Below are 72089 nucleotides of genomic sequence, written 5' to 3' on the forward strand. Positions count from 1 at the left end.
AGATTTTTTTTTTAATTCTGTAGGCTTCCTCTTTAGCCAATGAACACTTTCCTTTTCGGTACAAATTTTAATTTGAGTCCCACTTGTCGATTATTGGTCATTTCCTAAATGACCGGGTTCTATTCAGAAAGTTCTTCACTGAGCCAATGTCATGAACCGTGTGTCCCCTGCTCTTTCTTCTAGAAGTTTCAGAATTTCTGGTTTAACATTGAGATATTTTATTCACCTGGAATTGATTCGTGTGCAGGTCAAAAAATAGGGGTCCAGTTTCATTACTCTACACGTAGTTTTTCAGTTTGACCAGCACCATTTGTTGAAGATGCTGTCTCTTCTCTAATGTGCATTTTTGGTCTCGTTGTTAAAATCAAGTGGTTGGTTATCTGACACTGGGTTCAGATATGGGTCCTCGGTTCTAATGCATCGGTCAGTGGATCTGCTTTTTGCCAGTATCATGGTTTGTTTGAGACAGAGTTTCTCTGTAGCTTTGGAGCCTATTCTAGAACTTGCTCTGTAGACCAGGCTGGCCTCAAACTCACAGATCTGCCAGTCTCTGCTTCCCAAGTGCTGGAATTAAAGGCGTGCACCACCACCACCCAGCTTCTCGTGTTCTTTAATTATAATAGCTCTGTAGTATAACTTGAAATCAGGGATGGGGTTCTTCCCTGGGAGGATTTTTATTGTTCAGGTTTTTTTTTATTTGCTTGCTTATTTGCTTTTGGTTTTGGCTATTCAGGGATTTTTGTGCTCCCATATGAATCGTAAGGTGGTTTTTTTTTCCTATTTCTGTAATGAACTGTATTGGAATTTTTATAGAGGTTGTATTGAATCTTCAGATTTGCGTTTGGAAGGGTAGCCATTTTCATAATAATTCTACCAATCATGGGATAAAAGGCCTGGTCATTTTCAGTGCCTTCTCCATTGCTTTCTTTGGTTTTGGAATTTCATTGTATAATAGGTCTTTTGCTTCCTTGGTTAGGTTATTCCAAGAAAAATTTTAGGCTCCTGCAAATGGACTGCTTCCCTGACTTATTTTTCAATATTTGGTATATAGGAAGGCTACTGATTTTCGTACGTTAATGCTGTAACCTACAAGCTTGCTAAAAGCGTTTGTCAGCCCAGCATGCAGTCTTAACAGTAATTGAACTGATTATCTAACTACCTGTCTCTTCTCTCGATTTCTTAATAGGTTGTAGGCTTTCAGTAATGAACGAAGTGTAATTAGCTAACATCCTCCAGCTTCATTCCCTGGAAAAGTGTATCTGCCTAACAGAGGCTAGTTGGCATTGTCGTGGGAAGCTAGTGAACTTTTCAAAGCACTGCTGAGAAGGTATTTCAGGTGAAAAGCTTTTCTTTGCCCCCTCCTCTGGCCTCACATATGAGACCACCAAGGTGTTCAGGAGCAGTTAAGGCCCTGCAGCATTGCCTCTCTTGGGCCTTGGACTGTATTCCAAGGTGAGAATGACATGCTTGATCCTCTCTCTTTGCTCACACAGATTGTCAACAGAGAGCCCCAGAAACAAATGAGACTGTAACACTACCAGGCGGGAAAAAAGGTGAGTTCCTAATGCCCAGAGCTGGTTTCATATAAGCACCAAAGCTAATAATCAGGGGACAAATGGCAGTTAAGCAAACAAATGTTGCCAAACAGCTGCCTCTAGCTAAGGAAGAGGCCAGGAGAGGAGGCATACCGCCAAGCAAGCGGTTGGCAGAACCAAGGATGAGAGAAGAGAAGAGGGGTCCCCACTGCTCTCTGCACTGCAGGGCCGGAGCCCAGGCGTCAGCTCCCACGTTCAGCCACAGCCACGACACCGCCCTTTTCCCTAGGCACTCCACGAAATAACACGCTAAGAAAAATGGGAATTTCTGGTAAGAGAGAAAAAGATTAATTTACTGCTACTGAAGAGGCAAACAAACAAAAAAAAAACCGCTAGTATGCTAGTATATTACTAGGAAATAACACTCATTATCACTAGCATTCCTAATCCCTTTCTTTCATCAGAAAAGACTGTCAAGTCATGGATGCTTGGTGTTCTGTGCTTCCGTTAACACGGAGGGTCTGTTTAGATCCAGAAGTCAGGCATGGATAGACAGCACAGCTGACAACTGGCTCAGAGCAACAGACGCATGACCCACCCTCGCGGTGTTCACAGCCGTGGCAGTGAGTTCTCGGTGAAAGCCACCAGGCAACGCGGGTTCCCACCTGCTGGGGACAGGTTACTTTATCTGTGTCATGGTCCCTCGCCTGAAGGATGCAGATTGCAAAGGCACTGACCCCATTAGAGAAGAGAATGATATGAGAGGTCCCAGGAACTAACTTGCAGCTGTGCCGGAGGATAATATGTGTGCGTGATAATCATCGCGCTGCAAGCGCGAGGGTCCTCTTTGTTTGAAAGCAATAACCACGCTGAACAGCAAAGAGTACAGGCTGGACAATGACGAGAGAGTACAGCGACTCAAAACATTGCCTTCTTAAAGATGTCTGTGTCCTTGCCAGGTGGTGGCGGCGCACGCCTTTAATCCCAGCACTCAGGAGGCAGAGGCAAGCGGATCTCTGTGAGTTCGGGGCCAGCCTGGTCTATAGAGCTAGTTCCAGGATGGCTAAGGTGGTTACACAGAAAAATCCTGCCTTGAATATATATATTCAATATTATATATTATATGTTACTTATGTATATTATATATATATATTACTTATATAATATAATCTGTGAGTGTTTTATATTGGAAAAGAACACTATTGGTGAGACTAGACCATGGGGAGGTATTCTGGATTACTTGGGTGGGTCAAATACAATCATATTGGTCCTTGTAAGGGGCAAACACCGGATCACAGCCAGAGACAGAAGAATAGAATGAGAGATGGTTCTGGGATGTGAGACCAAGAACCAAGGGGTGTGAACACGTCTAGGACATGGGAGTGCGGGCTTCAGATGGATGCAGCCCTACAAACGCCTTGAGCTCAGCCACTTGCAGTTCATATGTATGACCTCCAAAACCATCAGGGTATGTTTGTGTTGTTATCGTCCATGAAGTTTGTGACCATTTATCAAAGTCACCCTTAGGAAACCATCCCAAACTTGCACAAGAACATCAACTTGATTTCTTCGTACACACGTCTGTTGAAAGGCAGCCTGACGGAGCAGAAAGAGCCCTGGCCCTGCCATGGGAAATGTCAGTTTATATTGCTCTCTTTGCATAAGTGGCCAAACTTTTCACGATCTGATTGTTCCATCTCTAGAAGAGAACAAAACATAATCATTTCAGGGACCTACTACAAAAGCACACAGAAGGTACTCAAGAGCCATAGCTTGCTTTCCATGAGAGATGCGCAGTATCCATAGAGCAAGTAATTACAGACCCAAACTAATTTCAGATTTGGTTAATGTTAGGCACAGATCAAAGCCCACTCTCCATGTCTAAGGTCTGTCGTCCAGCTGTGTTTTCACAGTTCCCTCTAAAAGGCGAGACACCCTGTGGCCGCCAACGGATAATGCTCTAATTTCCATTGCCATGTCCTGAGGTTGCAGCTCACCTCATCACCCTCTGCCTGTCCTCCTCGTTCATGAGTCAGAGATCTGCACCTGGCAATCTGGTATTAGTTAAAACCACCTCATCAGCAGCATGCCAGGTCACTACTCCCTCCCTCTACCCATGGTGCTAGAGGTGCTCAGAATCTACCCCAGCTCATTGATAATACCACTCTCAGCATAATCACAACCAACAGCAATGATGGTGGATGAGCGCTGCGTACCAAGCACTGTACTGGGGACTGTAAGGGGGGGGCCTGGGTCTTTTTCATCCCTCTTGTTCTTCCACTGGGAAGATGCTTCCAATGTTGACATACTGTGATTATGCCCTAAGAGACGGTTAACATTAGAAAATACATTTATTTGTTACCAGACCACACAAGGGCAGCAATAAAGACCACACAAGGGCCGGTCAATATTTCATTGTGGAAGGTGGAAGGGCTCAAGAGGCCCCACTCCTTACTGAGGCACGATTGGCAGTTAATAATTTCTCGGAGTATGGTCAGTGTGGTCACTTTCTTCAATGGTGGAACCACTTGCCTCAGTAAATGACCCCTCCCCCATGCTCATGCAGACAACCCTAATTAAACTCAGTGGGTGATACCCACAAGAAAACAGACATAAACATAGGAGAGGACCTGTTGGGAAGAAGCATTTCACTGGACAGGGAAGGAGGTTAAGACGGATAAGGAGGCGGGGGAATCACTAACTGCATTATACACAGGTATGAAATTGTGCGAATACGTGTGGAACTTCCAAAGAGCAATGAGCAATTCTTAAAATTTGTTCTGTAGCTGCTTCGCTCATCAACAACAGCAAATCTCCTCGCTGCTCTACCTAGGCCTCTGCTCCAGCTACAAAGGGGACCATCATGAGACTTGTTCAAACCTAAGCATCAAGGGAAGACAAGATAAAGTAGTGGGACCCAAAAATGGGCTTTTGATGTGCATAGCAAAGCAATGGTGGGGAGGTAGTGCCTGGGAGACTGTCAAAGAAAAGTCAAGGAGGGACTGCTAGCGGACATCCATACCAGAATCCGAAGGAAATATTCCTCTTGCCTGTCTTCTGGACTCTATCTCCATGCATGGCCACTGTCTCCATAAACCCCGTCTCCATGAGCATAGAGGGTTTTTTTGGCCCAGTAATGAACTTCACTTGTTCGCCTTTCCCAAGGTTACAAAGAGCTGAGACCCTGGATGCACCCGCATCGTTCCATTCAGCCCCCGTCAAGAACCTGCTGAGGTGCATACGTCAGTCCTACAAATGCAGATGGAGAGAGATGCTGGGGGATCCGTGTGCCCAAGGCAAACCACTAGTCAGGTCCTGGATCCCGGCAGCGTTGGCCTGACTCCAAAGCTTGTGCTCTTCCCAGGCATTGCCACTGGAACGGCTGCTGCTGCTGGCTTCCCCTCCCCACCAAGGGACAGCCAGAGCCAAGAACATTTTCAGGGCCTCTTCCAGCACAGCTTGAGCGTTGGGTGGTCCAGAAATACTTAGTTTTATCCTGGAACGAATGAAGAACTGGAAGTGAAAGGTCTCTTTGCAAGCTGGAAACAGCTTGTCCCAGCTGAGGAGCAGAAAGCAAGGGGGAAAATCACCTCTTAATGGAGAAGCACTGGCTTTGACGGGAGGCCCCGCTATCGCAGATTCTTTCTTGAAAGGAGGTCAAAGGGGTGTGCTGAAAGTAGGCATGGGTGTGAGGAAGGAGGGTCTAAGGATGCTGGGCAGCTGCTGGAGAGGCTACCTGGGACAGGAGGACTATTGGTTGTGGGTGGAGCCCTGAGAGGGTAATGAGGCTAAGATGAGGCGCACACAGTCCTCGCTGCACACAGAGGGAATGGCAGGAGTGCGGGGAGAAACAGATGTTCCCAGAGCACCTACTGTGTATAAATTGCAAGCACCAGGCTGTGAGCTTGCAGCAGTGCACCCGAGAGCACCTGAGGCTCTTCACTCGCAGCCACCGGGACACCTGTAACATTGCTCAGCACAGCCCGGGATGTGTCAAAGTCCTGTCTTGTGCTGTGCCTCCTGCTTTGAACTGATCTGCACCACCCTCTCCAAGGAGTCCTAGCTTGTCCTGCTCCTTCAGATTGTAATCCGTTAGTGAGCATGGTAAACCCTGCTCCCTTAGGTTAGATCCCTTGGGCTGTATACCTGAAAAGCATTAAAGCCATGTTTTGTGTGTGTGTGTGTGTGTGTGTGTGTGTGTGTGTGTGTGTGTGCAGGTGCACCTTTGGGTGTTTTTGAGATAGGCTTTCTCACTAGCTTGGCACTCTCCAAGTAGGTTAGGTTAACTGTCCAGCAAACTTCAGAAATCCACCTGTCTCCACCTCCCCAGTGCTGACACTACAAGCGTGTGCCACCATGGCCAGGTGTTTCTACATGAGTTCCCGAGTTCTGGACTCAGGTCCTCGAGCTTGCAAGGCAAGCACTTTACCAACTGAGCCATCATTCCAACCCTCTTCTGCATTACCAACAATAGAATATCATTCTAGTGGCCTGGCAGCCAGGACAATTAGCTTCCACCAGGCATCCAGGCCAGCGTCTAGCATTTTCAGGTCAACAGCTCATTTGGTATCATCTCTAAGTATAATCATCCAGGTTGTGGTACCTTACAAAATACTTGAAGGTAAGGCCCGTCCTGTGTCCCCCTTGCTGAGCTGTGAGCACTGGCATGTCAGCCTGTAGGGGGAAAATGTCTTGTTGAAGGATTATTTTCGTGGCTTGGATCCTAGCATCTCTTTCATCCTTTGTCCAGCTCAACCCTTTGTTTTCCAGTCTTAATACCTTTTCCCTCTTCTACCCTGCACCATGCTGATCCACCTTGGACCTAAAGAACTTCAGTTGTTCCTTGTCTGTTGAGGCTCCACAGCCAGAGAGAGGTTCTTAAAGTGTTTGGAGATTCTCAGGAGCCAAGTATATGGCCTGGCTAGAAGGAGAAATGGGACCAAAAGGGGGCTTTTTGGAATCTGGAAAGGAAGGAGATCAAATAAATAGCCTAAATTAGACTTTCTAGAAGGATGGTGTGCATGGCTTGGAAATGTCCAACCTTAACTTAAAGGTTTACATGAATTGAAGTGAAGTATGGTAGCTTGTACCTGAATCACAGTACTAGGAAGAGGAGGCAGGAAGACTGTGTCACTTTCGAGGCCAGCACACAGTGAGATCTAAGTCAGTCTGGGCTACAGAGATCCTGTATCAGTGCACCAAAAAGTTTTCAGTTTGCAAAGTGTGCTTACAGCCTGCCTTTATTTAAGCATAGCTAAATGCTTGAAATTCACCAACTAGACGTGGAAAATAAAACCTTTCCTCTCGTGACCAAGCTGGGTCCTTGTCTCTTGTATGCCTTGACTAGAGAAGTCATACTGCAGATGTTTGGAAGACTCTGAGCCATTTCTCAGTCAAATCCAGGAGGAAGGAGACCAGGAAATTTTTTTATGGAGAGGAGAGCTACAGTGGCTTCATCATGAAAAGGCCCTGGAGTCCAGGGGCTCCATAAAAGATTCAGGACTTAGTAGAAGCTAAGGAAGCAATTCAGAGTATAGAGATGCTAAGTCCTGCTGTGGCCGTTCCTGCAGAGATAATCCACATGCTGTACAGCACCAGGGCATCACTAGGTGCTAATGGTCAGGAGGGCAAAGTGGTATGAGCGTAGGAAATTAAGGGCAAGCCCCCAAGGAGAATCTTCTTGCTCAGTCTCCTTTGGGTCACGGATCAGAAAACTGAGGTCCAACTGAGGTCCAAAGAGAAGCTAATAGTGTAGAGCCAAGATGAAAACAACTCCATCCCGTGCCCTAAGAGGGACTCTGTCTCCCGCCATGCTGCTCCCAGCAGTGCACATTCCCTTTACTGTACCTGGCTTCTCATTCATCACAAGGCTTCAAGGGCTTCTGTGATAGGCACAAAATTGCTGTGCTTCGACCTGCAATAAATCACCCATCTAATGATCTCCGAGCTCCTCGTGACCATCTGCAAGCAGTCCTGTGCTCACTCACTGGGGCAATAAAACAGCTGAGCCTGCTGCCTTCCTTGAGGGAGGGGTGGGAACCAGGAGACAGGGGAGCTGCCGAGGGGTAAGCTGGGTTTCTATTGCTGACATTCCCACTCTCTTTCTCGAAGCGCTTTCTTCTTGTCCTCTGCCCCTCCTCCTCTCCCTTCTTCCCCTTTTATGCCATATGTTGTGGCACTAGAAACAATCCCTGTGTTAAGCCCCAGTGTCATTACTACAGCCACGTGGAACACGTCCCTGAGGGTTCCTCGCGCAGGTCAAAGGTGGTGGAAGCATTTGGATGGCATCTCTGGTCATTGTCTCTGTCCAGGTAGCAGAGAACAGTATACCTGTTCCCCCATCACAGACTCTGTGGTTAGACAGCTTTTGGCTGCTTCTGGACCAAGCTTCAACCATGGAAGTTCTTTGGCAGCCTGAGCTCCCTCCTGCCTTGGTCCTACCTGGTTTTCTCCTGCTCTACTCTGCTGCCTGGATCCTCTTCATGGCTCTGGAGTCTACAGCTGTTCTCCACCAAATCCTCATCCTGGGGTCTAAGCTGAGTACTTTCAGGGCTTCTCAAAAACTATTTTTTTTAATCCTTAAAATTTTTTTCCTAAGGGTCAGACCTACACCATTGACCTCCCTCCGTCTCTATTTCCTCTTCTATAGAATGAAAGAGTTTATTCACAAGATTGTCAAAAAGATCAAATAAATTAGTGCATACATGGAATGCCATAGCAAAAACCACAGTGTAAGCAGTTAAAGACGTTAATAGCCTGCTACAGCTGCCAAAAAGAATGGTTCTTTGGGTGCATTAATTAGAATAGAATCAGAATGATAGTGGAGGGAGGGAAGGGTCCTTATGTAACCACGCTGTTCAGCCTACAGCTCAATTCAGGACTAAGAAATGCTTAGGTAAACTGAAGGACATCCAGAGGAGACAGATCTAATAACTGGTCCTTTGTCGTATGAAAGGAAACTGAAGGCAGTCAGTTAATCCTGAAACCTAGAGGAAGGATTGGAGGAGTAGAGGAGAGGGGACACCAGAACTGCCCTCAAACATACAAGAGGTGATTTCTTCATCTTTTTTGTATGCAAACCCAGGTACTGGTTGGACACTTGGCTCTTGGGTTGTACTTGGAAAATGTCAGCTAGTGCAGTTTCTGATATTAAAAACCACAGTGATATAGGATGCTAGCCAACAGTCCATACATTCGTATAGACAGACAGACATCTGATGTTAGAAACCACAGTGACATAGGATGCTAAACAACAGTCCGTACATTCATATGGACAGACAGACATCTGATGTTAGAAACCACAGTGACAGGATGGTAACCAACAGTCCATACATTCATATGGACAGACAGACATCTGATGTTAGAAACCACAGTGACAGGATGGTAACCAACAGTCCGTACGTTCATATGAACAGACAGATATCTGATATTAGAAACCACAGTGACATATGATGATAATTACCATAAAAAATTTTTAAAATAAATTTTATAAAGAGATATAATTTCCTTGCCTTTACAAGGATTAGGGATTATTTATTGAACCAATAAACGCCCCCCAGACACACGCACACACACATAAAATCAGAGAACAGAGGATTACCACCTTTTATTGCCAACAATGGGTATTAAAACAAATCTAATTATTGACTGTTGTCATAGTCACTCTCTAAGAATAAAAATCTATATCACACTTCAACAAAAGAGAAGCACAGGAAAGATAGGACCTGCCTCAGAATAAAGAAGTCCCTTCAGATTTGTGCACTGAGCTTCCCAGACCTCACTTCCTATACATCAGTGAACAGCACCATTTGCAAGCCCATATCTGGAAACATTTTAATTCAATAGCTCCAGGTCTTTTTCTTTTTAATTTAATTCATTTGAAATTAAAATGTAATTATATCATTTTCCCCCTTCCCTTTCCACCCGCCAAAGCTTTCCCTGTACTTTTCTTGCTCTCTGTCAAATGTATGGCTTCTTATTCCTTAGTTGTTCTTACATGTTTATCAATTATATCCTAACTATAAAAACATAGCTTGCTCAATCTATATAATGCCAGTTGTATGTATATGATTTCAGGTCCAACTATTTGGTATTGGACAACCAATGGGAGGCTGTTTTTCCTGCTCTCGGCATTCCTTCGTTACCTGTAATTCCTTGTCTAGACCTGAGGCCCATGATATTTCCCCTTCCGTTTTCGCACGTCTGTTAGAGTCACCCTTGTCCAGATCGTGTCAGGCAGCCATATTGATGAGATTTCATTGGTATAACTTTGCTCACATTTCTAGGAGCTGCAATCTCACTGAAAGCTCCCTGTTCCTCTGGCTCATTGAATCTTTCTTCCCTCTCTTCTGTGATGTTTCTCTGGGCTCTTCTTCTTTGCTTACAGGTCTATATATTGTTTTGATATTGCAACAGGACATTGTCATCTAAAAAGTTTGCACCCAAGAACCAGGCACAGAGGGAGGAAGAAGAGAAGGGGGAGGAGGAGGACGGCAAGAAGGAGAAGCCTCTAAAACGGTGAGCCAAGACAACTCTTCCCTTAAGCTGCGTTTCTCGTGGCCCTTGTCACAGAGCTGGAAAGCTGGCTAATACAACATCTGCAAGTAGCAGTAGAGAAAGCAGAATCTTTCTGGAGTTCCCTTTCTGGAGTCTCCTTCGGCTATGATAAATGACTGTTTTTTCCCCTGGTGCACTCACTAAATGAGGAAAGTTTTCTAACTCCACACAACTGGCCATGTCACTTACTGGCTAAGTGTCCTGGGCTAGTCACCTTTTTGGCCCTCAGTTTCTACATCCCTAAGTAGGAAAAACAGTGCCCTAATGCCTACTTCATAGCGAAGCCGATCACATGGAAAGAGAAGCACACGGATGGAGGAAGTGTTGCCCCCTCCCTCCTTGTACTCCACTTCACTCTGCTTCTTCCGTACTTCCCATCCACAGTATATTCTCGGGGCTCTGAATCCAGGATAGTCTTCACAACTTCTTCTTATCTGTAGGGCTTCCAGTCCAGTTCTCAGTAATATCACCTAATGGTTAAGAATAATGAGAGGTTTGTTTCTGTCCCACGCTTTGAAGCAATTGGTCTCATTTGGTCTGTAGAATGTTCCAGAAAGGGTGATCAATATCCCAGGACAAGTTTCTAGTCCTATGGTGTGTATCTTATTAGAAGAGTCCACAGACACTTGTCACAATCTGATGAGACCCTGATCCACAGCCCTTTTCTAAATCGAGTCTTATCCCTTCTCCCGACCATCGTCAGCTCCCAGCTCCACAAGCCTGCTTTCAAAGTTGCCCCTCAAAAATGTGTGGCTCAGGCCAGCAAGCCACTTAGGGTGAATAGGAGCTTGTTGCCAAGCCTGATGACCTTATTTTAATCCCCAGAACTCATATGGTGGAAAAACAAAATCAGTTCCTGCAAGTTACCTTAACACACACACACACACACACACACACACACACACACACACACACAGGGTAGGGGGGGGGAGAGAGAGAGAGAGATGCTGCAACCACCAAACAAATATAAAAAATAATTTGTGTAATGCTGATCTCTGTCCCATGATGGGACCCTGCCCATACTCTTCCCTCTCTCTCTCTCTCTGGAATTCATTTTCCTAACGTCTGGGAAGCCTAGATCACTCTTAAAATGGAAATCTTGCTGGCGCCTGGTCACCTAGACTACAGTGTTTTCCCAAGTTTCGATGATAGCAGAAACTACGTCTTCACTGTTCATCTCCAAACACCAGTATCTAGCATCATGCATGATGCTCAGCTGATAATTGATAAACTAAATGACTAAAGACATGAGATATACAGGAAAATAAGTAACTTTCCTCCCTTACACATGTGGTTGTTTTGTGAGTGTCTGACCAAAACAGCAGCATCTCCCATTAGGACCCAGAGCGGGTAAGAGTTATATATTTCTTTTGTCCCCAGACCACTGTGCAGTAAAGCGCAGCACTTGTACACAACACTCAGAAAATGTTTGATGAATAGTAAATCACTGAATGAATGAGCGATTGGGCATGCATCCAAAACTTACTGGACTGAATTTAGTAGCCCTGTGAGGGTAGAGGAAGTGCCACATCCTAGAGACAGCAAACATGTGTTCTGTGTTTGTCAGAACATGTTTGCTTGCTCAGTTCCCCCACACGTTTGTCACCCATCAGCCCGCTAATGGGATCATAAAGGCAGGAGAGGCAGGACTCTGGGCTTTGTCTAAGTCATCAGCTCAAAGGCCCTCTAATGGGAGTTCCTGGCATGATTGGGTGTGGAGAGAACAGAAAAGGTGATGAATGGCCCAGACACCAGGCAACTCAGATACCTGCCTTTGTTCTTCTCTTGGGAAGAGGGTAGCAGCCAGGCACACCGAGTCACGACGAACGAAGAAACTCAAGAATGTCCCTTGATAAATGTGTGCTGGGTACATGAATGAACGCCTCTGCTGCTGATTACCTTTTAAGTGAATAGGGTCAAAGGTTGGCATTAACCCGAGGCTCATGGGGTAAGATATCCTTTGTGACCTAGCAGGAATTATTACCAAGGCCAGACCAGGCCAGAAAGTTCACACGGCTAATGAAGACAGGGTCACAAGATTGAGGCCCCCCTAGAGACTAGTTATCTATGGGCCGAGAAAAATCTGCTTCACGGCCTTATTGCAATGCCCTGACGCTAGGCAACCATCTTACAAATCCATGTTTACTCAGAATAGGAAACTCCAATGTGCATGCTTTGGCTCGAATGCCTCATCCAAGCATAAACAGCTTCATTGGATGTCATAATCATTGTGAAGGAATGACAGTAGCTAGTGTTTGTCCAGGGCTTCCTCTGTGCTGAAATCTTTGCAGGGAATTTCTTGGCATAATCTCCACATGTGGGTATAACCATCTACTTTACCAATGAGAACGCTGGAGCTTCAAGTTAATAAGATGCTGTCACGCCCATTCGCCCGTCTGTGCCATGAAGGCACTGTCACTCCGTGAGGTGGAGCTGATGCCCCTTCTTTTACAGATGAGAAACCTGAGTGTGGAGACTGACTGTCCAATCCAAGCTCTCCCAGTTAGGCAGTGAGAGATCCTGACCCCAGGCCCAGCCTTTCTAAAAAACCAGTTTCGTTTTCTACCATGTGCTCGCAACTGGCATGTTCATTTTATTGGCTCTATGGATAAAGGGTGATGACTTCCAAACCACAGAAAGCATGGCATTTGAGATAGCACAACCTGACCTCCTGAGAGCTGACCTCAGATAAACCCACAGGCTTGAAGGCTTAAAGGGGAGGTGACAGGATGAAGAAGGAACAGATCTTAGGCCAAGAGGGGTATCACTACAATTCCTAGCTTCATCGTTGACTAAGTGTGGCTGGGTGGGTTCCTACATAGCCCTGGGTTTAGTGAATCAGCATTCTCAATTTTAAATGCATCTTCCAGCCTGGTCACCATAGCAACCACGTGAACTGGACCGTGGTAGTCCTATTTTATGGACACATAAACTGAAAGGCAAAGACTAAGTAAGTAGTTTAGTTTGAATCCCCAGGCCGTGGCTCCAACACAAGGTTCTGTGTCCTGAAGAAGAAGGATCACTGAGGACAAGGGTGACTGAGAAGCAGACACTCTAGCTCCATGCCAGCTACTGGATACCTGGGCAAAAGATGGCCCAAGGCAGAGCTGAAGTTGAATTCCTCCAGACCTTCTAGAGTTTCTTTTAGACTCTCCTGCACAACGGCAGGACCTGGGAGCCTGGCATGGGGAGCGAGGGGTAACATGAATGAAGCTGAGAAAATCCAGCTGGCAGTGCAGAGCTAACCAGGGTTGGAAGTCAGGCAGGGCCCTGACCTCTGCAGACTGAGGCTGACGAGCTCCTGTCAGGGACCTCACGGTGAGGATTCCTGCATCTGGCAGAGAGCTGCGCCACCTACAGAGATGACCTTTGGCGCACCTCCATCTCTGTAGTCCCATTGTATCACGCTCTCACGCTCCTCTGTGCCCTCCAGGATCATCGTGAGGCATCTATGGGCTGAGCAGTGACATCCTAGGACAGCTTATGTGATAATTCTTTAGTTCCAAGTATGGAGACAGCATGATTCTCTGGAATCTGAACCTCCCAGAGCTGTCTCTGGGCACAACTTCCCCACAGCAGCGGAGTTTATCCTGAAAGCCAGCATTTCACGGTTGCTAGTCTGTTTTCCGAGGTGGCGTGATAGGCGGCTGGAGGTGGGAACCCCAAGAGCGATGCCAAGTCTCTCGAGGAGCAGGGATGGGACAATTCCGGGCATCAATGGAGCCTTGTAGCCTCAGTGAAAAGAGGGGAACACCCTGCCTCAGGAATGCACCCTGCAGAGTGCTGAAGAGAGCCACTCTGCCATTATGAAACCCTAAACACTCGGGGTGTGGCGCGGCTTTCAAAAGAGGGCTCTGCTCCCACTGAGGAGCCTTGGAAATGTGGAGCACATACCACCCAAGGCTAGCAAAGGCTTAGACAGCTCAGACAGACACGTGAACAAGGAGCCAATGAGCTCGGGGCAGACTGTCTCAAAGAAATAAACATGTGGCAAAGGTATTTCCATAGCCTGTAAATACTGTCTTTCAGGGGGTTCCGAAGGAGACCAAACAGCCTGCCCCCACCATTCCCCGAGAAAAGACTGACACTGTACCTAAGGAGGGGGCAGCCAGGCACCAAAGCCAGATTTCCCAGCCACCCTCTAATTTATAGGCCATAAATGATGGGGCCTGTGATCTATTGCCCCCGAGTAGGAGATTTATTCCAACCAAGAGCACACACAGGGCCCACTGATCTAACGAACGGCCCTGGGTGGGGAAAGGTTCAGTTTTTGCTGAACACTGAGTAAAGATTTTTGGAACAGACGGTCATACTCAGAGGCAATTCCAAACATCACAGAAACCAGCACACGATCCACAGCCCCACCAAGAGCTCTGGGATGCTGGAACCAAGAGAGACGAGGTCTCCGAACCAAAAGAGACAACCTCCATGTCTCCGAACCAAGAGAGACAACCTCCATGTCTCCAAACTTCCCACTTTACATCTCTGTATTGACTTCTCGTTCTGCTTTTGCCTCATCCAAGCCTTCTTTCAAACGGGAGGCACATCCATTCCTTCCCAAGATGCTGCTAGACGGCAGGGGCACAAGGGACAGGGCATCGTTTGTCCTAAGACGGCTGTGCATAGAAGCTGCATAAATCTCTGTTCAGTCACTGGAAAGGAACAGTCTGTGCTCATTAATTCAACATCTACCCGTTCTAACATTGCATTTCGAAGGGAACTTGTCACAGAGAGGACATACCTTGCACCCAGGGGCTGGCAAGGAGAGAATCTAACCATGTTTTATTTCACTATCTATTTCGTTGTCACCTGTATGTGATCAACAATACTGATTTTTTTACTGTGCTCATAGACATTTTTATTTTTGTTTCAATTTCTACAAAACTAAGAAGTCAGATTGAATAAAAAAAAGTAATTAGAGTACAGGTGCTGTTGTTGTCATTACAAATACAGTCAATTGCACAAATTAATAGGCTCACTGTGCCCCTTCCATATAGACCATAGATCTTAGAAAAACGTGGCAAAAATATTTGTGTTTGGGGCTGGAGAAATGGCTCAGCAGTTAAATGTGGAGGGCCGCAACCACATTCTCTTTAAGGGACAGAGGTAGTTGACCTCTGTGACTTCAGGGTGTGGCAGTACACACCTTTAATCCCAATGCCTGGGAGGCAGAGACAGATCTCTGTGAGTTCAAGGTGATGTAGCACACGCCTTTAATCCCAGCATTGGGGAAGCAGAGACAGTGGGACTATAATGCGCATGTGCTTGGTAACTTTCCACTGCTGCTGTCCCTGCCTACTTCCGAGGCGTCATCTGGGTTGATGGGCAGCGGACCAATCCAAGAGTGACACGTCCGAAGCGAGGACTGTTTCCTATATAAGGGATGGGTTCCCCTCATTCTGGGTCTCCGCTTTGTAAGCTTATGCTCTCTCTCTCAAGACGCATTAAAGCTTTTCTGCAGAAGGATCCTAAGTGTCGTTCTTGCTGGCGAGACGGTAGCGCGGGACAGTTAAGAGCCCTTGCTGCTCCTCCATAAGACTGGGTTTGATTCCTGGCAGCTCATGAGCATCTGTCACACCAGCGGATCTAATGTACGCTTCTTGCCCCCATAGTTCCCCGGGCATGCTTGTGGTCCATAGACATTCACATAGTCAAAACACCCATACACAGAAAAATTTTCAATTTTTAATTATTTAATATTTAAGCTGGCTTGGAAATAATGAAACCTTGAAAATCATCACATTAAACAAAGACATTGATTGGCACCAATTCTAGAGTATATAGGTTCAAGGCAGAGGTTCCCATGAGGTAAATTATATTTTTCCAAAAGTCCAAAAGAATTCTTTCCTGTTCTTCTCTTCGTTTTTTATAGGTCACAGAATACAATCTAATATTCTTTTAATTTTTAATTAGACATGGTTACGGATCAAGACTGTCTATCATGCTCCTCCATGCTCCTAACTTTAAAAATTCATAACTGGAACCCTAATCCATATTACTTTAGAGCATGACTGTAGTAGAAGATAAATAAAACCTTTAAAGGGGTAAGCGAACAAAATTGAAACCAGAAGGTTAGCCTCTGATCCCACATAATTGGTACCTTCCAAAGAGGAAATCTACTGGGCATACTCCAGCATTCAGAGGCAGAGGTAAGAGAATCAAGAGTTCAAAGTCAAGATAAGCTACAAAGAAATATCCTATCTCAAAGAGAAAAGAAACTGGCAAGATGGGTCAATGAGTAAGGACACGTGCCTTCAAGCCTGACAGTGTGAGTCCTTGTAATTCATCAAAGAGAACCCAAGGACCAGCTACAAGTTTTCTGACCTCCAAATGAGCATGTGGGATGTGCACCCCATCCCAAATACATTACACATGAAATATGTATGAAAAAGAACAATGAAATTTGGATCCACAAAGACAGCAGAGACGCTCGAGCACTCACTGAGGAGAGATCACAGAGAAAACTAAGGAGAAGGTGAAATCTGTCCATGCCTTGATCTCAGACTTTGGGCTCTTGCTATGGCAGTGCTGACAGGCTGACACCATCACCACACTGGAGCACGTGCCTCTGTTTCAGGAGAGGATTGTCTAGTACTTGTACCTGGAGATAGGACATGCTGAATTTTAATTAGCTAACCTCGCCTGGGGCTCCCCGGCCTAAAAATCAGTTCCTTAGACACATTTATAGATAATGATATTTTCATACAGGATCATTTTTTGATTTTATAATCAATATAAACACCTCACTATATCTACTTCAATAAATTCTGAGACTGGAAACTTAAAACTTCTCCCTAAGGGGCTGGAGAGATGTCTCAGAGGTTAAAAGCACTGGCTGCTCGTCCAGAGGACCTGAGTTCAGTTCCCAGCAACCACATGGTGACTCACAATAATGAGATCTGGTGCCCTCTTCTGGTGTGCAGGCATACATGCAGGCAGAACATTATATACATAATAAGTAAATAAATCTTTTAAAAAATACTTCTCCCTAAAATCATGACTTAAAATTCAATCAGTTTGTAAAATTTCAATTACACATTCTGCTCATGTATTCATTTTTGGCCGTCACTTATTCTGCACCCTCTGCTTAGAAAATGAATTCATCACAGCGTTATCAAGGTCTTTACTAATTTGTATTTTAAATTATTTACTATTTAATTGTGCAGTTCTCACAAGGAATAAATGCTAGTCTCACAAAGTAGACTGAATCATAGAAATGAAATTGATTCACTTCTAGGAGGTGGTTGTTATAGAAGAGAAAATGTTTATACATACATATATATGTGTAAATATGTATGCAAGCATGTATATCTTCAAAAATGTAGCATTGCATTAACTGACAGTCTCCCAAAGTTTATATCAATTATAGTACAAAGAGGGTGAAGACATCTGGATTGTTGGACGAGGGTCCATGCTTTATTTGAACTGGTAAAATATTAGCGACAAATAGAATTGAACTATCAGGTATGTATATTCTAAAACCTGGGGGAGGACTAAAAATACCAAGTATAATATCCAATAAACCAATAAATAAATTGGTTTGTCACCTCACATGTAAAGTAATAGAATTAATTTATTTTATTAAACATAATCTGAGATTCAAGAGAAACCAAGGTCATTTGAGTTTGAAGAAAAGACTACCAGGAAGGAGAAAGCTAAAAATAGAGTATCTATTTTTAAAAGCTTTTAAAAGCTCTTCCTCAAGTACCAACTAACCAAAATTTTTCTGAAGAATCTACCCAAAGTTGGAGCAGGAATAGCTACAAAAAAAAATCTATTTATAGGAGAGGGGACTCATTCTTCTCTTAGGGTTGGATCTGAGGGCTCATTCTTCTCTTAGGGTTAGATTTTCTGGGCTGACAGCAGAGTATCCACAGGGTCTTTCTGTACCCCAGTCATGGGAACAATGAGTCCTAAACAAAACACTATTATGATTCCACCTAACAAGTATCAAAGGCAACACTCAAAGAACCTGCTTCCAAGAAACTGCACCCAGCCCAGGGCTCCAGAGGGAACTCAGATCACCAAGCATGGTGGCAAATTCCTTTACCCACTGAGTCATCTTGCTGGCCTTGAGATGCTTAAATGTGATAAGCTTTGTCAGCCCAGGTACAAAAACCTCAGTGTGCCAAGTTCAAATACTAACAGAAAACTACCAGTCAAAGATTCCAGTCAATCAGCTATAAATTTCAAAATAAAAGACTATACAAACGCGAGCTAAATAAATCCATCATAAACAGAACCACACCATAAAAAGTTTAAATTCAACCAACAAGAAAGCTTGAAATAGCATTCTATAGATTTTATATAGTTACATAAAATTATTTGGTTTTGTATAAAATAACAGTAGAAGTAAACAAAGGGGAGTAAAGGGAAATGGATGGGGTGAAAAGGAGAGGGTATGGAGCATAGGAGGTGAGACATACCTAAAGTGTATTATATACTTATATAAAAATATCTTTATGAAATTAAGTACCATGTGTAACATACACCATTTGAGAAAATCATTAATAATTTTAAACTTCGTTCCAAAAGAAGTCAAGGAAAGTGGAATAAACAACATAATATTTCAATTAAAAAACAAGCAGCAAGATGACAGACTTAAACATGTCATTCTACCACTCCCATTAAATATAAATGGTCTAAACCTCCCAATTAAAAGGCAGAGGTTTTCAGAATGTAGAAAAGAACAAGATTCAATTGTATACTGCCCATAGGAGATGCACTTTAGACACAGAGACAAATACAAAGATAAAAGTTGTGTAAAGTTATAGCATGTTAACTGTAATACTCCAATAACTGGAGTGGCTTATTAAATCCAAACAAAATACCCTTCAGAACAAAGATTATAAAGATCATTTCACTGAAATAAGATGTAACAGAATGAAACAATCCCAAATGTTTACATTCCAATAATGTATAGAGTCTGAAAATATGTGAAGCAAAAGCTAATTTACACTGGAAGAAAAATTTAAAAATCAGCAATTATAGCTTGCAATTCCAATAACCATGACTTGACAATTGATAGAACAATTTGACAGAGAATTCAGGATGGGTGTAGGAGACCTGAAGAATACTATCAACCAACCTAACCTAATCGGCAATTACAGAAAACACCACTCAAGCATCAGCATAGAATCCACTCTTTCCAAGAAGACGTGGGTGCTGCATTCTGTGCTGTAATATAAGGCAATACACTTTAAAGGATTCAAGTCAGACATTTGAATGTGATAGTAAGCGTGATGAGAGTCAGAACAGAAATTCAAGGGTACCCAATATCAAAACCCTGGCTTCCTGAATGCTGAAATCAGATCCTTCACAAGGCTATGGTGAGAACAAAGTCACCTGTAAGGAATAACCACAATTACCAACAGCCAAGACTGCAAGAAGTATTTACAATGTTCTGATACTAGAACATATCACCTGAATTTCTTTTATATTATTTTATATATATTCTTATTTAGACTATATCTTAAATGCTAACAATTTATTTCCTAACAACTTAATATACCTATCACTCCTATAAATATATCATGTACAAATATATTCATATGAATAATTATGCACACATTGTGAAAACTGATTATATACACATGTGAGCTTTCTTGCCTGTTATGCACATATTCACAAATATTATATACACATGCAAAACATCACCTTAAGCACATCAGTGTAACATCAGTTCACACCCATGCTGATTCATACCTTTCAAAGCAATTGTGTTTGTGTGTGTGTGTATATATATATGATCATATATGTGACCATATATATGATCATATATATGCTCAGTTTCCCCATCCATAGGCCAACTAGTGAACATATAGAGGGAATCATGTGTCTTTTTTTTCAAATCCTAGTCCAGTACATTGTAAAAGCTGGGCTATAGATATGAAGAACATAAAATCAAGGAAGCCCAGTAAGGACTGACATAGAGCCCCGGATCCCAGGGGATTAGGACCACACATGTACACACACATACAAAAGTAGCATTATAAGAAACCTTTTCCATTAATTTCATTGCTCCCTCTAGAATCCCAAACTTGGGTCCTCCCTTTCATCAACCTATGACCCATTTTTCTTACCCACACATTATGTTCCACTTAGTGATGTCATTCACTCCACTGTGCTTTTTTCCTTTTTTTCTTCTCTTCTTGTCTCATACATTACATCCCGATCACAGTTTCCCCTCCTTCAATACTTCCCAGTCCTTTCCCCAACCCCCCCACAACATACCACCTCCCATCTTCCCCAGATCCACTCCTTCTCCATTTGCCTTCAAAAACAAAAAGAGTAGGCTTCCCAGGAATATCAACTGAACGTGGCATAACAAGTTACAATAACACTAGGCACAAACCCTCATATCAAGGCTGGACAAAGCAATCTAGGAGGAGGGAAAGAGTCCCAAAAGCAGGCAAAAGAGTCAGAGACACCCCCACTCCCACTGTTAGGAGTCCTACAAGAACATCCAATTACACAATCGTAACAAATTATGAATCAGACCCATACAGGACCCATGACTGTCTTTTCAGTCGCTGATCCCTATGAGTCCTGCTTAGTTGATTCTGTGGGACATGTTCTTGACCCCTCTGACTCCTTCAATCCTCCCCAGTCCCCCTTCTGCAGGGTTCCCCTGGCTCTGCCTAGAGTTTGGCTGATTCCATGGTGTTTTAATTATTACTTTAGAATGGGAAAGTCTCCTGTATGTTTCAGTCTCAAATCTCCAAGCACAGGTTGGATGCCAGTGCTGGCTTTTGACAGCTCTACAGCCATGGTCCTTTTCTCCCCGCAGCCTTATTCCACATCTTTTCCTTGAGTTCCTCACTTCACATCCTCACATTCATTGTGGCCCATGATGGTAAACAGTGCTGCGCCACCCCTGATGCCTTCACCCACCACACTCTCTTGTAGTTCTGATCAAAACCATGCTAAGTTAAAGCCATTCTGCTGTTCACCTGCATTAAGTGTCCCACTGTATTAACCAGGGCACATCTCGGTGAAGAGACCAAAATTCTGATTCAAAATACCTTTAATTAAGACGATTCATTATCTGAAATAGGCTTCAGGTAAGACTGGATCCAAGGCTTCCATCATAAACGAATAATTCCTTAAACTTACGTTATTCTCAATCATAACCTCCTTAGGCAACGGCCAATGTAGTTTGGGGTTCTATCTTAGCAATTGGCAACCTCACTGTTAAGAAGGTGCCTTGTCTGTGGTTCCATGATTCCATTAAACAGTCCATGAATGATGACCACGGTTTCAGGACAACATATAACATGTTTCCCTACTGATCATATTTGGTTGATTGATTCTACCCTTGTTGGGGGGCGGGTTATACGAGCCCCCATCTAAATCACAATGGCTAAAACTGAAGGGTTTCCCTCCCAAACTGAGAGGGGCACCTGGCGAACTAAAAAGAAACAAAATACAGCGGTGTCTCTGTCCTTCATGCTTCTGCTATAGGTATTGGTTCTAATTCCGTGCGGCTGCGTATCCTGTCAGCATCTTTGGTCACTTTCATTCCCTTCTTCTAGAGCCCAGGTGACCACAGGGTTTCCTGCAACAAGACGGGGAAGGGTGCAGAAAGAGACTGAGTTTTCAGGGAATAATCAGTGTGGGTAAGGGAAGAGTTACCTTTTTGTTTTCTTTCCAGGAGTCAGTTGGACACCTTGGCCTGGCATGACGTAAGCAAATCTGTTATATAGAACCCACCCAGTATGGAGAGGTCCAATTAAGTCCAGAACAAAATGTCCTCGGACAATTCTGAGGTTCCCAGGTAGCTGTCAAGATCAGCATTCCACCTAGCAGAGTCTGTCTCCTAATTCCTCAGGACACCTACACGAATTGGTCCCCCTTCCTTTCAGTGGCTTTTCCAGGTGTTTATTCCTGGAGACCTGAAATCCATCTGTTTTATTTGTGACTGCGTTCCCAGTGCCTAGCCTGACAAGTTGTCGCTTTAGGATTGGTATTTATTGACTGTATTAATGGCGGGGCAAGAGGCAGGTGTCAAACATTTTTCATCTCCATAGGCTTTAGACCAGAGTCTGGCGAACTGCACATGCTTAATCGACTTTCATCAGATTAAATTTATGCTAAAAAAAATAATTTAAAAACAGATCTGAGTCATATTTTCTTTGGTCTGGACCCATGGGTGTTTTAAGACCACTGAACTGAGGACTGTTGGTGTCCATGTCCTAAAATGCATAGCTTCTAATCTGAGCCTGTGGAATGTTCTCAAACACTACCTTTCTGTGTTACTCTCAAGTCAACACAAGACTTGCTAAAGCAAGCACCAACGACATCTCACGTCACGGCTATCCTTTCTCGGCTGTGGAGCATGTCATTCTTTGCTCCTGTGGGGAGAGATTCTGGCTTGTGTGCACACATCCGTTCCCACAGTCTAAGCAGATTCTGTTTGTCCCGCAGCCTGCCCACCTTGGTATCCACCCTCAGCGCGGCTAGGTGGGCATCGGAGCTCAGCACCCAGCAGGTTGTCTGCTGCTTGGGAAACCCCAGGAATGTTAATGCTATTGAGCCACTCTGCTCAAACACTCCCAGTGTGCAGGGAGCACAGCTCTGGTAGCCAGGCAACCATTACAAGCACAGAAGGATCTCCAAAATAAAGCAAGACTCTGAACACTTGAGTCAAGTACAATTGCACTATTAATTTGCGACTGGTTGGATTGCAGCCTTACCTTGGTTGGATGGTCTGTTTCTTACTTGAGAAAACATCACTACCCAGGTCCCTCGATTTCTACATCGACTTCAAGTCTCAGATCCTTATTAGCAAATATTAGGTGTTTACTAAAAACTGATTGAATGAATGAATATGTGGGCACAGAGCTTTTGGGAATATATGAAAACATGGGCATAGATCTAAGTGATGATTTTGAAGTAAGTTCATAAATTCCTTGGTATGTCCATCTCTTTAAGAGATGAAGTTTTGGTGAGAGCTGGCTCCATGACCTGCTCCTAACCCATCAACACTGTGGCTGAATCATCAAAGATCAATCAATCTCCCCTGCCCTGAGAAACCATCTGCAGAACAGAATCTCTGCCTCAATGAAGTCTTCAGTTGGCTTCAGACATTAACATCCGTCTACACTTACATGGAGACCCCCCCCAAGCCAGAATGACCCAACAGGACCACTCCCAAATTCCTGACCCAGGAATTTGGGGGAGGGAAAAAAGGAAATATAAGACAAATCAAATGCTTGTGATCTTAAGTCACTGTGTTCAGGCTGCCTCATCACACAGCAATTAAGACAGTAAAAAATGTCCTTCTTTTCGGAGACAAGTTAGTTCACATGTCCCTTGAGGACAAAGGTTCTGTCTTGCTCACCTGCCCTGGTGTGTTCATCTCCAGCACCTGGAATCCTGTGTCAATCAACACTGGGAACAACTAGCTTAATGTCAGAGTTGCTAACCAGTGTGGACATCTGTACCTACTTATTTCTCACACGAAGAAAGTCCAGCTCATTAGAGAGCATAGCCATCCTGACCAGAACTATTAGACATGAGGGGATTCCTACTAAAACTCCCACAACCCTCCCTTTTCCTAGGTAACTAGGACTTAGAGTCCCTAGTAGGCAGACAGATGGGGGAGGGTAAAGAAGAAGCTGGCCACCTTTGTTACCTAGCCCTGTCCCAGCTCCCTATTGGCCCGCCCACCAGGCGATCTGCCTCAGTCCTGGTCTCTAGGAGCTACAGCTAAGGGAGCTCAAGACCTTGACCTATGCAAGGTCAGGACAGCGGACAAAGGCACAGCTAGCGCAGGCCCTGCTTCTCCAGGGACTAGGAATTACAAAGCAGCGTGGAATGCAAATCCTACTGGGGTCCCTTGGAAGTCGTCCCTGCCTCAAGATTCTCAACCCAGCTCAGTTTCACAAAGGCTGGCCCTCGGTACCTTTCTGACCTACACTTCTGGAACATAAAGGCTTCCATCGTGTCTCGAGTCTTCGCGTCCGAGAAATGAGTGCCAGGCCCAGGCTTTTCCACACTCACATTTACACAGCCTCTCTCCAGTCCTTGTCAGACCAGATTATCCGCTTCAGGACAGGCTGCATACACATCCTCGTGTAAGAGACAGAGAAGTGGGCAGCGAGCCGCTGTGACCTCCTTTCTCAGTGACTAACTCACGAGCCACATTTGCTCCGGGTGCAGCGGGGTGAGAGAGGGCTGCCTGCAGACAGCTGCGAAGCCCACACCCCTTCCGGCAGACAGTGTGCGCCTGCGGCACAGCATGCCGGGAAAGCGAGATCTAGCTGGGACTGTCAGTTACTTACCACGTCTCCCGAGAGAAGGACACTTTTTAAAAATGTGTTCGATCACCCAAGGATACCAAAAATTAACTTTAAAAAAATCTCATATCCCAGAAATCTTCTATCTTCTACCCATGTCTTCCTTTCCCTGGGTGTCCCACTCACAACAAGCCTCAAGTTCACATGCGCTTAATGAGCCTCAGCTGCGCTGGGTGCCCTGCCGGCTTCTCTCTGCTTTTGATTTGTGTCCTTTAACTTAACCCAACAGAAAGATGGGCTAGGATGTAGTTCTGTGATACAGTGTGGGGCTAGCATGTACAGACCCTGGGTTCAGAGAGCAAGGGGGTGAGGGAGACAGAGACAGAGACAGAGACAGACAGACAGACAGAGAGTACGAAACTCAGAGAATTTGACTTCAAGCCAGGCACACCTTTATTCCCAGCACTCGGGAGGCAGAGGCAGGTGAATCTCTGTGAGTTCAGGGCCAACCTGGTCTACAGAGCTAGTTTCAGGATGGAACAGAAAGCTACAGAGAAACCCTGCCTTGACAAACAAAAAACAATACAAAAAAAAAACAAAAAAAAAAAACAAAGAAAACCTGTTTCAAAACCAGCCGTCACCATCCCCAAAGCCAGGTCCTTCCAACTCCCTAATGAGAGGCAACTTTTCAATATCTAAACAGTCCTTGTGTTCCCACCAAGATCCTGAATCTTGATTTTGTTTGTTTGTTTTATTGTTTTTGTTTTTTTTTTGCTTTTTTTAAAATACTCTTGCTTTCTTGTGTATCAACACAAGTACTAAGATTTTGGATGGGTTTTATGGCTGACTGAATTCATTGACAAATATTTCCCTACTCTCTACACAGCATCTAAAACCTCTAGTTGAAGTCTTTGCTCAGCATGAGACAATCTGATTTATCACATAACCCATAAGAGCTGCAGCCTGAGCAGCTGACATCTTACCAAGTCATATTTTCTAAAATATTGAAAATAGTTCCAGGTTCCCCATAACTCAAGTTTTCCCTTCAGAGATGTTTGAGGGAGCTGTCTAACACAAGCGATGCAGTGTTTAAGAGGGAGAGCCTGCTTCAGGATGGAAAAAGAGACCAGTGTTAACCCCTCTGTCTCGTCCAGTCTCTCCCATCCCTTTCCACCTTAACCCAACAGGGAGGGCAATGAAGGGGGGGGGGGAGGATGCCAACCATCAGTTTGCTGCTGGACAATGCTGCCATCTGCTGGCAGAAACTGGAATTTCACTACACTATTAGGCTAGCCTTTCAGTTGCTCAACCACAACGATAAAATGTTAAACACCCATACGTTTTCTTTCAATTGCCTCCAACACAGTCCTAGTGTTAGCAGACTTGGGGGTTATAACCTGTGCCCCAAGTCAAGTCTGGGAACCGTCTTCAATAAGTCAATTAAAAGAGTCAAACTCGAAACAGAAATCGGAAAAAGGAGATTACTCAATATGGCTACATTAGGAAGGAGAGGAATCTAGCAGAGACCGCGAGTCTGTCCTCTGGGTCCAGAAGTGAGAGTTTATCTGGCTTACCGGTCACAGTCATCATTGGAAAAGTCCAGGCAAGAGCCTGAAGGCAAAAACTGAAGCCCACAGAGGAGCACCTGCTCACTGCCTTGTCACCCCCCCCCACTCCCTTCACCCCTCCACCCCCTCCACCCCCACCCTCCCCCACCCCCCGCTTGTTTGCTTAGTTTTCTTATACAACCCAGAACTGATGTGTGAGTCCCCTCTGTGTACTGTGAATACCATTAATGAATAAAGAAACTGCCTTGGCCTGTTGATAGGGCAGAACTTAGGTAGGAGGGGAAGATGGAACTGAATGCTGGGAGGAAGAAGGCAGAGTCGGAGAGACACTATGGGGCGGGGCCACCAGAGTCAGAATTGCTGAAATTTTCCCGGTAAACCATTACCACCTGGTGATACACAGATTAATGGAGATGAGTTAAATTAAGATGTAAGAGTTAGCAATAAGAAGTTAGAGCTAATGGGCCAAGCAGTCATTTAAATAACACAGTTTCTGGGTGGTTATTTTGGGGTTAAGTGGCTGGGAACAAACGAGCGGCCTTCCTGTTACACGGGACCACCTGCTTAGAAGTGACCCTGTCCGCAGTGAGCGAGGCCCTCATACCTCAACTAACAATCAAGAAAATACTCCACACACGTGCCTGCAGGCAAATCTGACGGAGGCAGGCCGTCAGCTGAGGCTTTTTCTTCCCGGGTGTGTCAAGTTGGCAAGCACCAAGCACGACTGACCAGCACATTGTTTGCCAAGTGCTTACTTTTTGAAATCCACTGTACAGGGCCTGAACAAGAGAGCAGCTTCAATGGCTTACTTAGTGTCTGCTCGCTTCCAGTCCATTCACAGCCGGCAGTCATCGCCAGTGGCTTCTAATGCTCCCTGGATGAAATGTGAACAGCTTTCTCTGGGCCACGAGGAAACTAAAACTGGCCACCCAATTTCCAGCAGGAACTCACGCTACAAGAGTGGGAGGTCCGAAATCCAAAATGGTCTGGCGAGCACCGCGGGGAGGGAGGGAGGGAGGGAGGGAGGGAGAGGGAGAGGGAGAGAGAGAGAGAGAGAGAGAGAGAGAGAGAGAGAGAGAGAGAGAGAGAGAGAGCGCATCTGCATCCCCAGGTTTTTCTACCTGGGCTCTAGGTGGCCACACCCTAACTAAATGTGATTGGTCGAAACTATCAGCTGATAGTTTCCCCATCAGGTCTGACTTACCCATGTACATCCAGAGCTGCTTCCTAAGTGCCTGTAGGTGAGACACTCCCTGACATATCCTGACTGCTGGGAGCCCATGTGTTTTGAATTAGGAATGCTCCCCGCCTCCATGGGTTCATATATTTGAATGCTTGGTCATTAGAGGATAGCATTACTTGAAAGGAATTAGAGGTGTGGCCTTAGAAGCAAGTGTGGGCTTGTGGGAGGAAGTGTGTCACTGGGGGTGGGCTTTAAGGTTCCAGAAGTTCAAGTCAGACCCAGTTCCTCTCTCTTCCGGCTGCCTCCAGATCTGGATGTAGAACTCTCAGCTATCATGTCTGCCTGCTTACTGCCATGCTCCCTGCCGTGGGGATAATGAACTAAGCCTCTGAAACTAGAAGCAAGCCCCAATTAAATGCCTTGCTTTATATGAGTTCCCATGGTCACGGTGTCTCTTCACAGCAATAGGACAGTGACTGAGACAGAGATGACATCCACACCAAATCCACATATGCAGCATCTTCAGAGACTAGTTTCCTCCCAAGGCTCCTAAAGTCAGTGACGCTCACTTGGTACGTAAGCCACATCACCTTGAGCCTCAGAATTTAACATTTGGAAATGCGATTTCTGTAGACATATTTCATTAGGTAGTCATCCTGGATTGGAGGGAGACCTAAATTCCAAGGACCAGTGTCCTTAGGAGACGGAGGACAGACATAGAAGTAAAGCCACTCAAGGAAGGAGGGTGTGTCAAGATAGAGGCAGAAAATAGAATGTTGTAGCCACAAGCCAAGGAATGTGAGGGACAGCCAGCAGTCACCAGAAATGAGGAAGACCCAGTGTCCGTTCTCACTGTAGCCATGAGAGGGACAGGATGATATCTTGACTTCTGATATCCAGAGTTACACAGGAATAGATTTTTTTCCCTTTTAAGTTACTTAGTTTGCAGTAATCTGGTGGAATTGCAAAGTGGTATCATCAGCCTGGAAATCAGTGTGGCGTTCCATCCAGCTACCTTCAGATTCATGAGCAAGCATCCACGGAGGAGGATGCTGAGTCCTTTGCTTGGCTGTGTTCACTGCTGTTCTACCCACAGTAAGAAATAGAAACAACCTGAATATCCTTCAATTGATGAGGAAAATTGGTGTAGGTACGCTGTGGAATGCTGTTGCGCTGTAAAGAAAAATGACCTCACGAAATTTGAAGATAAATGGCTAGAACTAGAGAAAAGCACATTGAGATGACCCAGACCCAGAAAGACACAAATGTGTTCTCTCATTTGAGCCTCCTTGCTCCAAATCTTCAGATGTTAGTACAAATCTTGGAGCAACTACAGAAACCAAGAAAGAAAAAGGAGGCCTTTGTAAGAGTAGAATAGTAGGGGGCGATAGAGAGGAACAACAGGATAGAAGGGATAGTGGAGTAGAGAAAATGGGGGGGGGAATCTAACTAGAAAGGGGATGGGAGATCAATACAGAAGGAAAAGGGAGGATAAAATGAGTAAGAATGCCTGGAAAAAGTCATATTTAATTATATGATTGACCGTCTACTTAAAAACATTCCACGAGTTTATTTCTGACACATTTCAAAGTCACTGACACCAGCACCTTTCACCAAAAACAATTCACAATGCACACAATTAATTAAAAGTAGCATTTATTTCATTTTTTTAACACAGAAAAATGTTTAAATCTTTAGGCTGCTATTTGAAGAGTTTTCACAGGTACCAGCAAACTTATTTGTGGACGTGGCAATGCTAAGGAATGGCTATCACACGCATGAACTCACAGGAGCAATGACTCCCTGCACAAGACCAAGAGAGCCCAAGGCCACCGACATTCTCCCATGGCCTAAAAGGCACTGTAGGCAATTAAAGCTGCTGGGGAAAGCAGAGTCAAGCCTCAGCAGTGTAGCCTCTGGAAGGTTACCCTTACTCGGGTTAATAATCCCACACTCAAGCAAATAACCCTAATTAAATGCATCAGAGAGTTTTTAAAAAGTTGAATGAGAAGTTACTAGAAAGGAGATGGATAAAAAAAAAAGGACGATGTGGAGAGGAGAATATGATCAAGATATATTATTTTGACAATTATGAATGACTAATGATACCAAAAGGAGAAAAACCCTTAGCATTCTTTTTCTCATCACCTAGAACATGAACAAAAATCATCACTCCCATGGATGCCGTGGTACCATATCTCAAATGCATCCAGGACTCAGCACAGACTGGGCTGGGGCCAGGCTTTGAGGGAGATTTAGGCTTCTACAAGTTGCTGCAGAAATGACAGGCTCCCATAAAGGGCAGACAGGGGCATCTTGGCTTCCAGATCCCAAGTTGACCTGGGATTATTCAGCTCCATCTCCAGACCACACTCCTTCAGCAATTCATAAGTAATGACCAAGCCTTCACCCTGGAGTGGGGCAAGAAGCTGAGGCTGGAGAGTGAAGGGGATGTTCCAGGGATACTTGAAGTTTGGCTGCAGGATGCTCTTTACCTAGAAGGAGAACTCTCAGGTTGGAAAGATCAGGCTCTGACACCAGGGTGAAAAACCTGACAGCCAAGAGCCACACAGGATAATGAACTAAGAAATAACTGAAGCCAGCCTGCATTGGTTCCTCAGCTGACAGCCAAGAGCCACACAGGATAATGAACTAAGAAATAACTGAAGCCAGCATGCATTGGTTCCTCAGCTATATCACGGTAATAATAAAACCTATGCTGCACAGGGGTGGCATTTCTCTCTCTCTCTCTCTCTGTGTGTGTGTGTGTGTGTGTGTGTGTGTGTGTGTGTGCGCGCGCGCGCGCACATGCATGTATGCACATGGCTAGCACACATTTATATTTATAGATAAACATGTGGGGAGAAAAAAGACAACTTACAAATGGCAACTGTAAATAAAGAAGGCTGTAACTGACTTTCATCCCCTGAGTTCCTACAGAGCTGCCTTCCTGGGTGGCTAATTTAGACTCAGTGGGCCTTGCTTCTGAGGCTGCCATAAAAACAGACATGTTCCTGACAGGATCAAGCCCCACCTGCCTGCTTCCCAGAGGGAGAAGGCAACTAGGAGGTTCCCGACTATTCTCCTTGTAGAAAATGCACGGCTTTCTTCTAAAATATTCTTTCCATTCCTCCTTTCCTGGCCCCTCCCTGAATGTTGACTCATGGGGGTTTCTTACCAGCTCTCGTTGATGGAGGAGGAGCCTCTTCTCCATAGACTGGGCCAGCAGCTTGAGTTGGGTATCACTCAGCACTGGGGAAAGGACACATAAAGAAACAGAGTGACAGACTCAACTTTTTCCTCTCACCATGAACGAGGACAGCCAATGAGAGAAGAACGCTAGGACAAAGCGTTATGCCCCATTGGTCTCAAAGGTCAAGCTCACTGCCCTAGAAAATTCTCCTGCCCTTGAGATGGGCAGAGAATCTGAAGTGACATCACCAGAGCCTGGAAATCTAAAGGCTGAGGAAGGAATCATCTTCCACCAAGGATGTGCCAGGAGCTTGGTGACTGCTCACTTTCTACACCTCAGTCTCCATCTGCGGTCCATGGACTGTTATCATTCTGGCCTTGTTGGCCTTAGAGAGGAGGGTGATGTGAGAATGGCTGTGATAACTCAAGAGCTTTGGGGAGGTGGCATCTGGAACAGCCCTGTAAGAACCAACATGAGGACTCTCCCACACTTCCCTCAAATCATTCTTACCCATTAGGGCTTGAAGAAGATAAAGAATGAGGTTCCTGAAGTCAATCCATGAGGGTATAGAGTCCTGTCGCAGCTGATCTAGAATCACATCACCTGGGCCATCCATATGCCCCAACTGATCCAGTTCCAGCTAGAGGAGACAGGTGTTCTGTTAATAACAGCATTCCCAGTGCTGGGGACTGGATGGCTTTATATATGCTGAATGAGTCCTCTACCGTGAAGCTACAGCCTGACTCATTTTCCCCTTCTATTTTCTCTTTTGTGTGACAGAGTCTCAGGCTGTTGTCCAAGCCATCTTTGAACTAGCCACGTAGCCCAGAAAGGTCTTGAACTAGCAAACTTCCTGCAAGTAGCTTCGATTTTTCATATCTGAATCAAACCATTGTGTAATGTACCGATGTCCAGAGGAGTTAAGCAAGGTGTGAGCTATAGGTCTACATTGCCCTAGGTGACGTGAGCAGAATTCAGAGTCAACACTCTAAGCCCTATCATTGTGCATGGAGCCAGAATTCCCTGTCTTGGACATCTTTCTCCGTCTTCTGCTATCCATCCCTCCTCTCTCCTGTATCTTAACATCCAGATCACATAACTAGATATTATCGGTTAGATCATCTCTAGGTGGCTATGGAACTCTTACCATGATCATCAGGTCATACAGAATCTGCCTCTTACTGAGCATGAGCACCAGGCTAGAGAACACATCTTCTTGAACATCCTTTGGAAGCATGGCCAGTTTCTCTGTTTTCTGGGAAACCTCATTTTGTAGGCGCTTGAAATCTGCTTAAACAGCAACACCAATCAGAAAGTGACAGCAATTATTCAATTAAAGATCCCTAGAGTGGTAAGCCCCTCCACTTCAGTACCCTTTCAGTACCCAAGCATCTCCATTGATGGCTGCTTGAGCCCCAGGAGGCAACTATCATGAAGCTAGAAAGCACTAGAAAGCCAGCAGCTTCGACACTCTGTAGGGAGGGGACACTGCACTGGGAGTGAAGGAGGAAATCCTGACAACTGCTTATCACAGTGGGAGAAAAGTGACCATGTGTGCATTTCTGGGAGATGTCAGGAAGGAAATGTACTGTACAGCCCAGAGATGGCAGTCCTCGGTGTTTTAATATCAGGTTGCAACGTGACAAATGGGGACATGGTGAGGGGTCAAGGAGTTTGTGTTCATCAGGCACCTGGCACACGGAAGCTCCACTAATTAATAAGTATCCCCACCATCTATGAAGAATTAGCCCAGCACTGCATTTCAGGATGCTCTGGTTCTCCCAAGTGTCCTCCGGGTGATCTGTGACTGAGAGGATGCTGTAGCGGAAGCTGTAAAGACACAGGCGCTTTCATCCCAGTATCTCACATTGCCATGCTGGAGGAATGCTGCTTCCTTCTAAGTCCTCGCTGTACACTAGTGCACACAGTTGTGCATGTGTGAGTCGAACTAACTACAAATGTGAAAGTAGACCTCGGTTTTCTGAATCCCAAAGAAAGTTCTCATTTGAGTTCCAAGCCTGTGTTTACCTGTCAGACACCCAGGTATCCTCTAGAAGCAGAAAAGAAAAGAAGGAGGAAGGAAGGAAGGAAGGAAGGAAGGAAGGAAGGAAGGAAGGAAGGAAGGAAAGAAGGAAAGAAGAAGGAAGGAAGAAAGGAAGAAAGGAGAGAAGGAAGGAAGAAAACCACTTACCTTGATGGTAAGGTTCTTCTATACTTCCTAGAAAGAGAAGACAAGCTATCACCTCTCTTCATCCTTACTTTGCCTTGACACACACTGTGTCTCTCTCTTGCCAGTTCTTCCTGCCCCATTCCCAGTCTATTCTTTCTCCACACCGGCCTTCCATCCCACAGGAATCGGAGCCTGGGCTAAGGTTGACCACAGGGGCATCACCCGGATCTCCACAACAACCCCACCAGACACACACTCACCAATTGGAGAGATGTAATTGATATCCCAGTCTAAAAAGAGAAAATATATTGCCCCACCCAAGAATTAGTATTTTACCTTACTCCCCCGTATCCCAAAATTTCTCTATCCTTTACTCCCATCCCTTGTGCAAAAACCAGATCTCAGGACCTCTGGCAAAGCCAATCAGGCGGGTTTCTGTTATTCAGTTGTCATAATAAGGGAGCAGATTCCACTCTCATTCCCCAAGGACCGTTCACTCACCTAGATGACTTCCAGGATATGACTCTGCAAAGAGAAAGTCAAGGGTTTACTCACCAAGACTCATTCTCTCCACCCCTCCCCCTACCTCGGATCTTCTCAAATCCTCTATCCACCCTTGCTTTTCACCTTGCAAATCTACTTTCATGAGAATTTTGTATGATAAATTCATCCCCAGGAGATCCTGTCCAAAAAAGACATACCTATCAGAGTCCTTGAAGAACAGAGTACCTCACTCTTGTCTGAGGTTTTGAAACTTCTTAGCCAGTTTGTCATTTTACCTGCTAAACCTTTCTTCTTAGGACCATCATACAAACGAATGGCTGAATGGAAAAGAGACACAATTAGGAGAGATGCCGTTACACCTGCTAGAGTAATCCCCCACACCCATTTAGGGACCCTCAGGCCAAACCCCAGGGATGCTGTCACTCTAAACACTAGCCTCTTGATCTGTGAATCAGATCCTTTGACAGTTGCCCTGAGACTTGCATTTTACTTTATTGAATTGCGTTTGTTTATTTATCTGTTTATTTAAGGGGTGCACGCATGCCACAGAGCACGTGCAGAGGTCAGAGGACAACTCTAGGAGTCAGTTGTCTCCTTCCGACACCTGGGACCTGGAGGTGGAACTCAAGACGTCAGGCCTGGCAACAAGCACCTTTGCCAGCCGATCCAGCTCACCAGCCGGAAACCTGCATTTCAAATAAGCATCGTGCCCTCTGACATTCAAGAATTATCCCTGAGGGCTGGAGAACAAGCTCAATTGTTAAGAACCCACTGCTGCTCTTGCAAAGACTTAACCACATGGCAGGGCCCTCTTCTGGCCTTGTTGGGGAATTGCATGCACATTGTAGACTTAAATGCAGGCAAAACACAAATACTCATAAAATAGAAATAAACAATTAGAACACTTCATAAGGTAAAGCAGACTGGCTTCCTCCTGCCCTGTCATGTAGGCTTCTTGTTAGCCTTCAGTTACTAGCTGGCCGGTCCTTATCCACTCTTAGTCTGGCAATCTTGCATTGTTCTGCATTATATTCATAGAGATGTTCTGAGGTCTGAAACTTGCCTAAAAACAAAGTCAAACACCTGACACATAAAATGAGCCTGGGGAAGAAAGTGCCAACATTTCACAAGTGAGCTAAAGGAAGTTAAACAAAAAGCAGACTTCGAAGAGTGACTGCTAATCAGATTCTGAGCACTAGGGGGCGAGCAGGGCATCTTATTTACACAATCAAGTAAAGCAGGGAAGGGACCAACGGGGACCATGTGCTGATTGGCTAGCGCAAATTTAGTCCTCATAACGGACCAAAAAGACTTAATAATTGACATATCACTGTCCACCAGTTTCAGAGAAAACTGTCCTCCTTGTGTGTAACTGGGAATGAGACTTTCACCTCCAAGGTGACTTGGAGACGGGGTAAGTGACCAACAATGCATCCGGTCCCATCCTGTCTTCACTCCCTCAGTTCACCAAGCTCTGTCCTGACCTGACAACATTCTCTGCACCTTCAGAAGCCCTCACCCCAGAGTCCCCTCTCATCATCCCCTCCTCTCACACATGCCCCCTTTAGCCAGCTCCCCTAAGTGCCCTCCATATAGAACATCACGTCTCTCCTTCCATACCCTCTCAACCTTTACAATTTATCTTCCAGAGAATATGCCCGGATTCAGCCTCCATAAACTTGGCTTTGGTTCTCTGGGTGAAACACCTGATCTAATCAGATCCGGTTTTTGTTTGTTTTCTGTTAATATTTTTAGTAACAGGTTCATTCTCTTTCCTTCTGTAAATGAAAGTTCTGTTCACTTAACATGATCTGTGACAGAAAGAACATCTCCCCCAGGCATTTCAAAGGCATCTCTGACCTTGTACCCACTCCCCGCCCTATAACTCAATCAAGGTTGTTAATAGAGTGTGAATAATCTTTCTTCAGAGTCATCATTCTCTAACTGTACCATACTGTACCCACTCCCCACCCTAGGAGTGGGTGTGAATGATCTTTTTCTAGAAGCCATAATCCACTAATGAAACTGTTGTGTAATTATTGTCTATTGCTGCCAATTAGAGGATTGACTTTCTCCTGACCAGAGTTTGCAAGAAGATATTTCAGGAGTGTGTGTGTGTGTGTGTGTGTGTGTGTGTGTGTGTGTGTGTGTATTGGGGAATTGTACATTTCAAGGGAAAGTCACGGGAAAACTCCTGAGCTATGCTGTCCGCGCACTCTGCCTACGCCTTCATTTGTGCTATGCTGTTATTACTTTATGGAGCATTTGTAGGGTCTAAGGATCACCTGGTGGGCCTCTGGCTCCCTGATGAGGTTCTGAGAACAGCAGAGCCTTGACTGGCTAGAGACAGACGACTAGAGGTACCTGGGATTGGACCTGGGCTTCATCAGCTAGAGACATCTCCATTTGAGCACCCCAAGTTAGATCCTTTCCCATGTGGGAGGCCAACTCTGCATTTTCAGCTAGCAGTACCTGAGCTTAGCCATACATAGAGGTGGCTAAGAAAGATGGGACATGGGTCTGGGACAGGACAGAAGAGGAAGTTCAGGTCTTTAGACATGCTACACCCACTTGACCCCCACGCCTGCTCACCACAAGTGTCATTCTCAATGATCAGTCGACTCTTCTTGTAGGCCACCACTGTACCCTTTTCGATAAGAAATGATGTCTTTATCACCTTTTCATACTCTTCCTCCATTTTAGCCTGGGAGACAAAACAATCCTAGAGATTTAAAGCACTTTTTCTCATATAAATTATGTTTACTTTTGATCAAGGCAACATATTCTTGTAATTGATAAGTCAAATAAGTCTAGAAAGCTTGTGAGAAAACACCAGCAGTCCCTCACTTCCCCTTCCTCTCGGTCCCCAGGTCCAGTTTCTGCTTCTCCCCCTGTATGACAATATTTACCTACATTGAATTTCAGGGGGTGTGCCTGGAGAGGCCTGGTGATTGAACCCAGAGCACCATGAATGCCAGGCCAGTATTTACCACTGAGCCACACAACCAGCCCTATTACAATGTCTTGATTTTTCCAAACTAGGGATATGATTTCCTGTCTCCCTCTGAGTTGAGGGTCTCATTCTCCTAATTGACCCTCAGTGCTGACTGCTCCCCTGTATTCACATCTGGGTTTCTGGGTAAGTGCGCACTCTCTGTCAGCTGCTGGGTGAGACTGCTTCTCCTCATTCCAGACCCTGTGTGATGTCTGCTGTCTTTTCTGTCCTGTTACTGATTATCTTCATGGACCTGAGAGAAACATGCCTGAAAAACTTCATACCTAAAGTCATCTTTACTTTGCATTTAGTTCACAACTAGAGGAGATAGAATTTGAAGCTGGAATGCCTTGAAATTTAAATTGTTTTCCTTTTTATGTACAATCTCCTTTTCTTAAATATGGTTCAATGTTTGAGAATTTCATATATACATACAATGTATTTTGATTGAACTCACACCTCATTAAGTCATTTCCAACTCCTCCCTTATCCTATCCCCATTACTTTCCCCTCCCAACTTCTTGTGAGTTTTTTTTGTTGTTGTTTTTCAATTTTTACTAAACCCAATGAGTTCCTCTAGTGCTGCCAGACCAGCATTGAGTGCAGGACCGTCTGCTGGAGCCAAACGGCCTCTCAGAATTGAGAGAGAACATGCAGCACTTGCCATTCTGGTTTGGGTTGTCTCATTCAGGATTGGTATTTCCAGCTACAACCATTTTCCTTAAAGTACCATAATTTCACATAAATAAATAAATAAATAAATAAATAAATAAATAAATAAATAAATTCACATGAATAAAATTTCATTATGTATAAGTGCCATATGCTTATCATCCATTCATAAATTGTTGGACATCTAAGCTGTTCCCATTTCCTGGTTATTATGAATAGACTGCAGTGAACATGGATGAACCTGTGTCTCTGTGATGTGTGATACAGAGTCTTTTGGGAATAAATGTCCAGGACTAGTATAATTGAAGCATATGGCAAATCTACTTCTACTATTTTGTGTGTCACCTACGCTTTTATTTCTATGCTTTCTTTTTTTTAATCTGGATAATCTGCCTATCGGTGAAACTGAGATACTGAAGTCACCTACCACTGGGGTTAATCTGTCGCTTTACATAGAGGAAAATTTGCTTTATGAAACTGTGTGAACCCGTGTTTTGGTGCAAATATGTTTAGATTTATAATGTCTTCTTGATAGATTGATCTCTTGATTAAAATGAGTGACATTCTTTCTTCTGACTATTTTTGAATTGAATTCTATTTCTTTGGATTTTACTTTAACTTTTTCTGTGAGTCTACTTACCCTTGCCCTGAATGTCTTTGCCCAACCTTCACCCTAAGATAGTTCCAATCTTTGGTGTTGAGGTTGTTCCTTGGAGACAGTAAAACAGATCCTGCTTCTTAATCCTGGTTGCTCCTCAATGTCTTTCATTAAGAAGTTGAAACCATTAATGTTCAAAGTTTATTGGTTCCTATCATTTTGTTTATTTTTATGGTGTTTCTCTTTAATCACTTTTATTTAATATGGTGTTCATATTTTATTTAATAACCTAACATCGCTCAGTTTTGCTGTCACTGCTTGAATATTCTTATCCCTTTCTTTAAGCAGAAATATTCTTTTTAGTTTCCTCTTCGTACTGGCCTGGTGATCATAAATTCCTTTCATGTGCTTTGTTGTGAAAAGGTTTTATCTCTCCTTTGGCTATGATTGACATTTGTGTTGGGAATAGTCATTCAGGCTGACATCTGTATTCATTTATGACTTGCAGTATATTAATTTAAATTCTCTTTGATTTTAAAGTTATCATTGTGAAATTTGCTGTTATTTTGACGAGACTGCTTTTGTATGTGATTTTTCTTTCTCTCTCTCGCTTTTCAATATCATTTCTTTGTTTGTTTAGTGTTTCAACTTTTATATGGTGTAGGGAGTTTATTTTCTGACTCAGTAGTTAGTGCCCTACCTGCCCCTTGCATCTCGATTGGCAGCTCTTTCTTATTTTTGGAACATTTCTTTCATGATTTTGTCAAAAATAGCTTCTGTGCCTTTGCCCTTGTTCTCTTCTTCTTCTTTTACACCTATGATTTATAGATTTGGTCTCTTTATATTGTCCCAGAATGGAACTATGAATGGATTTCTGCAAGAGCTATATGAACAACCTGGTAGATATATTTTTGTGGGAATAGTTATTATTAGTTTTGTTCTTCATATTATATTATATTCTTAAAGAAATGATTTGATAACAGAGTCAAGAATGACAAACTTTTAGAAATGATACAGTCTTTACAAACTGGTAATGAGAAGATAGCTTAGAGAATTCATACCATTAAAAAATTATAACTTTAATTTGATAGGAAAAATTCAATCCACGTCAATGTGTTTGAAACCTTACCAAATGGTACTGAAAGATTATGTTGAAATAGACAATCAAAATCTGTTAAAAAGTTATGATAAGCTAGAAGGTAGAATGGCCCTCCAGGAAGGCAATCTATATACCATTCAAAGAATCTCTAAGGAGGAGAAGATATCATTAATGGAAAAATTTAAAACCTTGCAATCACGTGTACAGAAAGAGAATCAGAAATAAATTGACTTAATGAACTCATTAGAAATATTCACAGGTAGGATGTGACTGCTCAGGGAGAAGACCCAAGCCAGAGACCCCTTCTGGACCAACCCAGGCCAGGGATCTTCACAAGAGCATGCCTGAGCCAGAGACCTCTACAGGACTGGGCATGGATAAGCAACTTCCCAGGGAGCCTGCCTGAGCTAGAAATCTCTACCAGAGAAGGCTTGAACCAGAGACATCTGACAGAGAGGCCCCAAGGTAGCAAACTCAGCAAGAGCAGTGCCAAGCAATCACCTCTGTGGGAGCAGACCCTAACGACCCCTGGGGATTGCAGAGTGACCCCAGTAGCACTGAGTAATCTCTAGGAGCATAGAGTGACCTCCAGAGTGACTGGAACCATGGCCCTGACTGTACCATAAGGAGCAACCATCTGAGCCTTGGATCCACTGGCATTTGGATGATTGATCACCAGAGACACAGCCCCAATAACACCAATCACAGGAAAAGATGGGTAGACAAAGGAAGAACACACTTGACACCATAAAGAGCAACATGACAGCAATAAAAACTAGTGGCCCTACAACAGCAACACGTGAACAACAAAATAGAGATCAAGCAGAAGAAAATAACCTAAAAGTAACTTTAGGAGAATGTTTGAGGTGCTTAAAGAAGAAATGAAAAATTCCCTCAAATAAATACAGGAAAAGAACAACCAAAAAAATGGAAGGAATCAACAAATGACTTAAAGAAAACCAAAAAAGTCAATCAAACAGATGAAAGAAACTATTCAAAACTTGAAAATCGAATTAGAGACATTAAAGAAAACACAAACGGTGAGAATTATAGAAATGGAAATTATGAGAAAATGATCAGGAACCACAAATGCAAGCATAAACAGCAGAATACAAGAAATGGAAGACAGAGGGGGCTGAAGAGATGGCTCAGTGGTTAAGAGCACTGCCTGCTCTTCCAAAGGTCCTGAGTTCAATTCCCAGCAACCACATGGTGGCTCACAGCCATCTGTAATGAGGTCTGGTGCCCTCTTCTGGCATGCAGGCATACACATAAACAGAATTATGTATACATAATAAATAAATATTTTTTAAAAAGAAAGAAAGAAATAGAAGACAGAATCTCAAGTGATGAAGATATAATAGAGGAAATAGACTCACCAGTCAAAGAAAACACTAAATCTAACAAAAGCTTAACACAAAATGTTCAGGAAATATGGGATACCATGAAAAGACCAAACCTAAAAATAATAGGGATAGAAGAAAGAGAAGAAGTCCATCTCAAAAGCAAAGAAAATATATTTGACAAAACCATAGAAGAAAACTTTCCCAATCTAAAGAAAGAAATACCTATGAAGATACAAAAAGCTTACAGAACACCAAACAGACTGGATCAAAAAAATACCATCGCCGCATAATAATCAAAACACTACATACAGAATAAAAGAAAGAATATTAAGAACTACAAAGGAAAAAGGGACAAGTGATATATAAAGGCAGACCTATCAAAATTACACCTGACTTCTCAGTGGAAACAATGAAAGTCAGAAGGTCCTGGTCACGCCTTATGCAGACATTAAGAGACCACAAATGACAACCCAGACTACTGTATCCAGCAAAACTTTCAATTACCATAGACAGACAAAACAAGATTGTCCATGACAGAACCGTATTTAACCAAACCACAAAGCCAGATATACACAAAGTACTAGAAGGAAAACTTCAACTGAAGGAAGTTGGCTACATCCACAAAAACATTGATAATAGATAATTTCAATGCAGCAAATCCCAAAGAAGTGAAAAACACACACAATAACCTCACCTACAGTGAAAACTAAAATAACAGGAACTAGCTATCACTGGTCATTAATATCCATTAATATAAATGGACTCAACTCACCAATAAAAAGACATAGGCCAACAGATTGGATACGAAAACAGAATCCATCCTTCTGCTGCATACAAGAAACACACCTCAACCTCAATGACAGCCATTGCCTCAGAGTAAAGAATTGAGAAAAAGTTTTCCAATCAAATGGACCTAAGAAAAAAACTGTTATAGCTATCCTAATATCTAACAAAACAGAATTCAAACTAAAATCAATCAAAAGAGACAAACATTCCATATTAGTCACAGGAAAAATCCGTTCAAGAGGAAATCTCAAAACTGAACATCTATGCCACAAATACAAGGGCACCCTCGTATGTAAAAGAAACACTTCTAAAGTTTAAATCACACATTACACCTCACACGCTAATAGTGGAAGACTTCAGCACCCCAATCTCACCACTAGATTCATCTGTCAGACAGAAAATGAACAGAGAAATAAGGGAAGTAGCAGATGCTATGAGTCAAATGAACTTAACAGACATCTATAGAACATTCCATCCAAACATAAAAGAATATACCTTCTTCTCAGCACCTCATGGAACCTTCCCAAAAATTGACCACATAGTAGGTAACAAAGCAAACCTCAAAAGATACAAAAAAACTGAAGTAACTACATGTAGCTTATTGCACCACCATGGCTTAAAACTAGAATTCAACAGGAACACTAATTTCCACAGACACATGGAAATTGATCAGTGCTCACCTGAATCATCATCAATGGGTCATGGAAGAAATAAAGGAAGAAATTGAAGACTTCCTAAAAAACAATGAAAATGACCAGACAACATACCCAAATTTATGGGACATAATGAAAGCAGTGTTAAGAGGGAAGTTCATAGCACTAAATGCCAATCTAAAGAAGCTGGAAAAAACTCACACTCTTGAGTTAAGAGAACACCTGAGAACTCTAAAACAAAAAGAAGCAACCACACCCAGGAGAGCTAGACAGCAGGGAATTATCAAATTGAGAGCAGAAATCAACAAAATAGAAACAAAGAAAGCAACACAAAGAATCAATGAGACAAAGAGTTGGTTCTCAAAAAATCAACAAAATGGACAAACATTTACCCAAAACAACCAAAAGGCAAAGAGAGATTATCCAAATTAACAAAATCAGAAATGAAAGTGGGGACAGAACAACAGACATGGAGGAAATCCAGAGAATCATTAGGCCATATTTTGAAAAGCTATACTCCATAAAATTGGAAAACCTAAAGGAAATGGACAACTTTCTGGATATATATGACTTACCAAAATTAAATCAAGACCAGAAGAGAGAATTAAATATTTAATTAAATTTAAATTAAATTAAATTAATTTTAAAAACTTAAATGGTTCCAGGGAATTATAAATTAAATAAACTAAATTAAGAAGACTTAAATAGTTCCAGGGAATTTTCAACTGAAGCTGAGAAAGAACTGATTTTGACTGAAAATAAATTGCAGAAGGCACATGTGGATCATGTGAATCCAAATCTTAACTGCATTCTGCTCGTATTACCATCCAAATATTCCCCTACAGGAATTTTATTGCAGAGGGATTATATTATCCTAGAATGGATCTTTGTACCACATAAACTGAGTAAAAAAAATAAAATCTTATGTGGAAACGATCTCTAAATTAAATACAATAGTAAAATTGAGACATCATCAATTAGCAGAAATAGACCTAGCAGAAATCATAGCACATTTTAGTAATGATGAAATTAACAAATTATGGGAAGACAGTGGATGCTGTCAAAGGACTTTTTCTAATTTTGGGGGGGGAGATTAATAACTATCCTAAAAGCAATAGAATTAGACTTACAAAGAGAGCTCATTGGATCCTTCCTCACATTGTACAGTACACACCAAAAATAGAGGCTTGTACATTCTATACTGATGCAAATAAATGAGAAAGACCAGGTTACAAATAAGAAGATTTAAGTGAAGTGGAACAAAGCACTTAAGATCCCACCAAAAAGTCTGAATTAAATGCTGTTCTCATGGTACTAAGAGATTTTAAAGAACCTCTCAACATAGTTACTGATTCACAATATACAGAAAGAGCTGTATAGTACATTGAAACCACTGAATATATACCAAATGATACAGAATCGACTTCATTATTTATTCAGGTTGTCCTTAGAGTTTTCTTCCCATCTTCCCATCCCTATCCCATACCTTAGGGATGCTCAGTTTTCCTGACTGGCCGAAATGGCTTTTGCTTTCCAGCTTAATGTCTTCAGTCACTTCATAGATATCTGTCACCACATACAACTTATTCTCTCCCATTTGGCAATTCTTCACAAATGATGGCTGCTTATCCAGAAGTTTCCTGAAGGTGTGAAATGGGAAGGAAAAGATCTCTAATTTCACAGAAACAGAGACCAAATCAGAAGAAGGAAAAAAAAAAAACAGAAAATGTGAGTTTCAGAACTAAAGAAATTGAGTCAGATCAGGCTGGGGGTGTAGCTCAGTCTATAAAGTGCTGGCCATGAATGTGTGAGAACACAAGTTCAGAGCCCAGAGGTCACCTTAAAACCCAATGTGGTTATAGTTGACTCTATGCTACATGTGCTTGAAATCTGCAAAGAGAGTAGACAGTAAATGTTCTTGTCATAACAATAACAGCTACTGAGCTGGCAGGATGGCTCAGCAGGTAGAGGTGGTTGTTGACATGAGTCTGGTTCACAGACACACAAAGAAAAGGGAGAAACTGGACTCCTGAAAGTTGTGCTCTGACGTCCACATTCAAGCCATGGCACGAGGATGCACATGTGTGCTTAAATGCACACCTGCACGCGCACACACACACAAACACACACACAGAAAGAGAGAGAGAGGAGATGGGGGGGTGAATGTACAAATAAATGTAATAAAGAAAAATTTTAAATAGTGACTTCCAGATGGAAGAATAATATGTCACTGACTTATATTAATGAGCATATATCACACCAAAATGCTGTACATGAAACATGCATTTCTACTTCTAAATTGTTCCTCAAAAGAGATGTTGTAAAAGTCAACTAGGTCCCTAAGTTCTGGGGTGTTCAAGTGATTGTTACAGTCTTCCTCACATTTTAAACCACATTCCAAACTCTTACTTCTTGGATTCTTTCCTCATACATGTCCATTCTCTGTACCTTGAACAGAAACTTCTATGTGATCAGAACCTTTGTCTGTCTTGTGTTTCTATCTCCATCACATTAATAGAACAGTAATGGGTGATTCTGTATCAGTGAGTATTATTAGGGCACTACAAGCCATTATTTCAATGACTTGTAAAAAAATAAAGCAGAATAATGTGAGGTGTCATAAAACCTGTTCGATGCCTCTTTGCCTACAATACCACATCCCAAAACATAGTTGAACCATCCGTTCACCTGTTTTGAAGACTTTCCAGTTTTGGAGTTGGAACGCTAATACAGTTAACCTTGACGTCATATTCACAGTCCTTTTTATACGTTCCTGACAAACTTCCTTCGACAATGGCATTAGCATTGACATCCGCAGTAACCTTCAGTCTGTGGAAGACAGCGTGTTCGAAGGAGAAGCGACCTGACACTTCAGACTCTGAAGAGCAAAGGGGACAGAAGTTTAGCCAAGAATTCAACTTGGAACCGCTAATCTGGAGAATGGGAAATAGGAGGCCAATTCACCTCCTCATTTAAACTTAGTTAAGGGGAAAGCTAATAATTATATATTAATAAATAAAAATAATAAATATCTGAAATATAAACTTCTACAGAGGGCAAATTCCAGAACCAATGCAAGCATAGTCTGAATCCTAAAAAAGAAAAGCATCATTTGTGTAGTGTCTAGGAATCCCCTGGGATCATCTTTCCAAGTACAGAACCCAGCCCCAGGGCAGCTGTCTGGAAAAGTAAAAAGCTGGGAACTTGAGGACATACTGACTTCAGTCTAGATCCTAATTCTACAAATGTGAACTCTGTAACTTTGAACAAGTGGTTTTAGGAACCTCAATTGCTTTTTTTGTAACATGGGTATCATATCTCCATCTAAAGAGGCTCTTGGAAGTATTATACGACCAAATGCAAGGAAGGGATCAGAAACTGAGTGGATTGCTACCAAACCTTCCTTGTCCTTTGCTTTTAAGCAGGATGGCTCCTTAGCTACCTGTCTGGGCACCTCATGGATTCTGGGAAGTTGCACCACTGAAAAAGCTGATTTGCACCCTTCTCTACCCCTTGACTGACAATACCTGGGACTGGAAAATTTGGCTCTAAAATCTGCGGTAGGGAATATCCAACTGGAATATAATCAGATTTCAAAATCCATGAGTGATCAACCTTCTGCAGTATCGCAAACTGGCGGAATTTATTTGCTTCTCCAAAATGTGTGACAGGACGCAGCTTTGTTACGTTAAGCCATTTGGCCACATCATTGCTAAACGTGGCAAATAAGTCGGACATGTTCCTAGTATCAGACAGAAGAAAATGCATAGTTTAGTCGAGAAGAGGAAGAGTGTAGTTGGCATAGGTTAATAGCATTGTCTGTCCTTCCAGAGGACACAGGTTCAAATCCTAGCATTTATATGTAGATTCACAAACATATGTAACTCCAGTTCCAGGGCATTATATGCCTTGCTCTGAGCTCCTCAGGCACCAAGCACACATGTAGAAATAGAATTGAAACCAGGTGTAATTCCAGCACGCGTGGGGCAGAGGCAAGCATATCACTATGAGTTCTAGGCCTGCTAGAACTTGGTCAACAGAGCATGTTCCAAGACAGCCAGGTCTATGCAGGGAAACCCTGTCTTGAAAAACAACAAAACAGATTTGAAAACAACAAAATAGCACACTCATGTTCTTTGCAGCACTACTCACAAAATCAAAATGTGGAAACAACCTAAACGCCCATCAACAGGACAAGGAAATGGGACATCTCACTGTGAACTAGTAACGACCTTAAAGGAAAAGAATATTCACAAAATGCAATAAAGTGATTAATCTTGAGGATGTTGAAGTATATGTCATTCAAGGGTGAACACCCATGGATCCCATTATATGTATTATCTCAAATCTCCAAGACCCAGAGAGAACACGGATGCTCTCTACCAGAGGAGAGAGAGGAAGGGACATTGTTAGTCAAGCAGCTTAATGTTTCATTTGCATAAGGAGGAGAATCTGCAGATCTGCTAGCAAGGTTTGTACCTATACACGGTTGTGTATTTTAAAACAGTTGAAGGCAGAAGTCGTGTCATATATTTTACCACAATATGTTAAATATTATAGAAGACAGTTTCTTTGCATACAGTCATAACTCTACCTAGATGGGCATTTCTAGGCTGATAATCAAAATCTGCAGATGTTCAAGTGTCTTTGCATATGGCCACACACTCCTCCCATATCGCTTAAAATGATACTGTAACAGAAACAGTTATAAGTTGCTGTGAAAAATGTCTGACATAAACAACTTAATGGAGGAGAGATTTATTTTGACACAGGATTTCGGAAGGCTCAGTCCACAGATGCTTTAGCCCTGTGCATTTTGACTAGACATCATGGTGACAGGAGAACATGGAGGAGTCAATGGGAGACTTCTTAGCCATCAACAGGCAGAGAGACACACAAGGAGGGGACATGTAGTCCCAAGTTTATGTAGGCAATGTCATATTTTCTTTAGCTACTGACCTCATCTTAAAGTTCCCCAGGACACCCGAAATACTGACAGTAACAGGAACCCACACATTCAGCATAACTGGAAGTAGGGGGAACACGTCACATTAAAAACATGGAAGCAGACAAACCACATAATAGTTGTTGTAGAATACCAGCACACACAAAAGAGTGTCTGGACATGCTCTATTCAGATGTAAGCCTTCTGTATATTGTCTTTTTAAAAATATTTAGTTTTCATTTTTGTTTAATTTGTGTCTGTGTATGTGCCATATATGGGGAGCCATAGAGGCCAGAGAAGAGCAACAGATCCTCAAGAACTTAAGTCACTCATTGTGGATACTAAGAACTAAGCTGGGGTCCTTTGGAACACTATCAAATGCTTTTAACTGCTGAGCCGTGTGTGTGTGTGTGTGTGTGTGTGTGTGTGTGTGTGTGTTGTGTGTGTGTGTGTGTGTGGTGTTTGTGCATGTATGTATGAATGCATGTTTGGATGTCCAGAGGTGCACATTTATGAGATGTATGGGCACATGCATATGAAGGTCCATGTTTCTCATTGAGCGACTCTGCCAATCACTCTCCATCTTCTATATTGAGGCAAAGTCTCTTGCTGAACCCCACAGCTCCCCACTTCAGTTAGTCTATCTAGCCAGTTTGTCCCAAAGAACCCCTATCTATAACTCCTGCATGTTGACATTACAGGTGGGCACTTTGCTTACTGCGTCTTCCATGGATTAAACTTCTAGATTAGACATCTGAATCTCACAACAATTACAGGGCAAGTGTTGTACATGCTGAGCCATCTCCCAAAGCCCCATTTCTGAATATTTTCACTCAATTTTCAGTTAATTCCAAAGATACAGGATCCATGAATCCATGCATTAAGCCAACGGTACTACCAATGAACAAAAGGCAATATAATTAGGGCAAAGAATGACCTAAGAAGATTTGTGACATGAAAAAAAACCCTCTGTATAAATAAAAATTCTGACAGCGATGTATATGACTTACTTCTGAGACTGTTCTCAGCAATGTACAAATGAGAGACTTTCAAAGCTGACCCTGGGAAGATAACTCAAGATTGCTTCAGAATCAAAAAGAATTAATGATGGGTTTTATGTGGGTCATGAGAAAGACAACGGAGTGCAGAGGACTTTGGGATTTCTAGACGGGGCAAGACGATGGAGGGGGTGCTGGTTCCCTGGTGCCACTTCCAAGTGGAGATGGAACTGAATTCTTCCCTCAGCACCTTGATTTTGAGAGCCAGGAAAAGATGAAAACAAACAATCATCCCAATCAGCACGCGACAGCAGAAACTGTCATGGAGATAAAAGGTTTAAGATACAGATAAGTGGGTGAAAATCACTTGTCTGCAGTTACTCGTGAACTTGCATATGTCAACAGGTATTACAGCTGGTATTTTTCATAAAACACCAAAGTGAGAGAGCCCCCCACGTCAGTACACAGCAGACATACACACATCCAAGTTATCCTTGAACTGTTCCAAATAGCATACAGACTCAGGCTGAAAACCCATCAAAAGATGAATGGAGGCAGAGGGTGGAAGGATGGCTCTTAGGTTAACAGCACTGTCTGTTCTTCCAGAGGGCACAGGTTCAAATCCGAGCACTTGTATGGAGGTTCTCAAACATCTGTAACTCTATTCCAAGGCATCCTACGCCTTGCTCTGAGTTCCTCAGACACCAAGCACACATGTAGTGTACACATATTGTGAGACGCTCACCCCTATTCTTAAAGGGATGAAAATTTCCTAGCAGAATGTTTTAAAATTAGAATTACAGACTAGCTTCACTTCCCCCTCCCACCCGAGAAATTCCAAAGCACAAGGACACTCAGCCAGCCACCTGGTGATAAAGAAAAACGAAGAACAGGCTAACATAGCAGGATGGGAGAGAGCAAAGGATCTTGCACCGATGCCAAAGCGGCTCTGAAAGGCCTTCTTGTGGTATCGCCTTTTAAAAACTAACTCTGCAAAGGAACTGTTTAACTTTTCTCTCTACCTTGCTGTTTTGGGGTATTGGAGGAGAAGTTCATGGCTAGCCTATACTTGCAACAAAGGGGTTAACCTTGCATTTTGCAGTCCGGTCTGCTCTGGTTTCTGGTGGCCTCTCTCTGAGATTCGTGATCTGGGCACAACAGTATGCAGACAAAACATCAATATGCAAAAAAATAATAATTTTTAAAAAGAAGAATGGGAAAAGAAAATTGTTATACAAGCATGGTTAAGGTCTATTCAGCCATAAACTGTAAAATTACACCACATACTGATAGAACTCATGACCATCATGCCAGAAGACATTGACTAAGTTAGAGATACAGATATTGCATGCTTCTCTCATACACAATACTACATATTATGGATATAAGTTTACATAAATATGTATATAAGTATATACAATATGTGTTTATATACAAAATATATATTAAATATGTATGTATAAAGTATGAAATCAGAAAGGGACAATATTCAGAGGATGGGGGCTGTGGAGATGGGTCAGGAGAACTAGAAAACATGGTGGACTGAACATGAACAAAACAAATACTGTGTGAGAAAGCCATAAAGAAACCCATTATTCCATGCTAATTTAAAATAACAATAAATGAAAAGAAATAAGAGTGCTATGAGTTGGATAAGCATTTCTCTCAATAAGAAATGCAAGCAGTTCCTTCCCTAGTAGATTAGAATCCTTCCCTGGCATGAATAAGGACCTGGGTTCAAGACCCAGCACCACCAAACAGAAATGCAATTAACCAATAAGAAAACAAAAATACAATTTCACCACTTATCATTAAAACGTGAACCAAAATCACAATGAGGTATTAGATCTGTCAGGGCATTGTTATCACAAGGTATAGAGGAAATAACTGTCAGTATTAATGCTTAAAAATGGAACCCTGTACACTGTGGGAATGCAAAATGTTATCTCCTCTAAAGAAATAAACAAGATTTCTCAAAAACTTAACAGAATTGAAAACTGGGAGGCAGAGGCAGACAGATACCTGTGAGTTCTAGGCCAGCCGGGTTTACAGAGCAAGTTCCAGGACAACCAGGACTACACAGAGAAACACAGTCCCAGGGGGAAAAAATAGAATTGAAAACAACGAAATAGCACACTCATGTGCCTTACAGCACTACTCACAAAACCAAAATGCAGAAACAATCTAAATGTCCCTTCAATGTGATAGGGAAATGTGACTTCTCACTGTAAACTGCTTCAACCTTAAAGGGAAAGAAGGTTTACAAAATGCAATAATTAATAAATCTTAAGGATGTTGAAGTATATGTCATTCAAGCGATAAGCACACATGGATCCGATTACATGAATTATCTCAAATTCTCCAAGACCTAGAGAGTGCAAGGATGCTCTCTACTGGAGGAGACAGGAAGGGACATTGTTAGTCAATCAGTTTAATGTTTCATTTGTACAAGATGAAGTCTGCAGATCTGCTAGCAAAGTTTGGAACCATGTACTTGTACATATTTTAAACGCTGTTTAAGGCAGAGCTCATGTTATGTATTTTACCACAACATATTAAGTATTATAGAAGTTATTGTCCATGCGTACAATCATAAATCTACATAGCTGAGTGGCATGGATTTTAATTAATCTTAATAATAAAAACTCAGAGTCAGCTATCAGAAGGTGAGCGCTGAGAAGCAGAGAAGCAGAGAGGCAGCCACTAGCATTCTTACCTCTACCAATTTTCCAACCAAAGGAGCGATCCTGTCACTTCGAATTCTCAGACACAATCCTCAGAATGTATCTGTCTCTACAAATACTCAGACTGCCTTGAGCTTCTGTCTCCTCCCGTCTTATATTCCTCTCTCCGCCCAGCCACATCATTCCTGCCTCCACCTCCCTAGTACTGGGATTAAAGGCGTGGATCCCAAGTGCTGGGATCACCTTTGTGTGAGCTCTGTTTCTCTTTTAGACAGATACCATTTTGTGTAGCCCAGGATGGCCTTAAGCTCACAGAGATCTGTTTGCTTCTGTGTCCCAAGTACTGAGATTAATGGTGTATGCCGCCATAGCCTGGCCTCTATGGCTAATTAGTGGCTTAGCTCTGTACTCTGATCTTCAGGTAAGCTTTGTTTGGTAAAGCCTAAAGAAAATACCACCGCATAGCTGGGCATTTCTAGGCTGATAATCAAAATCTGCAGATGTTCAAGTGTCTTTGCATATGGCCACAGACTCTTCCCACATCACTTAAACAGTTTCTAGAATACTTAAAATGATACTGTAACAGAAGCAGTTCAAAGTCACTGTGAAAAATATCTGACATAAACAACTTAATGAAGAAGAGATTTATTTTGACACGTAGTTTCAGAAGGCTCAGTTCACAGATGCTTTAGCTCCCTGCATTTTGACTAAACATCATGGTGACAGAAGAACATGGAGGAGACAATGGGTGACTTCTTGGCAAGCAGGAGGCAGAGAGACACACAAGGAGGGGACATGTAGTACCAAGTTCATGTTCCCCGTGTCATATTTCCTCTAGCTACTGATCTCATATTAAAACTCTCCAGGACACCCGAGATAGTAACAGTAGCAGGAACCCAAACATTCAACATAACTTTGGGGAGAGGGGACAATTCACATTCGCAATGTGGAAGTGCACAAACCACATATATAATTTTTGCAGAATACCAGAACATGCAAAAGAAAGTAGGAACATATTCTATTCAGGTGCAAGGCTTCTGAATATTTCCTTTTAAAAAATTTAGTTTTCATTTTTATTTAATGTGTGTCTGTGTATGTGTCACATATGGGTAGCTATAGAGGTCAGAGGAGGGCACCAGATCCTCTAGAACCTGAGCCATCCATTGTGGGTGCTGGGAACTCAACTGGAACTAAACTAAACTCTTTGGAAGAGTATCAAAAGCTTTTAACTGCAGAGCCATTTTTACAGCCCCTAATACTTTTTTGGTTACATTTGTATAAGCGTCCATGTGGTGTATGTGCATGTACATATGAATGCATGCTTGGATGTGTAGAGGCCCAGGTTTGCATGGATGTACGTACACATGGGTACATATGGAGGCCTGTGGGTCTCATTGAGTGACTCTGACAATCACTCTCCATCTTCTATATTGAGGCAAAATTTCTTACTAATGCCGGAACTTCCCATTTCAGTTAGTGTAGCTAGTCAGCTTGTCCCAGAGATCCCCTATCTATACCTTCTGCATGCTGGGTGGGCACCTTGGTCACTAGGTTTTAAGTGTATTCTAGGAATTAGAAGTCTGACCCTCACATTGCACATCAAGTGCTGTAGCAACTGAGTCATCTCTCCAAGCCCTTTTCTGAATATGTTCACTCAATGGTCAGTTAATTCCAAAGCTTCAGGATCCACGAATCCATAAGGCCAACTCTACTACCAATGAGAAAAAGAAAGCATAATTAAAGCAAAGAATAACTTAAGTAGATTTGTGACACGGAAAAATCCCTAGGTATAAAATTTCCAACAGCAAAGAATGGGACTTACTTCTGAGGCTATGCGTAGCAATGTTCAAATAAGAGATATTCAAAGCTGACACTGGGATGATGAGTCAAGATTGCTGCAGAATCAAAAAAATTAATGATGGGTTTTATGTGGATCATGAGAAAGACAAAGAAGTGCAGAGGACTTTGAGATTTCTAAATGGGGCAACACGATGGAGGGGGTGCCGGTTCCCTGAGTGTCACTTCCAAGTGGAGAATGGGAATGAATTCTTCCCTCAGCACCTTGACTTTGAAAGCCAGGGAAAGATGAAAACAGACAATCATACAAACCAGCATGCGACAGTAGAAACTGTCATGGAGATAAAATGTTTGAGACGTAGATATGTGGGTGGAAATCAAAACCCTGGCTGTAGATAGTCGTGAACAAGCATATGTCAACAGGTGTTACAATACTTTGTAGAAAAGATTAAATAAGAGTAATCTGCTTACATCACTTTCTTTACAGCAAAGAAAAAGATTCTCAGTGACAGGGAATTACATTTTGAAGGATATGACTATAAGAAAACAAGAATTGTCACTAATTGTACAAAAGTCCTCATCTGACCATTTTCATTTATGTCTCCCACAGCAAACCTGACAAAGGTGGGTCAGAGACCAGCGTTTACCCTTGCATGCTCTCTTGAGCTCCCTACTGACCCTCTTAGGAAGAACTTAAGGAAGGAATGCTTCCTTCCCTGCAGGTCACGCTACATAGGAACAACCATTAGCTCATTTCACAACCAACCTGAAGGACCCTCTGTAACCACACAGCCTTCTCTCCTTACTCCTTCATCCCCATCAGCACCTACCGGGTTGAAGGAGGTTTTCGTCCCCTGGAGACAGCTCAATTGAATGTGACTCCTCTCAGTCCTTGGGCCTTCTGAGTCAAGAACATTTTGTACAAACTCCAGGATCAAAGCAATGTGATTTTCTTCACTCTGTTTCCTTTGTTTTAACAGGTCTGAGTCAGTTTTCAATGTAATATTCTGGTCTGAACATGCAAGTGCACACACAACCTCTTCTCTCTGGGAACTGAGTCTAAGTTTAGAACTACTGTTCAAATCCACCATCCAAAAGACTATGGTTCAGCACCAGAGAGCATCTGAAGGTATACCTGCAAGGCTCTCCTGGCTCAGCGAAGAGGCGATTCTTAGGGAATAGATTCTTAGGAAATCTCTCTCTCTCTCTCTCTCTCTCTCTCTTTCCCTCCCACCCTCCCTCCCTCCAAAGAAAACCAGCTGAACAAGTCTAGTTCAAGATTTTCAGAAAATGAGAATGGAACTGTTCACCTCTTACCTAGCTACTGGTCATTCAGCTTTTTATTACACCAATCACAGCAATGTACCTTCACACATTGTACAAACCTCCCACAACATTTTATATAAGATTTAGATGAATGTTAAACAAAACCCATATATTTTTGAATGAGTCTTGATTGGATGCACATATTTTCTTAAAGTCAATTCTTTATAAACATTACCAAAAGTAGGACAATAACAAGAGAACTATTGATTTAAATACATAATTATTTGAACTTTGATCATAGAAATTGTAATAACCGATAATCATCATACACACAAATGTCATCTTTTACACACCTTATATAACTCTCTCAGAACTTCTTAGGCTTCCTAGCTTGATGTTTATCTTTTCCAATATGGCAAGCTCCAGGCATCTCAAATTAGAACCAAGTCTTACAATGAACAAATCTTTCTTTACAAAGAATATACTTATTCTTGAGTATTATTAATATTTTTCTTCAACTTACAGGTTCCCTTGTATTTTTATTAATATCATGAGACATAATAACATTAACCCATAACAGATATTAAGCCCCAGGGAATCAGCATCTCTACCCCAGTCCAAGCAATCCTTTAAACAAGAGTAGGAATATACATATAGTATGACAAAACTAACCTTAAATTTGTATCAATATACAATTATCCTTTACACAAGAACAGAAAGCCGGACGGTGGTGGTACACACCTTTAATCCCAACACTCGGAGGCAGAGGAGGTGGATCACTGTAAGTTTGAATCAAGCCTGGTCTACAAGAGCTAGTTCCAGGACAGGCTCCAAAGCCACAAAGAAAACCTGTCTCAAAAAAGCAAAGAAGAAAAAGAAAAAAGAAAAAAAAGAAAAGAAACATATCTACAGTATAATAAAATTAACTTTAAGCTTGTATCACTAAACCAAAATCCATGTCCATGCAAAATATCTAGTCAGTTTAGTAGCTTATTTTTCCTATATTCCAATATTCTCCTAAAAATAATAAACATCCATAACCTACCAATTAAGCAAAGACCATTCATACCCCCCAAAACTCTTGGGAATGTGGATGTTGTTTTCTCCTAACTGCTTCCTACTGTCTGTGGGCAAACTATCTTTAGGATCCCTGATAAAATTTTGAGATAATGACCAAGTCCTGGGAAGACCAGTTGTAACTTTTATTGATAGATGTCACCTGTCAAGTTTTAGGAGTTCTCCCTTGATCACAGCTGGTCCATCTTAACCTGGATTGAATTTATAGCCTCTTGTTTCCTGTGGAAACAAAAGCCAAGCTGCTTCTCCCAAGCAATGCATTTTTTTTTTTGATTTTTCGAGACAGGGTTTCTTTGTGTTGCTTTGGAGCCTGTCCTGGAACTAGCTCTTGTCGACCAGGCTGGCCTCAAACTCACAGAGATCCACCTGCCTCTGCCTCCTGAGTGCTGGGATTAAAGGTGTGCGTCACCACGGCCCAGCCAGCAATGAATCTTTTAATTTCCATTTTACAAATACATATTTGACTTCTATTTTAAAGCTAAGGCATTTTTTAAAATATTTAGGTTGTTACATTATATCAGTCTCCCTTTCAGTCCTGTGTCTCTTGTCTATCAGCGATTAAAAAAATTCAAAATCAACACAAAACTGTACAGGATCCAGATGCCCTGTATGTTTTCTATCTTTACATGGCTTTTTTTCTTTTATATCATTTTACTGTCTCTTTAAAGACTTTGCTTTTTAAAACTATCTATTTCTTTTTATAACTGTCTATACTTTGTCCTCTCTTTCACAAATCTTTGTACATTTTTTAAACATTTTGTGACCCATTTAGAGATTTGTGTGGGTTTTTGTCTGAATCTGGCTTTAGTGTGTATCTGTAATCATTATTTGATCACTGTTTTAAATGGGTCAGTGGGCTTGGCTGGGACCAAAGTGGCTGCTTTGGCCTTTGGTTCCACTTGACTTGGCTTTTTAACATGGCAGAAACAACAATGAGCGTCACGCTTACCTCCCACGGCCAATGCTGGGAACAGGTAGCATGCAGCTGGCCCACAAACAGTTTTTGTCTCTACAAGCAAGAGCTAAATCCTCCACACACTACTGACTAGTTAGCCTCTCTACCGAGGCCTGTGTGAGACTATGGAAACCCACGATGCCGCTTAGCTCATGGTGGCTGGTGGCCGGTCCATCTTGAAGGCAGCTGTTGGAAGAAGTGTCTCTGCAGTGCTGCTGTATGAGATTGCGAGACAAGAAGGCCCGGTGCAGCTCCATTTCTGTGCATTCAGAATCTTTTAAAAGACTTTTCAGGTCTTCTGTGGATCCACACCAGACTTTGGGAGCTGTTTGTCTCCGGCTTATTTTTAACTAGCTCTGACAACATAAATTAACCAATTTCTATTATTCTCTATTTTACCATGAGACTCCTGGCTTTTTACCACACATCTTGTTTCTCCTGATGTTGCAGGCAACTCTTGGGCTCTGCCTTCTTTTTCCCTTTATCTCTCTTTGGATTTCCTACCTGACTCTATTTTCCCTGGCTATTGGCCAAATAAGCTTCTTTATTAACCATATTCACAGCATTCAGAGGGGCATCCCACACTAAAGGCCATACCTCCTAATAGTGCCTCTCCCTTGGAGGATCATTTTTTTTCTTACCACCACACTGGGAAAGATTAAAATATTTCAATTTCTTTGCATAATGTTTAAGAAGGTGAGGATGGCTATGGAATATTGGGCCTTGGTGGACTAGCTACTTTTGATAGAAAAAAAAATCTGACATGGACACAAATAACATTTTTGAGTACAGATAATAAATAGCTACATACAAACACATAAAATGAACACACAATGAAATGACAAGAGCACATTTAACCATTGAAAGAAGCAAAATAGTGACACCTGGATCCCCACAGGCAGCATAGTGATTTGGTAAGAGTTTTCCTGTAAAGAGAAGGTGCGGTTGGAAGTCGGTTTCCTGTATTTCACTGGCTTTTGTTTGTTTCTTTGCTTGCTTGCTTGGATTTTGGGATTCTTTTAGGTTTTTGGTTTTGGATTTTTTTTCTCCTTGGATTGAAAGCTGCTTTGCAGTTAGTGGATTAAGCCTGCAAGGGATGGGGAAGGCTTAACAAAGAGGCTGTGTTGTTAAGCGGAGATGAACTTTGAGTCTTAGTCTCAATTGTGGCTCCCAAAGTAAGAAGGGAAAATGAAAAGGGTGTGGTTAAAGGCTCTTTGGCAGACTAGAGAAGCAGTTTGTAATTCTGTGAGCATATATAGAGATTAGCTATTAAAAAAAATTAACTGCAGAGAGAGACAGCTGTGGGGTGCTATAAGAAATGGTTACAAGTCAGCAAGGTCAGGAGGGGTAGAGACGGACGACATTATAGAAGGGCTGAGAGTTCAGCGTCTGCATTGATCTGGTCTGTCAAAGAGGGACTGTAGGTGGAAGCATTCAGGGTAGGAGGAGCAATGGATGGTTCCAGGGTTAGAGACAAAAATGCACTAGGTGTCCCTGTGGTGGGTAATGGCTAAGCTGTCAGTGTTAAGGTCCGCACCCATCCCCCATGGTTGGATGGGGGAAGCAGAGAGAAGAGGAGAGTTTTTCAGCACCCACGAGTCACCATGTGTATCCGAAAAGCCATAGGTTGAGATGCTGGGTGTGGCCACCCTGGAGAAGTGAAAACTTGGGATAGGGAGCCGGTGACTAGGAAGGCAAATTGTAGCAGCATTACCTTGCTCAGGAGGAGTTAAACTCTCCAGCTAGCCAGAAAAGGGTTTTTCAGATCCAGCAAAGGCAGAGCTGGAAGCTCTTGATCCAAGCTAATAAATAAGAAGTCCAATGTGCCCAGAGTCGAGCTGCACAGGCACAATGCCCTGGGTATCGGGTAGGAGATTAGTATGGTGGCACCTACTAGTAGCTGTACTAATGACCCCTGGTGCTCAGCCTGAGGACCCTGTCCCACTTCCTTAGGTTCCCCACCCCCATCCTAGTCTCCTGGTCCTTAAGACCCTGGACACCGGTTCATCTTGCCTCCTCCCTAGGAACCCTGATTTGAGCTGACCCCTGACCTTTAGGCTACCCCTCAAGCTGCCATGCAGAATGTTGCCATTGTCCTGCACCAGGGGCCCAGACCCTACTCCTCCTCTCTCTTCTGGGCCCCAGGAGGATGTCGCTGGGGGACTCAGGTACTTTTCCTTACTGAGACCCTGCTACCACAGAATTATTAAAAATTATCACTTAACCGGGTTAAAGCTGGTTCCCTCCTCTAGAGAAAGTGCAGCTGAATGCAGCTCCTCTCTGTCCTTGGGCTTTCAGCCTCAGCTACAGCTTGTACAAACTCCAGTACTAAAGCCATGTTATTCTCTTCCCTGTGTTACCTTTGTTTTAACAGGTCTGAGTCAATATTCGATACAATATTCTGGAAATGCAAGCACACACACGCGACCTCTTCTTTCTAGGAGCTACGCTCTGAGCTTACAACTACTGTTCAAATCCACCTTCCAAACGACTATGGAGCAGCGCCACACAGCAGTTAAAGGTGTCCCTGCAAGGCTTTCCTGGCTCAGAAAAGGGTGAAGACCAAAAGACAGAGAAATAGAACAGAAGACAAGAGTCATCGACATTCCAAAAATGGAGGGTACATGAATTGCTTGGGTGAAGAACCCTTGGGAGAGTCGGGGACTGGAATGGGGCTGGGCTGCTTCCTCACCCAGTAGCGAGACCAGAAGTAACAGTAGTGGTTGGAGATGTGTGAACAGATCTCTCAACTCTCAGACCCCTTTCCAGATTTGTAGCCAAGCAACCGTTGCTGCTCAAAGATAGCTGGGTAAAGGGTCCCTGTGAATTTGGTGAGAATTGTTACAATTCACATAGGTGGAGTAGTGGCTCAGTTGTCTTTGTTATCACTCTTTCTTGCTGAGTTAGGGTGGGCCCCTCATCAGGAGATCTTAGAACATGTTCTAGTATCAGAAATTTTGGAGACTGCTGTCATCATGTCCTTTGGGTGGTATCCTCCATATAAGAGTTTATGATCTGGGAGACAAGACCAGCAGACATTTTAAAAGAGTTTAGTCTCACGCCTTTTAAGTTTGGGTTTAAGAAAGCAGGCGTATTCATTAATAGAACACAGTAAGCGGTCATATTGCAGAAGGACAGTGAGTAAGGAAACCCATGTATGGGGTCAGAGAAAGTAAACAAAATCGATGAGGAAGGGACCCTCCTCAATGACCTCCAGGCCTGCTAAAATCTAGTTACCTTACATTATCATCTTCAGAACGGAGACCCTAAGCCCACCCAGTCAGTGAAAATCAAGTCATTCTAGCTGCTTCCTACTGGAACTGGGGCCGAGATTCTCCCCTGCTTGCACTCTAGAGTTGAAGAGAAGATGCTGTTGTTGAAGACACCACACCCTTCAGATGCAGAACTTGGAGGAATTGAGCTGGAACTGACCTGGTAGCTATCTCCCGTGGAGTCTCTCTCATAACATGTGAAGGTGTTAGTCAGGTCACCAAAGGACAAAAGCACCAGTAGCCCCAACCCAGCTGTAAAACTTACAACCGTCGAAGATAATCATCATGGGAAGATTTGTTAAAGGCTACGCTAGTCGCTTTTCTATCTTTGGCATAGCTAACAACATGATAACTGGACTGAAAATCTTCTCAATTGTTTCATGCCTGGTACTATAAACCTAGCCAACTCCCCATGACTGATGAGGTCATGGACCCTAAAGAGAAACCTACAGCTGCCACCCTCCTAAAGCAGCAAGATTCCTAACCACATTCTAAATCCTTATCCTTTCACTCCCAACTGATTGTAGCTCTCACTCTCCTCAAAGAAGCCTCTTTCTTCAGCACAGACTGTGGGGTTTTGAATGAGCATGGTCCACATAGGCTCGTAGAGTCACATGCTTAGTCCCCAGTTGATAAACTGGGAAAGATTAGCAGTGTGGCCATGTTGGGTGGGTGTATCATTTTAAAAGAGGTGTGAAGCTGGGAGTGAGCTTTTGTGAGAAACTAGCCTCAGCAGAGAAGTGGATCTCGAATCTGGGATGTCTGGATGGCGAATGAATATATAAACACAGGATTCTGATGCTTCAAACCCCAGTATTTTATTGTAAATTTTACACAAGGAAAATGATTCTGTTTTCTTGCCATGGGTTAATCATTACCTGGGCAAAGCAGTTCCCAAGAAGTATAAAGATTCTTTGAAATCAGACCATCATCATTCATTATGACATTTTCCCAGTTCCCAAGCCCCATGCCAGCCACTATATTCTTAATTCTTGCTGAGTTAATCATAAAACAGCTTCTGAGGCTTTCACCGCAGAGGATAACTACCCACAGTTACCGAAGCATAGTTAAGTGGGCTTTACTCCATTGTCATACCCTTCCCATTGTTGTTCCTCACAGTTCCAGTTTTGATTTATAAGGCCATAGGCAGTCAGCCCTAAAATCCCTAAGTTCCTCAGAAACTTTATTCATCATGACTAAGTTCTTTTCTGTTTCAGTATGATTCTTTGCCAAGTTTTATAATCAGGTAAAAAACAATGTCTGCATTTTCCCAAATTTCCCCAATTCTTTCATCAGTCAGGTTTTTCCGTAACCTGCTTTACAGCTTCGATGCCTGCCCGCTCCGTCAGCTCCGGAAGACTCAGATTATCATACAGCACATCCGTATTTTCAGAAGTCACTGGTGCGGAAAGAGAAAAAGAATAAGTACACTAATAGAATCGCTGTGACCAGAATCATCTGTAACATTGCCAAATATGTACACAGACGCCATAGAAGCAGACCTCAGGGCACATATCTGTTTTCTCCTTGGCCCTCAACTAACAAGCTCATTTAGCAACCACTGGGTTGCCTGGAAGGAATTGCTTCCTGCATCTCAGGAACTGCATGTGGAGGGGGGCCAGCAGATTGAGTTGGGTATCATTCAGTTATGGGGAAAACAACACATGGGGAAACAGAGTGACAGACTCAACATTTTTCTCTCACTATGAACCAGGACAGCCAATGAGAGAATTCGAAAACAGAACATTTTGCCACACTGGTCAAGTTCACCGCCCTAGAAAGTCTCCTGCCCTTGAAAATGGGTTTCAGAATCCTAAGCGACATGACCAGAGCCTGAAAAATCTAAGGGCTGAGGCAGGAATCATCTTCCACCAAGGATGTGCTAGGAGCTTGGTGACTGCTCACTTTCTATACCTCAGTCTCTATATGCGGTCCATGGACTGTTATCACTCTGGCCTTGCTGGCCTTAGAGAGGACGGTGATTTGAGTATGGTCACCATAATTCAGGAGCTTTGAAGAGGTGACATCTGAAACAGTCCTGTGAGAGCCAACACAAGGACTCTCCCACACTTCCCTCAAATCATTCTTACCCATTAGGGCTTGAAGGAGATAAAGAATGAGGTTCCTTATGTCAATCAGTGACAGTATGGAGTCCTGTCACAGCTGATCTAGGATCATACCACCTGGGCCATCCATATGCCCCAAATGATCCAATTACAGGTAGAGGAGACAGGTGTTCTGCTAATAATAGCATTCCCAGTACAACAGCTGCTAAAAGATATTTGCTTATAAATGCTGAACTAAACCAAGATAGGTATTTTGAAAATACCTTGGCTTCAAAATTGAAGTCAAAAGGTGTGTTATTTTGGGGAAAGATTTTGCTTTTGTTCCCACAGGAAATGAGAGAATGTGGATTTATTCTGAGTTAAGAAAAGTCAGGTTTGATCAAGGAAGATCACCTGAGAAATCTCTGGTAGGAACAGATGGCCCAGATGACAGAGTTCTACATCCAGAACAGATTCAGGATGCTGCCTGAGATAATCAAGCCTCACAGGATATTCAGTCAGGACTTGATCATAATTCTAAATTTTCTTTAGGTCCCCATAAGATTATCACTGCCCGCAACCAGCAGGAAGTAGTCTGGAATACTGCACCCACATTCCCAAAATATGGACTATTGGCTATTTTCCTTTGAAAAAAAAAAGAAGAGGGGGAAGTAGTGCAGGAGAACAATTCTATATCTGTCAATTATGTTTTAAATAAACACTGATTGGTTGGTAGCCAGGCAGGAAGTATAGGCAGGAAGACCAGACAGGAAGTAGAGGTGGCACAGTGAGAACAAGAGAATTCTGGGAAGAAGGAAGCCCATTCCTCCCAGTCCTGCCCAGATCACAAAAGAAGCAGAATGTGACCTGTCCCACTGAAAAAGGTAGTGAGCCATATGGTTAACATAGATAAGAATAAAGGGTTAATATAAATTATAAGAGCTAATATGAAGCCTGAGCTAATGGGTCAATCAGTTTGTAATCTAATGAAGACTCTCTGTATGATTTTCTTTAGGGATTACTGGCTGTGGGAACTGGGCAGGACATAAACCCCAACAAGAAGGCCCTCATCTTAAAGCAAGCAGGGCATCTTCTTTACACAATCAGGCACAGCAGAGAAGGGACCAACTAGGACCATGTGGTGATTGGAAAACTCATAGGAGACCAAAAGAAATAATAATTGACATATCATTGGCCACCAGCTTCATAGAAAACTGGCCTTCTCCTGTGTAAGTGCGAATGAACCTTTCCCCCCAAGGTGACATGAAGACAGGGGATAAGGGACTAACAATGCATCCGGCCCCAACCTGTCTTCACTACATCAGTTCACCTATCTCTTTCCTGACATGACAACATTCTCTGCACCTTCAGAAGCCCTCACCCCTTTAGTCAGCTCCTCTAAATGCCCTCCACTTATAGCATCACTTCTCTCCTTCCGTGTTCCCCTAAGTGCCCTCCACATATAACATCACTTCTCTCCTTCTGTGCTCCCCTAAGTGCCCTCCACATATAACATCACTTCTCTCCTTCCATACACAACTCAAACTTTGCAGTTTATCCTCCAGGATTCAGCCTCCACAAACATAGCTTTGGTTCTCTGGGTGCACCATCTGATCTATCAGATCCGATTTTTTTGTTTGTTTGCTGTTAATATTTTTAGTAACAGGTTCATTTTCATTTCCTCTTTTAAAGAAAGCTCTTTTCACTTAACATGATCTGTGACAGTAAGGACATCTCCTCCAGATATTTCAAAGGCATCTCCAACCTTGTACCCACTACCTGACCTATAACTCAGTTCTGGGTCCTGGTAGAGTGTGGACAATCTTTCTCTAGAAGCCATCATCCACTAACTATCCCATACTGTACCCACTTCCCCACCCTCTAACTCAGAAAAGGGTGCCAATAGTATGTGAATAGTATTTCTGTAGAAGTCATTGTCCACTAAATGTACAATACCATACCTAATCCCTGCCCTATGACTCAGTCAAGGGTGGGGATAGAGTGTAGATAATCTTTCCTTAGAAGCCATCATACACTAATTATACTATTGTCTAAATGCTTCCTTGTCTACTGCTGCCAACTAGAGGATTGACTGTAGGTCTTTCCCTTGACCAGAATTTACAAATTTACAAGTAGATATTTCAGGAGTGTGTGTGTGTGTGTGTGTGTGTGTGTGTGTGTGTGTGTGTGTGTGTGTATTTGGGGGATTGTACATTTCAAGGTAAAGCCACGGGGAAACTCCTGTGCTCTGTTGTTCAGGCATTCTGCCTACAGTTTCATATGTGTTGTGCTATTACTTTATGGAGCATTAATGGGTTTAATGGGTTTTAAGGATCACCTGGTGGCTTCTGAGAGGGGCAGGACCTTAACTGACAAGAGATAAATGACTAGAGATGGCTGGGATTCAACTTGAGCTTCATCCAACTAAAGACGCCTTCATTTGAGCATCCCAAGTTAGATCCCTTCCCACAAGGGCAGCTAACTCTGCATCTACAGATAGTAGTACCTAAGATTGGCCATCCTTAATGGTGGCTAAGGATGATGGAGCATGGGCCTGGGACAGAACAGAAGAAAAGATTCAGGTCTTTGGACATGCCACACTCACTTGGTCCCCATGTCTGCTCACTACAACTGTCATTCTCAGTGACAACTTGATTCTTCTTGTAGGCCACAATTGCACGCTTTTTGATAGGTGCTGAATCCATTGTCTCCCTTTGCTACTGTCCCTGAGCTTGACCCTGGAGAGACAAAACGTTTCTATAGGTTTATAGTGCTTTGTCTCATATAAATTATGTTTACTTTTAATCAAGTCAATATATGCCTGTAATTGAAAAGTCAAATAAATCTATAAAGCTTGTGAGAAAACACGAGCACATGGCAAATCTAATTCTAGTGTTTTGCTTGTCATCTACTCTATTATCTCTATGTCTTTTTTTTCAGCCTGATAATTTGACCATTAGTGAAACTGAGATACTGAAGTCACCTAACTGGGGTTAATCTGTTACTTTACATAGAGAATTTGCTTTATGAAGTTCTGTGGATTCATGTTTGGTACAAATATATTTAGAATTATAATGTCTTCTTGATAGATTGATCTCTTGATTAGAGTGGAGTGACATTCTTTCTTCTGACTGTTTTTTGGATCTATTTCTTAGGATTTACTATAGCTTTTCTTGTTGGTCTACTTCTCTTTGCCCTGAATGCTTTTTCCCAACCTTCACACTAAGATAGTTTCCATCTTTGGTGGTTGAGGTTGTTCCTTGGTCACAGCAAAACAGATCCTGTATCTTAATCCTGGCTATTACTGTCTTTGATTAGGGAGTTTAAACTGCTAATGTTCGACGTTTATTGATTCCTGTCATTTTGTCTATTTTTATGGTGTTTGTTGTATTTTGTTTAATCACTGACCTAACATTGTTAATTTTTTTCTGTCTCTGCTTGGATAGTCTAATCCCATTCTTTGAGCAGAAATATACTTTTTAGTTTCCTCTGTAGGGCTGGCCTGGTGATCATAAATTCCTTTCCCGTGCTTTGTTGTGAAAAGGTTTTGTTTCTGAATTGACTATGCCTGACAGTTTTGCTGGGTATAGTTTTCAGGCTGGCATCTGTATTCTTTTAGAACTTGCAGTATATTATTTGAACTATTTGATTTTAGAGTCACAATTGAGAAATTAGCTGTTACTTTGACCCACTTGCTTTTATATGTAAGTTGACCTTTCTCTCTTGCACTTTTCAATATTTTTTTCTTTTCTTTTATTTAATGTTTCAACTTTTTATATGGTATAGGGAGTTTCTTTTCTGATTCTGTCTAGTTAGTGCTCTACATGCCCCTTGCATCTCGACTGGCAGCTCTTTCTTAAGATTTGGAACATTTTCTTCCATGATTTTGTCAAAGTATCTCCTATGTCTTTGCCCTGGTTCTCTTCTCCTTCTTCTATACCTATGATCAATAGATTTGGTCTTTTTATAGTGGTCCAGAGTTTCTGCATGTTTTGTGTACTAGGACACAAGCTGGGGTCAACAGAAGAAGGAGACTCAGCTGATGAAATGCCCCCTTGAGATCCAATGGTAAGACATTTTCTCATTTAGTGAGCAATCAATGGGGGATGGCCCTGCTCATGATAGGTGGTCCAATCCTTGGGCTGCTGGTTTTGCGTTCTATAAGAAGATGGGTTGAGCAAGCCATGGGAAGCAAGCCAGTAAGCAGTTCCCCTCTATGGCTTCTACATCAGCTCCTGCCTCTGGGAGCTTGCCCTATTTGAATTCCTGCCCTGATTTCCTACAGTGATGATCAGCAATGTGGAAGTGTAAACCAAATAAACCCTTCACCCACAACTTGCTTTTGGTCACGGTCTTACATTGAAGCAATAGAAGCCCTAACTGAGACATTATGTTTATGGGGTTCGTCACCAGCTGGGACTGATCACAATCCTCTTTCTTCTTTCAGTCTCTGTCCCTTGATCCATTCCGTTGCTGAGACTTTCCACTAAGCTGTGTAAATTTCTGAATTTTTCATTTCAAGTTTATTTCAATCTAGGTTTTCCTTAAAAATTCTCTTTATCAAATTCCTTATTTCATTCAAATGTTTTTTAAGTCTTCATCTTGGCATATATTCATCTTTTTCAAGGCACTAAAGCATATTTATTAATGTGTAGAATCATTATCTTGTGTGTCATCTAAAGTTGATTTTGTCCTGGAAAAATTACAATGGAAGTAATAATTTTTCAAGCAGTCACATTTATTTTGGTTTGGGGTTTTGTTTTTGTGTGTGGGGGGGGGGGTATTTTGTTTTGGTGTTTGTGTGTGTGTGTGTGTGTGTGTGTGTGTGTGTGTGCGTGTGTGTTGTTTGTGTTTTTGCAATAGGTCCTAGGCAACTGGAGTTAGGTTGTTGGTAGTGTGTTTAGTATGGCTATCTGCCCATAGCTACATTTGTCTGTTGACATTTCTGTCTATTTGCTATTACCCAGATGTCAGTTTTTGGACCACCTGAATGGTACTTGAGATTCATTCATGGGACCACTCAGTGTTGAAGCACAATTGAAGTAACAGAAGGGGTCCTAGCTCACCTAGAGCTGGGTACCCTGAACACAGGATCAAACCTTCCATAGAGTTAGGAGGGACTCACTGCAGATACTCAGAAGTCTGTTGAAGGTTTCCATGGCTCTGCTGTGGTCCTTAGGCACCAAGGGCTGGATTCATAAGAGTTTTTATGCTCCAATGGATAGTTGTACATTCATGCTCACACACGGTTCCCAAACTCAGTGGGTCATATAACAAAACAAAGAGATTTGAATGGGGGAAGAGTCTTGAAAGGAGGAGGGTGGATTGATGAGTGTGGAGGGAGGGCAGAGAGGACAGTGTGAGAGTCATCAGAATGCATTCTACACATCTAATGAAATTACAACAAATCAGTTAATTAAAATACTTAAGGATACAGAATTAAAATATAGCAGGGAGGAGAGAGTTATAATATTCCATATTTAAGCTAATAAATGAATTTTATGTTAATCTTTAGACAATGCTTGGCTGTGGTGACTAGATTGTGTAACTCACAAGAGCTTAAAGGTATTTAAATATTTTCCCTCCAAACATTTCTTATTAAAGCCAGGCATAATGGATATACCTGTAATCCCACAGCATTTAGAAAGTGGAAACAGCTGGTCAGTAGTTGGAAACACCTTTAATCCCAGCACTTGGGAGGTCGAGGCAGGCAAATCTCTGTTAGTTCAAGGCCAGCCTGGTCTATAGAGTGAATTTCAGGACAGTAATGACCATTTCACAGAGAAACCCTGTCAAACAAAAAGAAAGAAAGAAAGAAAGAAAGAAAGGAAGGAAGGAAGGAAGGAAGGAAGGAAGGAAGGAAGGAAGGAAGGAAGGAAGGAAGGAAGGAGAAAAAAGTGGAAACAGGAGGACCAGGAGTTCAGGGTCAGCCTCAGCTCCATAGTCAGTTTAAGGGCAGTCTAGGCTATATAAGAACTTCTCCCAAAACATATTTGTTATCAAATGAGCATATGCCATAGATTAACAGCTGCAGCTTAATAAAGGTATTCCCATGTTTTTTCTGCCATGAAACTCAATGAGCAAATAATACAAAATCCTCACATTTCTATAACTTACTCAAAATAAAACATGGTATCAAACAATTATGTCCAGTTTAGAATTTATTAATATTTGCTAAACTTCTTTGTTAAAGCATTATAAATAAGGGTGTTACTATGCAATCCAACCACTGGGATAACTGGCTGGCCCTACCTCTCACTGGCCTAGGCAGAACCAGCCCATCCTCACCATAGAGCTGACCCTGAGCCCCACTGGCCTGGCCCCTAATAAGAGAGCTGACTCTCCCAATTGGGAAAACTGGCTCCACTCTTCACCATGGATGAGGGAGTGCTGGTATTAAGCCTCACCTGATGTTACCAGGAGCCCTTACTGACTAACTCAATTACCACCCAGGCCCACATCCAAGGTCTTGGGTGGGAACTCCCCAATATCTACCCCATCTATGACCAACTGGAAGAGGTGAAGGGACTGGTGTAGATGGAAACTGCTCATTCATTTCCTGACCACCCAGACCCGAAATAATCACACAGAAACTATATTAATTACAACACTATTTGGTCAGTGGTTCTTGCATATTTCTAGCTAGCTCTTATATCCCAAATTAACTCATTTTGATTAATCCAGGTATCGCCACAATGCCGTGGCTTATAGGATAAAGTCCTGGGCATCGGTCTCCTTTGGCAACTACGTGGTGTCTCCTTGATGCTGCCTACTCTTTCTCCCTGTCTCTGTTCTGATTTCCCACCTGGCTTTACTCTGCTAAGCCATTGGCCAAAAGAGCCTCTTAATTAACTAATTTTTATAAAAACATACTCACAGCATACAGAGGAGAATCTCACATTATCTCCCCTATTCTGTATAAATAAAAAGGAAGCCTTTAACTTTAACATAGTAAAATTACATATAACAAACGAGTTGTCAAGAAAGAATCATAGTTACAATATTTAGTCTATTTACATTTGTTAAACTAAGGAAACTACTCTGTCATTCATTCTATTCTTTGTGAGTCTAAAGTTTTATAACTAATTTGTCTTTTATCATAACTGAGGAAAACTATAACTATCTATCTTCAATTCTTCAAAAAAAAAACTCAGAAGGATATAATATTACCTAAATAAGTGGAACGTGCATTGTAAGCAACTTCCAAAACTTTGGAACTGACAGAGGTGTCTCACTGCCAGGATGATCACCCAAGTTCTTTTATAAGGTTGGGACATCCATCTTCAGCCTACAGGCTCATAGTATCCAGCAGACTTTTCCATGAAGCAGGAAATTCAAAGGACAGTTTCGCCTCTATTAGCAGTTTGTGTTTGTCAGTCACTTTCTTCTGTCTCCTGCAGGATGTCTGGCAATTTATTCAGTGAATCAGGAACCCTGAAGAACCATCCCATATTTTGGAAAGTTCAGCAGTCACTTTTCTGTGGGTCCTGCATGTCCAGTTCATATAGCATACCATCAAGCAGTTCAGCCAAGAGCAGTTTCTTGCACAAATGCCTAGCCTTGTATTGAATGCAAATTCCAAAATGAATTTCTTCAATTCCCATCAACGTCTCTGAAGTAATTGGTGCTGCCAGAAGCAAACATGTGTTGAGAAAAGTCTAAGTTCATAAAACCTTTTAAATGCCATATTCCGTAGGTCTTTGAAAGGGTTGAAGAATACCTAGCTATTTGAAATATATCATCATGCATCTCGAAAACCTAACTAACATGACTAGAAGTTTAAGTATTATAAATGACTATCTACTAATCTATATTTCTTAACAATAAACTATATTTTTCAATGAGCTACACAAACACAATACCTTAATCAAGAGCAGAGATATACATATAACAAAATTGACATTAATTTGTATCAATAAACCAAGATCCATACCAATGCATATTATTCATCTCTATAGCAAATCCCCCTTTAAGTGTAAACAAACATTTAAGGAATTTGGGTGTTATTCTCTAGACTACTTCCTGCTGATTGGGGCACTGTCAATCAGGTCTTTCATGGAGTATCCTGTGTGGTAGGTCCATCTCAGGCAGCAGTCCTGAAGCAATCATGGAGGTTGGACTTTTTATCTGAGTAAAAGCTAAATCTGCCATGCAGCATACTGTGAAGCCTGGAAATATATCTGCACATGGTAGTGGGAATCCCTCTCCTGCCTGTACATGCCTAGCAGACCCGGTCTGGCCAGTTGCCCAGGCAGAGAGTGCTGAGCTGCTGGTGTGCTCTCAGCTACTTTCCTTCTAACCCTGAGTGGGTGTACAAGGACCCAGACCCAAAGTGAGTGGCAGGCCATCTATGTTAGCCCCAGTTGTTTGGGTACCATTCTATAGAAGGAGACTGCTCATTTGTTCCCAGCTGCCCAAACCTGACCTGAAATAATCATACAGAAACTATATTAATAACAACACTATTTGACCAATGGATCAAGTGCATTTCTAACTAGCTCTTATATCTTAAATTAACGCATTTGGGTTAATTTCTGTATTGCCACAATGCTGCAGCTTACTGGGTAAAATTCCAGATGTTGTCTATCTCCTTCTGCAGCTACATGGTGTCTCCTTGATCTCTCTCTCTCTCTCTCTCTCTCTCTCTCTCTCTCTCTCTCTCTTTCTCTCTCTCTGTTTCTGTTCTGATTTTCTGACTGAGTTTACTCTGTTAAGCCATTGGGCAAAACAGATTCTTTTTTAATGAATGGCAATGAAACATATTCACAGCATACTGGTGAAGAGAATCCCACATCAGACTGGTCCTTCAGGGCCAGACCCATAGGAGCTCTGGGAAAGAGAAGAATATCAGAGAGGAATTTCAGTGAGGGTCCATTATTGATGGTGTACCAAAAGCAGAGGCCTTGAACCTAATCAGTAACACACTGCACAATGAGCATTTGCAAGTAAAGATGTTTGGGCAAAAGAGTAGACTGCAGGATAACACAGAAGCCTCCACTGCCACAAAGATGAATGAAGAGGTGATGAATAGGCAGAAAAGATGGAAGAGCAAAATAGCTTTCATTATTGTTGTTTGGTTTTGTTGTTTGTTTGTTTGGGGATTTTATTTGTTTAATTAATACTCTTACTTATGGTTTTTATTTTTATTATTTCTTTTATTTTTGGATTTTATTTATTTAATTAATATTTTTATTTGTGTTTTTAATTTTTTTTATTTTTATTATTTGTTTTTAAGTTTTCCTCTGCAGTGATGCTACAGAAAAAAAAGGGGTAGACACAGAGGGACTTGGAAATGAGTGGAATTGTGGTGCATGATATGAAATACTCAAAAAAAACTATAAAAAATTTGTTTAGATAAAAGAATGCAACCTCAGATCAGGAGTTAGCATATATTAAATAGCAGGAGGGGAGAATAATGAACCCACCCTCTGTGCCCTAGAAACTGCTGCCCAGAGCCCTTGAGAAGCCACATAGATATACGTCTCCAAATTCACTGAAGACCCAAAAAGACGGTTATATCAGTCTTGAACTTTTAGCTTTTATTGTAGTCAGATTTTTCTTTGGCTGCCAGCTCACAAATGACACAGAACCGTGTGAATTATGAAAGTTTGGCCTTAGCTTAGGCTCGTCTTTAGCTCTTACAACTTAAATTCACCCATTTCTACTAATCTGTGTTCTGTCACATAAGTCCACCCTGCTTCTTCCAGGTCTCCTTGCTTCTTGTTCACGAGCCTAGATTCCTCTTCCTCCTTTCTCTCTCTGCCCAGAAATACTGCCTGTACCTCACGCCTAGCTGAAGACTGTCCAATTTTTTTTTTACACCAATCACAGCAATACACCTTCACACAGTGCGCAAATACCTGACCACATTTTATGTAAGATTTAGATGAACCTTAAACAAAACCCAAATATTTTTAACTGAATCTTGATCGGATGCACATTTTTCCTTAAAGCCAGTCGTTACAAACACTATCAAAAACAGGACAATAACAAGAGAACTCTACTGATTTAAATATTTTTTGAATTATACTTTAGAAATTCTAATAACCTATAATTGTCATACCACAAGTATCATCTTTTACACACTCTATATAACACACTCAGACCTTCCAGAACTTCTTAGGCTTTTTAGCTTCATCTTTATCTTTTTATTCTGGAAATATCCAGGCATATCAACTTAAAACAAAGTCTTATCATGAATAAATCCTTCTTTACTAAAAATATATTTGTTATTAAATACTTGTAATATTTTTTTCTTACACGTTCCCTTGTACTTTTTATTAATATCATGAGATATAATAACGTTAACCCATAACAGATGTTAAGCCCCCACTGAGTCAGCATCTCCAACCCCTAGACCAAGCACACTGAAGCCACCTTAGCTGAATCAGTTACCTTTTTCCTTTCTATGATTTGTCCAGCACCTGAAGGGATGTATGCTTTGCAGATTGGGCCCAAGCTGCTCTAACTTTGTAGAAGCTCCAGGTCTGGTCATTTCAGTGTTTGATCCTTTTGGCAGCTGGCTGGAGTGGAGGCACATGGCTGGGGAAATCTGTTTGGATCCCAGTAGATACATCATATAAAACAACACAATAATTAAAAGAATCCTCTATGGAGTTCTAATACAAAACTCTTCATAATCTTAACAGTGGATTACAGGTCCTCTGACACATAAAGACAGCTTACATACATAGTAATGAACGTGGGAAAACACATGAACAAAGTGAAAGGAATTAAGCAAGGCAATTTCTTTTTGTAAAAGGTTCATTCTCAAAACTCATACCGAGGAAGGGCTTATTATCCTAAGGTAGGTAAGACTGTGTCATTTCTCCTTTGACTGTGGTCTGACCTCATAGCTTTTCAAAATTGGCTAGTTTAAAAAAAATCCTTCGAAAAGGGAAGGGAGGAGGGGGTCAACTGCTCCAGGCCACCAAGTTCAGAGAATGCAACAAGGCTTTTGCATAAAGATAAGTTTCAAAACATGGGGAGCTTTAAAAATTTGGATAGAAGTTTCACAGATTGAGTGTCTTAGCTAGGGTTTCTATTGATGTGAAGAGACTACATGTCCACAGCAACTCTTATAAAGGAAAACATTTCTTTGGGGATAGCTTACAGTTCCAGATGTATAGTCCATTATCATGATGATGTGAAGCAAAGCAGTGTACATGGTGCTGGAGAAGAAAGAGCTGAAAGATCTACATCTTGACCCACAGGAAGTGAACTGAGACACTAGGTGTATCTTGAGCATAAGAAACTTCAAAGCCCACCCCACAGTGACACACTTCCTCCAACAAGGCCACACCTACTTCAACCTCCTAATAGTGCCACTATGGGGTCATTTTCTTTCAAACCACCACAATGAGAAAGATTAAATACTTTAATTGCTTTGCATAAGGTTTAAGAAAGTGGGCTGGTTATGGAATATTGGGCCTTTTTCTACTTTTGATAGAAAAAAATTCTCACATGAGATTTTTTTCATAAATAACATTTATGAGCACAGATAGCAAATAGGGGCATACATAAACTAACCACACACTGAAATCACATTTAATCATCGAGAGACACAAAACAGAGGCACGCAGATCCCTGCAGGCAGCATAGACATTTGGTAAGAGTTTTCCTGTAAAGGGAAGGTGCAGCTGGAAGCCAGTTTGTTCAGTTTCTCCCCCCATCTTTGGCGGAGAGTTGCTTTGCAGTTGGGTGGTGGAAGACTGCAGAGGGCAAGGGAGGTTAAGGGGCGGGGCTTTTAGTCTCAGTCTTCAGGTGTGGCTCCCAGAGTGAGAAGGGTAAGTGAGAAAGGTGTGGCTGAAGGCTCTTTGGCAGACTAGAGAAGCAGTTTGTAATTCTGTGAACATAGATTTATATATAGATTAGCTATTTAAAAAAAATGAAAACCTAAGCTGGAGAGAGAGCAACCATGGAGGACCCTGAGGATTAGCTCAAGGTGTCGAC

The 72089-nt window shown here is 42.4% G+C and overlaps 1 protein-coding gene and 1 long non-coding RNA gene across 3 annotated transcripts; both read right to left on the reverse strand.

Moving 5' to 3' along the window:
• Positions 1–1867: 1867 nt before the first annotated feature.
• LOC148118921 (uncharacterized) lies at positions 1868–24287 on the reverse strand. The gene is made up of 2 exons (XR_015735608.1): positions 24096–24287; positions 1868–3234 (listed from the first exon to the last, which is right to left on the reverse strand). It is a non-coding gene; the product is annotated as an uncharacterized LOC148118921 (long non-coding RNA).
• A 4434-nt stretch (positions 24288–28721) lies between these two features.
• On the reverse strand, positions 28722–52734 carry LOC125414982 (gasdermin-C-like). 2 transcript variants are annotated; one of them, XM_087898704.1, is made up of 14 exons: positions 52353–52734; positions 51548–51620; positions 44626–44840; positions 43787–43976; positions 42585–42738; positions 35542–35653; positions 33147–33266; positions 32947–32970; positions 32706–32735; positions 32467–32493; positions 31423–31562; positions 30786–30915; positions 30261–30334; positions 28722–29577 (listed from the first exon to the last, which is right to left on the reverse strand). In XM_087898704.1, the coding sequence occupies exons 3-14, from the start codon at positions 44834–44836 to the stop codon at positions 29338–29340; spliced, it is 1452 nt and encodes a 483-aa protein (XP_087754830.1). In that variant the 5' UTR covers positions 44837–44840; positions 51548–51620; positions 52353–52734; the 3' UTR covers positions 28722–29337. The 2 variants fall into 2 exon arrangements, with proteins under 2 accessions (XP_087754830.1, XP_087754829.1); XM_087898703.1 differs by lacking the exon at positions 51548–51620.
• Between the last annotated feature and the right edge of the window lie 19355 nt (positions 52735–72089).

This window comes from Myodes glareolus, chromosome 19, assembly GCF_982192425.1.
Source record: "Myodes glareolus chromosome 19, mMyoGla1.1, whole genome shotgun sequence".
Lineage (NCBI taxonomy): Eukaryota > Metazoa > Chordata > Mammalia > Rodentia > Cricetidae > Myodes > Myodes glareolus.

Excerpts from the sequence above, each read along its gene's own strand:
- LOC125414982 (XM_087898703.1), bottom strand. The coding sequence starts at position 44,836 with ATGTCCGACTTATTTGCCACGTTTAGCAATGATGTGGCCAAATGGCTT. Across the intron at positions 33,267-35,541 it reads CATTGAGAATGACACTTGTG|CCATTCGTTTGTATGATGGT; the intron begins GTGAGCAGGCGT and ends TTTTCCATTCAG. Across the intron at positions 31,563-32,466 it reads AGAAGAACCTTACCATCAAG|ATTTCAAGCGCCTACAAAAT; the intron begins GTAAGTGGTTTT and ends CTGTTTAAGCAG.